This window comes from Giraffa tippelskirchi, chromosome 10, assembly GCF_054371585.1.
Source record: "Giraffa tippelskirchi isolate mGirTip1 chromosome 10, T2T-mGirTip1v1.2.pri, whole genome shotgun sequence".
Taxonomy (NCBI): Eukaryota; Metazoa; Chordata; class Mammalia; order Artiodactyla; family Giraffidae; genus Giraffa; species Giraffa tippelskirchi.
The window spans coordinates 10,004,078-10,076,166 of record NC_137284.1 but is presented as its reverse complement, the minus strand read 5'-3'; the positions used below and the strand labels follow the sequence as shown (position 1 = coordinate 10,076,166).

At 43.3% G+C, this 72,089-nt stretch overlaps 1 protein-coding gene and 1 non-coding gene across 2 annotated transcripts; both read left to right on the top strand.

Moving 5' to 3' along the window:
* The first annotated feature begins 31,970 nt into the window (after nucleotides 1-31,970).
* Nucleotides 31,971-35,226, top strand: LOC145522384 (secretoglobin family 1D member-like). The gene is made up of 3 exons (XM_081531134.1): nucleotides 31,971-32,051; nucleotides 34,277-34,464; nucleotides 35,161-35,226. The coding sequence occupies exons 1-3, from the start codon at nucleotides 31,997-31,999 to the stop codon at nucleotides 35,224-35,226; spliced, it is 309 nt and encodes a 102-aa protein (XP_081387260.1). The 5' UTR covers nucleotides 31,971-31,996.
* A 31,165-nt stretch (nucleotides 35,227-66,391) lies between these two features.
* Nucleotides 66,392-66,464, top strand: TRNAG-UCC (transfer RNA glycine (anticodon UCC)). The gene has a single exon. It is a non-coding gene; the product is annotated as a tRNA-Gly (tRNA).
* Nucleotides 66,465-72,089: the final 5,625 nt, after the last annotated feature.

The window sequence follows — 72,089 nt, the reverse complement described above, 5'->3', positions numbered from 1 at the left end:
GATCCAACCAGTCCATCCTAAAGGAAATCAGTCCTGAATATTCATTGGATGGACTGATGCTGAAGTTGAAACTCCAATACTTTGGCCACCTGATGCGAAGAGCTGACTAATTGGAAAAGACTCTGATGCTGGGAAAGATTGAAGGTGGGAGGAGAAGGGGATGACAGAGGATGAGATGCTTGGATGGCATCACCGACTCGATGGACATGAGCTTGAGTAAGCTCCGGGAGTTGGTGATGGACAGCGAAGCCTGGTGTGCTGCAGTCTCTGTGGTCACAAAGAATCAGACACGACTGAGCAGCAGAACTGAACTGTACAATGGTAAATTAATAGAACCAAATGGCAGATTCGTTGTCTCTGCAACTGTAAGCTTTGAACCTCCAGGTGGCGCCATTTCACATAGAATCTGGGATCTCCCTGAACACTTGGAGTAGGTATACTACTGGTCACTTGAAGGAGCCTTTATGTTACACTGCTGAATTCAATGGTCAAAGTCACTAAAAGGAAATAAAACTTTCACTTAGATTTGTACTTGTTCAAAACAACTGACGAGGACTTCCCTGGGGTCCCAGGGGATAAGAATCTGCCCACCAATGCAGGGAACACGGGTTTGATCCCTGGTCCTGGAAGATTCCACATGCCTCTGAGGAACTAATCCCACGCCATACAACTTTGGAGCCTGTGCTTTAGGGCCCAGGAGCCGCCACTACTGAGTTCATATGACCTAGAGCCCATGTTCTACAGCAAGAGAAGCCACTGCAATGAGAATCTCTCTCACTGCAAGTAGAGAAAGCCCGTGCAACAGCAACGAAGACCCAATGCAGCCAAAATAAGACAACTGACCAGCTCTTCTCGAGAGCGCTGCATGACCATGCCGGGTGTATTTAATGCCTGTCTCTTCAGATTTCACACCCATAGAGCAGAAGATGAGAAATTGAGGGCTACATGGGTTGACAAAATCATCAGACACAACGGAGTAGAACCTAAGAGTTGACTATTGAGGGCGGAGGCGACAGAGAAGCAGATAAATGATCACATTGTTGGTGAAGCTAAAGAGGAAATGAAGATCAAAAGTGCCTCACTTGGAGAGGAACGCCACTGTCTGGGGGCTTCCCAGGTGGCGCTAGTGGTAAAAAATCTGCCTGCCCATGCAGGAGATGTAAAAAATGCAGGTTCGATCCCTGGGTCAGGAAGATCCCCTGGAGGGGGAAATGGCAACCCACTCCAGTATTCTTGCCTGGAGAATCCCATGGACAGAGGAGCCTGGTGGGCTACAGTCCATAGGGATGCACAGAATCAGACACAACTGAAGCGACATAGCACCCACACACGACACTGTCTGGATTTATGGTTCTCGCTAAAGTGATAATCTGAATGAGGCACTGTGCTGAGTGCTTCACATATATACTACTATTTAATTCCCAGGATTTCCTTGCTAATTAAGTGTATCTCCATTTATTAAATAAGTAGATTAGTGGTGTCCTGCATGCGTGTGTGCATGCTTAGTTGCTCAGTCTCTTTGCAACCCCATGGCCTTAGCCCACCATGTTCCCCTGTCCATGGGATTCTCCAGGCAAGAATACTGGAGTAGGTTGCCAAGCCCTTCTCCAGGGGTTCTTCCTGACTCCAGGATCGAACCAGGGTCTCCTACATCAGCAGGTGGATTCTTTAACATCTAAGCCACCAGGGAAGCTCTACTGATAGACAAATTCAAAATCAGAATATGGAAAGCTGGCCTTGATTTTCACCGTTAACAATACTGGTATTATTTCCCTGCTATTGCTACAGTTCCTTCTCTGGAACTATCTTTACCTTTCTCGCTAGCATCATTCACAGGAAATTAGGTCATCTCAGTACAGAAGCAGTTGTCAAAAGGAGATTCAGAGGGAGTTATGTTTGCTTTAAAAAAAACACTGACTTTCATTTGCCACCACAGGTTCACAAATATCTGTTATGTATCAATCACAGCATCTGAACACAGTAAAAATTAAACACAACATCTGAGATTGGATCAAGAACAAAGAGTGTAAGTTTAACCTCTACTCAACCTTCTTGGAAATCCCCAAGCATAACAAAAATGATATTAAAACAACAACAAAAGAACAAAGCAGTAAACTCAAGAGTGGAGTAGAAAAAAGAAAGTGACAATGACAAGTGTTTAAGATTTCCTGGTAGGCAGAGGACAGATAGGATGAAATCTACTGAGAGACAAATCTAGAGGAAACTGAAGTCCAGTCATGTGCTGGAGACAATCCTTTAGAGACAGGAGTTTGGGGTACAAAACAGGAATCGAGGTTTAGGGTAGGACGATAAATATTAAAGCTGAGAATAGTGAAGGATGAAAGTAGAAACATCACGTAACCAGAACGGGACAGCTACCCATCCCAGTTCTCTCCGTCTTTGCTCCATATGTGGTGCTTTGTAACTGAAAGTCTCTGCCTCTTATTCACCCTCATGTACGTCTGTCCGCCCCACACCCTCCTCCCCTCTGGCAACCACCCGTTTGTTCTCTAAGAGGTACAAACTTTCAGTTACAACATAAACAAGTCATGGGTATGAAATGTGCAGTGGGGAATATAGTCATTAATCATGTAGTGTCTTCGGAGGGTGACAATCAACCACCAGACTTATCACGATGATCATTTTGAAAAGCACAGAAATGCTGATACACTGCGTGCGTACCAGGAACTAACATGGTGTTGCAGCTCAATCATACTTCAAAAGCAAACACGCAAACTTATAGAAAAGAGATCTACTTTGTGGTTACCAGAAGCAGCGTTGGGAGGGAGGGAGTTGAAGGTAGTCAAAAGGTACAAACTTCTAGTTATAAGACAAATATGAACCAGGGGTGTAAGGTACAGCATGGCAAACATAATTTGCATTGTTGTATGTTATATATGAGGGCTTCCCTGGCGGCTCATTGGTAAAGAATCAGCCTGCCAATGCAGGAGATGCAACAGACACGAGTTCAGTCCCTGGGTCGGGAAAATCCCCTAGAGAAGGAAATGGCAACCCATCCAGTATTCCTGCCTGGAAAACCCCATGGACAGAGAAGCATGGTGGGCTACATTCCATTGGGTCACAAAGAGATACGACTTAGCAACCAAACAACAACAACAACAACAATGTTATACACAAAAGTGGTTAAAAGAGGAAATCCTAAGAGTTCTCATCACAAGGAAAAACAATTTTTCTATTGCTTTAATGTTGCATCCGTATGAGATAAATGATGTTCCCTAAACTTACTGTGGTCATCATTTCATGATGTATGTGTGTCAAATCATTATGATCTACACCTTAAACTTACACAGTGCTGTAGGTCAATTATATCTCAATAAAACTAGAAGGAAAATATTAATATCAATTATAAGCACTAAAAACTGTGTTTCACCATAGAAGACAGTAGTAAACAATTATTGCAACTGATTTATTTCTTTTGTGTACATTAAGTTACAAGGATGCCAGATGAGATTGAATTGATACAATATCACAAGATGTCATATTGTATCAATTATCAAATGAGCCATAGATTAGCAAATTTTCTAAAGTATTGGTAATGGTGGTAATCACATGTTTTTGAAGATGCCAGAGTATTTGCTCAGAGATTGCAAAACTATAGGGCCTTACAGTTTGTTGACACTTTACTTATGTTATCTGACAGTCAATGTGACCCACAGTCCCATCCATGATGGGGCTTCTTGCTTCCCTATCGTAACTCTGCAAGCTATGATTTTCACGCATGTAATCATCTGAGTGGGTTTCCCAGCTGGCTCAGTGGTCAAGAATCTGCCTGCAATGCAGGAGATACCGGTTCAATCCCTGTGTCTGAAAGATCCCCTGGAGAAGGAAATGGCAACCCACTCCAGTATTCTTGCCCGGGAAGTCCCATGGACAGAGGAATCTGGCAGGCTACAGTCCATGGGGTCACAAAGAGTCAGACATGACTGAGTGACTAAACAACAATTATCTGAGCTATATGTATCCTTTTCTAGTGTTTGTCAGTAAGTGTCCAATAAAATAAATAGAAAACACTCTAGGTATATTGAACAGGAGGAATTTCATCAAGGAATTGATAATAAAGGCATTTGAAGAGCTGGAGAAACCAAAAAAAAAAAAAAAGACGAGGGAGGAAGACTACAAGGGTGCTCAATGATTGATGATTGCTTAGAAGACACTACCACCCTTAGAACTGGAAGGGAAAAAGAAAAATGATGTTGCCAGATCTCATGACTGTAGGTGAAGCTGAGGCTGCACCTGGAAGCAAGCTACCGGAGCAAGAAACCAGGAGCCCATACACGAGAGCAGCCACTGCTGCAGATGGTGCCATGGCTGGCTTGCTGTGGGTACCACACACACTGCTTCTACAACCAATGCAAGATATGATGTCAAAACTGGAAAAAAAATGACATCTTCCCTCTTCCCACCTTCAAACTCCCATCAGTGTCTTCCACCAGAAAAGCTCTTACGAAGGCAGTTGGCAAGAGAGTCTGTATATATAACTCGTCACCTTCAGTTGTAGCAACAGAGTGATGAGCAGGACAAACAACCCTGAAACTGAGAAAACAGAGACACCCTGTCAGGTACACTGCAATTGTAACCTACAGAGTCTTCATCTGGTCTTCATCTGGTTTTTGGCCACTTGGAGGCCATTTGTGTCTCCTCAGAAGAGTTTGCATCTGATGGCTTGTTGCCCACATGTGATAAATAGATTTAATGAATAAGAGGGTCCATTCTTGGCCCATTCATTCTCCATAGTTTCTTGCAATTCATAAACAACTTTATTTAGCCTGTTGCTGATGCCACAGGGTAACTGCTTTCCTCCCTAGACTAACACCTGTGTTTGCAGAGGGCTCAAACTCCCATGTTTGGGAAGGACCTGTGATGGGGTGGTGACTTGCTGTCCCCAGGGGTCTCCTGAACCTTTTCAGTGAGGGGCATATACCTCAAGGACACGCCAGCTCACCTTACTGACAGTAGGAGGGACAGGAAGAGTCGTTCGCACCTGGCTCCATTCCTGCAAGGCAGCTCGCCCTCTGGAATTGCTTCTGGTAACATCTGTTCCCCAGGAAGAACAGATGTATTTGAACAATTCCCACCTTTATCTGTCAATCTTTTTTTAGATTAATTTTACTGAAGTGCAGTTCATTTACAATGTTGATTAGTTTCTGCTATAAAAGTGATTTAATTATATATGCACATTCTTTTTTATATTCTATTCTATTATGGTTTATCGCAAGGTACTGAATATGGTTCCCTGTGCTATACAGTAGGATCCTGTCATTTATCCATTCTATGTATAATAATTTGTACCTGCTAACCCCACACTCCCCTAATCCTCCTCTTCTCCTCCCGCCTCTCCCCCTTGGCAACCATGAGTCTGTTCTCTATGCCTGTGAATCTGTTTCTGCTTTGTAGATAAGTTCATTTGTGTCATATTTTAGGTTTCACATGTAAGTGATATCATATGGTATTTATTTTTCTCTTTCTGATGTACTTCACTGAGTATGATTATCTCTAGGCCCATTTGTGTGGCTGCAAAGGGCATTATTTCATTCTTTTTATGGCTTAGTAGTATTCCATTCCACCTACTTTACCCATTGATCTATCGATGGACTTCTAGGTTGTTTCCATGTCTTGGCTATTCAAGCATAGTGCTGCTATGAACGTAGGGGCCCGTGCATCTTTTGAATTACAGTTTTGTCTGGGTATTTGCCCAGGAGTGGGATTGCTGGATCACATAGCAACTCTATTTTTAGTTTTTTGAGAAAACTGCATACTGTTTTCCATAGTCTGTGCATGCTAAGTCACTTCAGTCGTATCCTGCTCTTTGCGACCCTACGGATTGTAGTCCGTCAGGCTCCTCTGTCCATGGGATTCTCCAGGCAAGAATACTGGAGTGGGTTTCTGTACATTTCTCCAGGGGATCTTCCCAACTCAGAGATTGAACCTGTGTCTCTTATGTCTCCGGCATTGGCAGGCGGGTTCTTTAGCACTAGCGCCACCTGGGAAGCCCAATTTCCATAGCGGTTACACCAATTTACATTCCCACCAACACTGTAGGGGAGTTCCCTTTTCTCCACATCCTCTCCAGCATTTTTTATTTGTAGACATTGACAGTGTTGACTCCTGCTGAAAAGAAACTTAGGGTGAAAGGGGTGTCCTTGATATCTAAGTGTCCTCTAGGAGTAGAAGAAAATTGCTGGAGTACCACCTGGAAATCTCATGGACTCATGACAGTTCCATAAGGAGAGAGCCCCAGATTCACTCAAATGTAGCCTGCGTATTCATTGTGACATAGAGAGGGATTTATGTAATTTTCTCAGCCCTCGTTTTGCCATTGGATTTGTACAGGAATGTGCCAAGGCTCTGGAGTTGGCATGGGATATATGATGTAACTGGATGTTTAAGACTTTGCATACCTATCAGAAAATTTCTCCCCTAAATTGAGACCTTTGGCCCAAGTCATTGTTGAGTTTTTGTTGTTTAGTCGCTAAGTCGTGTCCAACTCTTTTGTGACCCTGTGAAGTGTAGACAAGAGTACTGGGGTGGGTTGCCATTTCCTTCTCCAGGGGATCTTTCCCACCCAGGGACTGAACAGGCGTCTCCTGCATTGCAGGATGATTCTTTACCACTGAACCACATTGTTGAATAGAACTCTCGAAAGAGATTTTATACTGGTGTAAATAGAGTAACTCTACATTCAAACTGGTATATCTTTCCTTTTCTCCTTTGCTTGTTGCTTCTCTTCTTTTCACAGCTATTTGTAAGGCCTCCTCAGACAGCCATTTTGCTTTTTTGCATTTCTTTTTCTTGGGGATGGTCTTGCTCCCTGTCTCCCGTACAATGTCACGAATCTCTGTCCATAGTTCATCAGGCATTCTGTCTATCAGATCTAGTCCCTTAAATCTATTTCTCACTTCCACTGTATAATCACAAGGGATTTGATTTAGGTCATACCTGAATGGTCTAGTGGTTTTCCCTACTTTCTTCAATTTAAGTCTGAATTTGGCAATAAGGAGTTCATGATCTGAGCCACAGTCAGCTCCCAGTCTTGTTTTTGCTGACTGTATAGAGCTTCTCCATCTTTGGCTGCAAAGAATATAATCAATCTGATTTTGGTGTTGGCCATCTGGTGATGTCCATGTGTAGAGTCTTCTCTTGTGTTGTTGGAAGACGGTGTTTGCTATGACCAGTGCGTTCTCTTGGCAAAACTCTTTTAGCCTTTACCCTGCTTCATTCTGTACTCCAAGGCCAAATTAGCCTGTTATTCCAGGTGTTTCTTGACTTTCTACTTTTGAATTCCAGTCCCCTATAATGAAAAGGACATCTTTTTGGGGTGTTAGTGTTGTAGCCATGCGTTCCGGGAAACAAACTTACTCAGAAGGACACTGCAGATAGTGGAGTGCAGTTTATTACACTGGCGGGCCCAATTCAAAGTCTCCTCTTAGCCAAGGACCCCAACGAGTTTTTGTGAAAACCTTGCATACCTAAGTGTACGTGCCCACACCCACCTCCCCAAATTCTCTGAAACTAGTATGAACAAAGGAAAAGAAAGATACCATCAAAGTTAATCTGTGATTCATATGCCTTAAACCCTGATTTGTATGCCTTAAGCCTAGGTAGTTAACAGTGGACAATTATCAATAGGCCTGCGGTTTTACCTCAATAAGCATAATAGAATTTATGATTCTATTCAGTTGCACAAATAATTAAGGTATTCTTTTAGGTGACGGAGAGAGTCTAGGTACGAGCCCTGGGGCTCTTCCATCTGGGGGGTCTGGTTTTCCAGTTGGTATGTCGTTTCCATAGATACTGGGCATATATAGCTCAAAGTCTACAGTCCGGCCCAAGATGGAGTCCTGCTTTCAAGATGGAGCCTGTTCTGTCTGTTTCCTCCTTCATTCCCCGCTCCTGATGCTCTTAACTCATAGTATGAGCATCACTCATAGGGATATATTGCACTCCGGCTCTCCGACCGCCAATTTGGGAGAACGACACCAACCTTTGGGTTACAAAGTTCATAATACATTGTAAAATGCAGGGTCCACAAAGCAGAACTATCAAGGCAACTGTAACAATGGTAAATATAGTTTTCCACCAATCACCCTTCACCCAAGATAGGACCGAAGTCCAGAAAGGAATGTCTTCATTTGACATTGCTTTTACCTGGTTTTCCATGTCATCTAAAGCAGCTGATACATTGCCAGATAAATCAGGAATATATACACAACATTTAACCTTAATTATAGCACAGGTCCCTCCTTGAGCAGCTGTGAGCATGTCCAAAGCCATTCTATTTTGAATTACCACTTTTCTCATTTGGATTTATTCTTCATTTAAGGCTTGGATGGCTTTAGCACTATCTAGGAGGGCCTGTTTTATGAAATTAGTCAAGGCTTCTACTTTAATCATAATATCTGTTGTCCCTATAGAAGGTATGCATAAGGCAGCAATATACTCATACCATTGAAACACAGACCTTGTCCACCTAGCATGTAAATAAGGTACATTAATTGGGGCTTGTTGTAGGTTAGGCTTTATGCTGCCATGGGCAAAAGCGAATCCCAGATTGCAATAGCCTACCCAGCCAATTGGTAACCAAGGCCAAAGGTTAGGCTCACAAAGCCATTGGGTTCCATTGGGCGCCACCCAGCGGATTCCAGGGTTATATTTCCAATCAGAGCCTGGCCAATGGATGGACTGGTTGGGGTGGTATGTGACCTCGAATGTTCATTTACATAGTTTGGGGGATAGGTAAGCCCTATATTTTAGTTCTTTGGGGTCTAATGGACGGTCACCAAACTCTACCCTTTGTTCTTTTTGTTCCCAGCATATAGTGGTGGGAGTAATTGATTGACCCTTTTCTGGGGTCATCGAGAAATATTCATCCCAGACTTGGTAGAATTGTTCAACATACCTAGAAGCCTGTCCTCCCTTGCCAGTCAGGGAGCTTTTTTCCTTTTTGTTCTTTAAATATGAGGTATAGGCTTTTGTTACTTCTATGAAACTGGTGTTTACATCAAATGTAACCCCATGACCCGAGTCTATTGACTGTAGGTCTGGCTTATACCAAGAGAGCAGGGAGAGATTATGATTGACAAGAGAAAGGAAAGTCTTTTTGTGTCATCCCAGAAAAGAGCAGAGTGGTTTAAAACCTCCTTGGTGGAGCGGTGACACCCACCAAGGAAGTCCATCCGTCACAGACAGAGGCATAGCCCCACATACCCAGCAGTTGGAGGTGTTGTGGAAGTCTGCGTAGGAATGTGCCCATGAGATGAAAATATTGTCCTGAGTTGAAACCTAAGTTAAATTCAAAATCACGTTGATGAGGCCAAGCAGCAGAAGTTGATTATGTGGCTTCATCCTGAAGGGGCTCGTCCAGGATCTTCTTTTCCTTCTTCCTCTTAAGGATGATCTTAGTTTCTCGAGGGTCAGTGGGGTCCCTCTGCACAGTCCACTCAGCGTTTTCTGGGACTGTGTGGTATGTTCTCTTCATCCTCATGTGGTGGATCCAGGGAGTGACACCTGCAACTTTAACTGCCATAGGGGTGGTTAGAACAACAGTATATGGACCCTTCCAATGTGGGGCCAAGGAGTCATGTTTCCGGTCCTTGACTCACACCTGATCCCCGGGCCCAAATTCGTGAATCTGTTCCCCAAGGGGGAACGGCACCCTTTCTTGTACAAACTTAGTTACCTGATTTATTACCTTACCCAGATGTTCCAGCTGCTGTGAAATCTCATCTCCCCTTACCTGAGGCAAATTTGTTGACACCTGTTTTATTGTGGGAGGGGACCTCCCATACACAATTTCTTACAGAGAATAGCCATGGGACCATGGGGTCATCCTGAGCCTGAGCAGAGCCTTCGGAAACAGGTCCACCCAGGAGCAGTCAGTCTCTATGATCCACTTGGAGACTGTCTCTTTAAGTGTCCGGTTGGTTCCTTCCACCATCCCAGAACTCTGGGGCCTATATGCTGTATGTAATTTCCACTTGATGTTTCAAGTTTTGCTTACTCGTTGTACTAAATCAGCTACAAAAGCCGGGCCATTGTCCGATCCAATGTTGGTAGAAGATCCAAATCTGGGAACTATCTCCCTAAGCAGGCACCGGGCTACTTCTGATGCTCTTTCAGTCCGAGTAGGAAAAGCTTCTACCCATCCTGAGAGCGTACATACCATGACCAGCAGGTAACGGTACTGTCGGTGAGGTTTCATTTCAGTGAAGTCCACTTCCAGGTGTTCAAAGGGGAGCATGCCTTTTAGCTGAATCCCCAGAGGTTTCTGTCTGTGCCGAGAGGCAGCCTTGACCTGTGAGCAGGCCATGCAGTTCTGAGATTCTGTCCGGCATTGGGAAGAGAGGTGGGGAACCAAGAAATATTTTCAAATTAGCTCTTCCAGTTTATCACGGCCTAGGTGGGTCGCTTGGTGTGTTTGGCTTACCAGAGTGGGTGCCAGCTCCTCTGGTACCAATAATTTGCCACTTGGCAATTCCCACCATCCCTTTTCAGTCTTGGTGGCCCTTTCCGCTTTGGCTAGTTGGTTTTGGGCTTCAGTGTATTTTGGAGAGTCCAGCATTAGCTCAGGCAGCTCAGCCAATACAAGAGCTTTAATAGAGGCTTCACTTGTCACCCCCAAACCCTCAGCTGCTTGTTTAGAGGTCTTATCTGCCAGTCTGTTTCCCCAAGCCCGGGGGGTATCCTCTTTTTGATGTCCTCAGCAGTGTATGACTGCAACACTTTCTGGTTCTGAGGCAGCATCTAATAGGGTCTTAATTTCTTCCTTATTTTTAATATTTTTTCACTAGCTGTCAAAAGGCCTCTCTCCTTATACAGAGCCCTGTGTACATGTAGTGTGGCAAAAGCATACCTGGAGTCTGTATAAATGTTTGTCTTCTTATCTTTTGACAGCTGGAGGGCCCGGATTAGAGCATATAGTTAGACCCATTGAGCAGACCAGTGTGATGGTAGAAAGCTGGCCTCAGTGATGCTTTCTTCCATGACCACTGCGTATCCCAACAATCGTTGTCCTTGTTTCACCAGGCTGGTGCCATTGGTGTACAGGACCCAATCTGGGTCCGGGATTGGCTGGTCTCTCAAGACAGGTCTGCTGGCATATTTCCTTTCAATCATGTGAGGGCCCACCTTCTTCCACAGGAAGGAGAGTGGTCAGATTCAGGGCCTGACAAGGCTCAGTAGTAACATGGGGGTTCTCACATAACAGTCCCTGGTATTGAGTAATCTGGGATGTTGACAGCCATTTATGGGGGTCCCCTCATAGGAGAGTGTTGACCTCATGAGGGACTTTTACAATCAAATCTTGGCCCAAATTCAGCTTGGTTGCCTCCTGGACCAGTAAGGCAACTGCAGCAACTGCCCGTAAGCATCCCGACCACCCAGTGGCAACACTGTCCAGCCGTTTCAGGAGATAAGCCACGGGTCTGTCCCATGTCCCCATAGTCTGGGACAACACCCCCATAGCCACCTTGTCCTTTTCAGTCAGGTAAAGAGTAAAACGGCTTAGCAAGGTCTGGCAGGCCCAAGGCAGGTGCCAATATAATTGTACCGGGTTTGAGTTGTATTACCAGTGGGACTTGTTTTGCAAGCCGGGGGTGGGGGTGGGGGAGCTTGTCTTCGGCCCAGACCTCAGAGAATTGTTGAGTTAACTCTCTCTCTCAACTGTTTAGCCCATCCAGTTTCCCTTCCGGGAGATCATACAACCTCCATTCATCTTGAGGGGTTACCGAGAGGAAGAATAAATAGGTGGTTCATCCCACTAAAAGAATGGGTCTTTCGTGGGGGGGAAGTCACTTGTGCCCCCAATTTAGACAGCATGTCTCTTCCCAACAAAGGTACTGGGCATTCAAGGATATATAAAAATTCATGAGTCGTTTGGTGTCCCCCCATCTGACATTTTTGGGGTAGGCTTGAGACACAAAGGCTGCCCAGCAGCCTCTCGATCTATTGGTGTATAAAGTCTACAGGCCTTGCACAGTCTTTCGTAGAACTCAGAGGGTGATTCGCTTTCCCTTTGAATTACTTCAGAGGGTTTTGCCATACTCATAGGTTTTCAGGCCCCCTTCTTGAGACTTTGTAAAATAGCTGCCCGATATCTCTCCAGGTGGCCCCGCCCTTCCTCTGTGTTACAGTCCCAATTGGGCCTCTCATCGGGGATGGTTAGTTCTGCCCACCGCTGCAGGTTTACAGTACCCTCAGGTGCCATTTCTCTTAACCATTTTCTGACCTCAATTAGGATCCCGTGTCTTTCCTCAGTGCTGAAAAGGGAGACTAGTAGCTGGATTATGTCATCCCATGCAGGGCGGTGGGTTAAAAAAATAGTCTCCATTAGCCTAATCATGGCTTTTGGCTCTCCCTAGTATGGTGGAGTGTGTCTCTGCCAGTTTAATATATCCGAAGAGGAAAATGGCTGGTAATAATAGGCTACAAGGGGCTGATGGTAGTCCTCACATGCATCCTGAACCAGAGGCTGTTGTAGCTCTCTGAGGGGCATCTGTAGTGGGATTCTTTCCCCCTGTTCCCTGGTGGAGCGCAGCCTCTGTCTAATTCCTGTGTTTTCTTCCCCCTTTCTATCAGTACTCATCAGGAGAGGTGGATACAATCTAGGAGGTCCGGCTGAGGTGGAATTCTGGGGGCGTTGACCAAAGGTCTCCATTGCTGGGATCAGAGCCTGCCAAAATGGCGGCTCTACGATCTCCAGGAGAGCTGGCAGAGGAGCAGTGGCTGCTGCAGGAACTTCACCTGGCCCTGGATGGGGCATTAAGGCGGCCTCCGGTCCTGATGGAACACTGGGAGGCGGGCGCGTTATTATCCAGTATGGGGGGGGGGGGGTCAGGTCATCCCCGTCCAAATCCTGTAGAATTTCCTTTTTTATCATCAGTCAATTTTTGTGCCATTAATATTTTCCCCTTTCCTTTCTGGATACAGAACCTTGTCCAAGTAGGAGAATCTTGAGCTAACCCTAGCTATGAGTCAATAGATGGATATTGACCCGGGTGTCCTGGCTCTCCTGTGACTACTGTATAGACTGCTTCCACTATTTTTAAGTTCATGGTGTTCTCTGGTGGCCCTCCTACTCCCATAGGGGGCCATTCGACCTCACAGAGTATGTGGAGGCGGTTAGGCGTCATCTTCACCCCATAGTCTCCTCCAAACCCCTTCTTTAAATTTTTAATCATTCACTCCAATACAGTTGCCTTAGATTCACTTCCCCCCATCTTGCTTACCTTCTCGGACCTTCTTCTACTTCTCCTTTTCGTTCTGCCTACGAAGTTCTCGTTACCCTATGTACTTCTGATATTTCCACTCAATGAAACACTTAAATTGCCATTCCGCCTCCTTCCTGATTGGGGTGAGAAGAGCCTTACCTGCCAGATCCCAGAGGGGGAAGGGGGATTGCAGTGTCTTCATCTGCCTGTCAGCACAGCCGAACCAGAACACCACGTGGTCCAAGACTGTTTCTCCCTTAACTTTTAAAGTCCATTCTGCCTTGGTGGGCTTGATCAGGTGCGGATGAAATATCCCACGTCCCAGGCTATCTCCGGAAAAGCCAATCGTACTCACTTATGTATCCCCCTCCTTCTAGACTGACAATTCCAAGGGGGTCAAGAATTTCACAGCAGATGGGACACCTCCTCTGGGAGGGCAGAATATGAGCACACGAAGACCAAGTTTCTTCTCCTAACAATCCCCTGGCAATTGCTTGGTAATAATTTTCGCCAAAACGGCGTGGACACCAACCCTTAAATGACCTTCACAAATTTCCTTCCTAAGCCCTAACATGCTCGTCGACATGTGTACCAAGCAATCGCTGCCACCTGCCTATTCCAGGCTCCTGTGGGTCTCCGCTCCTTCTAGCCCCTCCCAGGGGGGTGATCAGGCCCCCTCTTCCACCCTGCCGGGTGGGTTCCTCCTCACCTGAGCACTCAGTCCCCCTGTTGCCGTCCACCACCTGCTAATCTGAAAGGTCCGGGCGTTGAGAAGCAGAATCCTTCCAGAAAGGGGAGGCGCTTTCCCACTTCTAGAAGATTCAAGCCACAAGGCCTTGGAGTAGTCCCAAATGGGACTTGTCTCCTCAAAGTGAGGAGTTTCCCTGCCAACGCACCAAATGTTGTAGACACATGTTCCGGGAAACAAATTCACTCAGAAGGACAATGCAGATAGTGGAGTGTAGTTTATTACACTGGCAGACCCAATGCAGAGTCTCCTCTTAGCCAATGACTCCGACCAGTTTTTGTGAAAACCTTGTATACCATAAGTGTGTGTGCACAAACCCACCTCCCCAAATTCTCCGAAACTAGTCAGAACAGAGGAAAAGAAAGATACAGTCAAAGTTACCCTGAGATTCGTATGCCTTAAACCTGTGATTCGTATGCCTTAAGTCTAGGTAGTTAACAGTGGACAATTATCAATAGGCCTGTGGTCATACACCAATAAGAATAATAGAATTTATGATTCTATTCGGTGACACAGATACTTAGGGTATTCCTTTAGGTGACGGAAAGTCTAGGTACAAGCCCTGGGGCTCTTCCATCCGGAGGGGTCTGGTTTTCCAGTTGGTATGTTGTTTTCATAGATACTGGGCATATAGCTCAAAGTCCACAGTCTGGCCCAAGAAGGAGTCCTGCTTTCAAGATGGAGCCTGTTCTGTCTGTTTCCTCCTTCATTAGTTCTAGATAAAGAAAGTTGAGCACCGAAGAATTGATGCTTTCGAACTGTGGTGTTGGAAAAGACTCTTGAGAGTCCCTTGGACTGCAAGGAGATCCAACCAGTCCATCCTAAAGGAAATCAGTCCTGAATATTCATTGGAAGGACTGATGCTGAAGCTGAAACTCCAATACTTTGGCCACCTGATGTGAAGAGCTGACTCATTGGAAAAGACCCTGATGCTGGGAAAGATTGAAGGCAGGAGAAGGAGATGACAGAGGATGAGATGGTTGGATGGCATCACTGACTCAATGGACATGAGTTTGAGTAAACTCCGGGAGTTGGTGATGGACAGGGAGGCCTGGTGTTCTGCGGTCCATGGGGTTGCAAAGAGTTGGACACGACTGAGCAACTGAACTGAAACTGAAATAGAGTAACATGTCAACAATAAGAGGATCCTGGTAAAGGTATACAGATGCTCTTCTGTTAATAGCATATTCATCATTGCAACATTTCTGTAAACTTGGAATTATTTCCAAACATGAAGTTACAATTTTTATTCCAGAGGCAAAATGCATTGGGATGAAAACAACTTAGGCCTTCTTGAAAGAGGAGGCCTTAGACTGTCGAGAGAGTGCCTGATAGAGCTGGGCCCTGAGAGTACCCCATTGATGGGTGACGGTATTATGAGGTCAATTTACAAGCAGATGAAGAGTCCTCAAGCTCTGGGTTGTGTCTCACTGATACCTGGACTGGATTCTCAGCATTTTGAAGCTCACAGTGAGTACAGTGCACATAATGAGAAACTGTTTTGGAGAATTCAGGAGCAAACCAGGCATTTCTGATATTTACCTACCTTCTTCTACTTACATAAGGACACAGAAAAGAGATGCATGAGAGGACCACACTTCAAGGTTAGAGTTGGTGAATAAGGTGAAGGAAGACATCTCTGATGCCCCAGTGGCCTTTTCTGTATCCTGGGCCTCCCTCTGCAACTCACAGCTAGTAGCAAGAAGTCTGAGATTCACTAGGTGTAGGAGGGTGGCTGGCAGGGGCCTGTGGGAGTAATAGGTAGGGATATATCAGCACACGCATCTCTTTGATGAACCTTAGGGCATAAACCTTGTAGGGACAACCTTGCACAATGGCAAGGGAAGAAGTGAAAAACGGCTTTGAGGAGTTTACAAGGTAAAACATTTTGGTGTTTTGTGTACCAGCATAGAAGTTTATAACTTGGGATAAAGACCTGGCATATACATTTTTGATACTTCTTAAATATATGACATAAAATGTTATTATCAAGTGCCTCTCAATGAGCAGAGAGAGGACCTTCTTTGATTTTGTATATCCATGGATAGTAAGGGCTTCCCTGATGGCTCAGCAGCTAAAGAATCCACCTGCAAAGCAAGAGACACAGGAGATGTGAGTTCACAACCTGGATCAGAGGATCCCCTGGAGGAGGAAATAGCAGCACACTCCAGTATTCTTGCCTGGGAAATCACATAGACAGAGGAGTCTGGTGGGCTAGAGTCAATGGGGTCGGAAAGCGTCAGACACACGTGAGCATGAGCACCATCTGTCGGATCCAAGGATAATATCAATTATTGCTAAATGAGGCAATTTTATTCCTGCTTTTCTTTTTTCTTTAGATGTAAATTCTGAAAATGTGTGTCACATGAATGTACAGATGTGAAAGAATAAAATTGTGGTAGTGATGTCATTATTTTTTTAAATTTCTTTGAGCTATAAGTTAAATATGTCATTGTAATATATCACTCAAATGTTTTAACTTATTTTTTTTAATTAATGGCTTCACTGGATCTCTGTTGTGGCTCATGGGCTTTCTCTAGTTGCCCCAGCCCAGGGGGCTACTCTCTAGTGGTGGCACACAGGTGTCTCATTGTGGTGGCTTCTCTCGTCTTGGAGCACAGGCTCTAGGGTGGGTGGGCTTCAGTAGTTGCGGTTCGCTGGCTTAGTTGCCCTGAGCATGCAGGATCTTAGATCCCGGATCAGGGATAGAACCCATGTCTCCTTAATTGGCAGGTGGATTCTTAACCACTGGACTGCCGGGAATTCTCTCACATTTATTCTTAATGATTTATCATCCAGGCTAAATTGGGTCCTCCTTTGATTTTTTGAAGAGCAAGGGTTTAGAAACCACCTTCTATAGAAAAAAATGTCTATACCACAAAATAAATTGCTGCATGTGTGTGTGTGTGTGTGAAGTCTGGAGATTTGTACATCTGAGTCAATGGTCTGTATGAAGATTCTGATGGATGACAGTATGTCTTCTGTCTTTGGTAAAATGTAGCAACAGTGACTGTGAAAGAGGAGGCAGGACATAAGAGTCAGTGTGACCACACATGTCTACGTGGTAGAAGAATGTGTGGATGTTACGATCTGGAAGTGACCTCTTAAGAGTTTTCATCCTCTTGGTATGTGTTGATCAGTTAGAAGACCAAATCCATAGAGGAGCCCTGGAGTTTCAACCTCAAGCAGAAGGGACAAATGTGGCCAGAATGCACTGCTGAGAACAGGAATCCAGAGACCCTGCATGCCTTGGGGTAGGTAAAAGCTGTCCCCATCCACCACCCTTAGTTACAAAATTCCACGTTTAGGACTTTAAAATCACAACAACAGTCACTTAGATGTGACCATAAAACAAGAAAATAAGCCATCTCATCTTAACTGGGAGAAATTCCCATGGAACCAGAGCCAAATTCTGAAGCATTCTTTGTTCACATTTAAGATAAATAAACATTCCTCATTGGCAGAGTCAGGTAGACTCAATTTGATCTTTGTTCACATTTAAGATAAATAAACATTCCTCATTGGCAGAGTCAGGTAGACTCAATTTGTTATTCGATTTTGGGACTAAGGTAAACTCACTTTGTTTGTCTTAGTACTTAACATTTTTCCCCTTTTCTTTTGTAAGTGTAATTGCTGATATTTACTGCCAGACACTGTGCTGGATATACTTTCCTGTATTAATTCACTTACCCTAAGACAAATTATATTGTCACCTTATTTTGTGTGCTCACTCAGTCGTTTCCGACTCTTTGTGATCCCATGGACTGTAGCCCACCAGGCACCTCTGTCCATGGGATTCTTCAGGAAAAACTATTAGAGTGGGTTGCCATTTCCTCCTCCAGGGGATCTTCCCAACCCAGGGGTCGAACTTGTGTCTCCTGAGTCTCCTGATTGCAGGCAGATTCTCTATCACTTGAGCCACCTGGAACAGATCGGCAAATGGAGGCTGGGAGGGTGAGCACCTTGCTGGTGTTCCCACTAGTAGAAAGTGTCAGAGCTGGAACTGGAACCCCGAACCCAGGTAGCCTGGGGCCAAAATCAGGACCCTCCCCTTAGCTGAGTGAGTACCTTCTAACTTTGAGAGATCCAAACAGTATTTTTAAAGAATCATTTGAAAATAGTTGATACCTTTTAATTTTTCAAAATTTCCTTTAGGAACAAAGTGTGTGCCTCTGTGATTCAGATCCCATTTATCTCAGTGAGAAAAGTTTCATGATTTTTGTACTTAAATGTGTGCATAGCTCTGGTAGCTATGTATCAATATTTATGCTGCTAGTATTGTTTCTTTTGCTAATTATTGTCTTTTCCATGATGTTCTGTAATGGTAATGGTTGATTTATAGAAAAGGAATCAATTTTTGTATGCTGTCCATATATTCAGCTAACTTCGTGAATTCTTATTAGTTCTAATAGCTTCCCCTGCCCTCAGTGGATTCTCAGATTTACCTGGTTACTGATCAGCTATCTGTAAATAGTGTCTAGTTCATTGGCACTTTTTTTTAATATGTGTTTTTCCCTTTGTTTGAAGAGAATATTTGTAATAGCACGATTTCCTCTTTTCTCCTCTTATTTATATATAATTTATTTTTGCCATGGTTTTGGGTTCACAGCAAAGTTGAGCTAAAAGTACGGGTGGTGGTGGTTTAGTCGCTAAGTCGTGCCCAACTCTTGCGACCCCATGGATGGTAGCCTGCCAGACTCCTCTGTCCATGGGATTCTCCAGGCAAGAATACTGGAGTGGATTGCCATTTCCTTCTCCAGGGAATCTTCCCGACCCAGGGATCTGACCCTGGTCTCCTGCATTGCAGGCAGATTGTTTACAGACTAAGCTACAGAGAAGTCCTGAGTATTCCCTTATACCTCCTCCTCATAGGCATGGACAACCTCCCCCACTATCACCATCAACCAGAGTGGTCCATTTAATTGTTACTATAGGGACACATCATCATCACCTGAAGTACATAGTTTATACTAGGGTTCACTCTTGGTGTTGTACATTTTATGCATTTTGTGCAATGTGTAATGACAAGTACCTACCATTATTTGGGACTTCCCTGGTGGCTCAGTGCTAAAGACTCCATCTGTCAGTGCAGGGGACACAAGTTGGATCCCTGGGTGGGGAAGATCCCTTGGAGAAGGAAATGGCAACTCACTCCAGAATTCTTGCCTGGGAAATCCCAAGGACAGAGGAGCCTGGAGGGCTACATGCTGTCCATGGGGTTGCAAAAGAGTGGGACACGACTGAGCAACTAAACAACCACCACCTGCCATAATAGTATAGAAGTTTCACTGCTCTCTATGCTTTCCTCTTCATCCATCCTCTCCCAGCACCTGGCAACCACTGATGTTTTTAATGTCTCCATTGTTTTGACTTTTTCAGAATGTCTGCCACTGGATGCAGAGATTTGGGAGAGCCCTAAGGCCCTTAGAGATGCTGGAGTCACTCAAAGGAAGAAGCCTGGATCCCTGAATGATCCCCACGTGGTCAGGACGTGTCCTGGACAGGCCCCTGGGAGCAATCTGCTCCAGATGATCACAATAATTATTTAGACTGTCCATCAGGGAATAGTACGTAATCAGTGATATTCATTAGAAAAACTAACTCACGGGGAATATAAGGCAACTGACCTTTAATTCCACTTTATGATCATTTGCAAATTCTCCACAGACGGGGCACTCCATTGTTGCCCACTCCCTGTGGGAATACTCTCACTGCCCCACCCTCAGAACTTCAGCTCATCTTGTAGCATCTCCCCTGTCCTGGCCAATCACAGAGGAATGAGATGTAATAATGATATTAAAAACTCCATTATTTTTCAAACCACTGAGATAAAAAGTAAAAAGTAAAAAGATGGGGATATGTACATGCTTTGGAGGTCTAGGAAGGAGATCAGAGACTCAGAAGAAACTAATGCCACCTAATCAAATAAATTGCCCACTTGGTCCTTTCTCTGAGCAGTATATTTTCCAAAAACACACAGTCCAACAACTGAATAATATTTTAAAAAATCATTTTTAGTTGAATTTTTAACATGTAAGAATATACAATGTGCAGCAATTCTTAAATCCTGTTTTACTCTCTCTTCAATTTTTCTTACTTCTTTAGCTTTTACCCAAATGACTTTCTCAACAAGAATAAAATTGTTTACACTTTCCCACACTTTTTAGTGTCTGACTCAATAGAAGGCAGTTGAATTCACATATTTGCTTCAGGCTTTACTCTATTGCAACATCACATGTATCACCTGTCATGTAGACTCTGGGGAATTCCACTATACACTTGCTAGAGAATGAGACTGATACGAGCAGGTAACATTACTGTATTATTTTTTATATTTATTTATTTGGCTGCATCAGGTCTTAGTTGCCCCCAAAGGCATATTAGTGGGATATTAGTTCCCTGACCAGAGGTCAAACCCATATCCCCTGCATTGCAAGGCAGATTCTTAATCACTGGACCACAGGGAGGTTCCCTGCATTACTTTTAAAATAGTTTTGTCCTCTCAGATCCCCTGAAAGAGACTTTGAGTCCCCTCAAACATGCCTGGAATTGCTGTAATATGTAAATATATGTGTATATATAGTAATTTTTTTCCTCTGTATGCCAATGAAATGAAGGCCAGAGAGGAGTCCTAGCTCAAAAGGTTAAGCATATATAGGGGATTCCAGAAATAACATCAAAAATTTTAATTAACAAGTGAATAGAGAAAATCTCTTAATTACATGAATAGATTAAAGTTATGGATAAATTCTGGTGACCTTTCTTACTAAAACTGTAAGTAAGAAGAGAAACTAAAGAACCTTTTGATGAAGGTGAAGGTGAAGGAGGAGAGTGGAAAAGACGGCTTAAAACTAAACATTAAAAAAAAAAACCTCAGATTGTGGCATTTGGCCCCATTACTTCATGGCATATAGAAGGGGAAAATGTGGAGGAAGTGACAGATTTTCTCTTCTTGGGCTCCAAAATCATTGTGGACAGTGACTGCAGCCATGAAATTAAAAGATGATTACTTCTTGGAAGGAAAGGTATGAAAAATCTAGACAGTGTTTAAAAGAAAAAAACATTACTTTGCCGACAAAGTTCCGTATAATCAAGGCTATATATATGGTCTTTCCAGTAGTCACATACGGTTGTGAGAGCTGGACCATAAAGAAGACAGAGCGCCAAAGAATTGATGCTTTCCAGCTGTGGTTCTGGAGAAGACTCTTGAGTCCCTGGAACAGCAAGGAGATCAAACCAGTCAATCCTAAAGGAAATCAACCCTGAATACTCACTTGAAATTCTGATGCTGAAGCTGAAGCTCCAATCCTTTGGCCACCTGATGCAAAGAGCCGACTCATTGGAAAAGACTTTGATGCTGGGAAAGATTGAAGGCAAAAGGAGAAGAAGGTGACGGAGGATGAGATGGTTGGATGGCATCACCAATGCAATGGATGTGAACTTGAACAAACTCCAGGGGATGGTGATGGACAGGGAAGCCTGGCGTGCTGCAGTCCTTGGGGTCACGAAGAGTTGGACATGACTTGATGACTGAACAGCAAACAAAGTAAGAAGGGAAGAAAACTTTTGAACCAATAGAATCAGTTTTCAAAGTCAACAGCGAACATGACTTTAAAATAATGAGTGCTAAAGGTACTTCCATTAAAACCAGGGTAAAACAAAAATGACTGATATATCCATTAGTAGTCAACACTGATTTGTAAGTTCTAAGTGTCACACTAAAATGAGAAAAAGAGGTTGAAAACTCATCCTGTGCCCAGAAGCTGTACCGCAGATAAGCCTGTGCTGCCCAGATCTCCTAGCTGAAGTAGACTATCTGGTATATTAGAAGAATATAGGAAGAAATAGAAGTGGAGTGTTGGAGTGGCTTAATTAGTGGTATAGTGTAAATGCTTGACATTAAGTTTTGATTGCCAAGGCATCCATTTCAAAAACGTCTGCTTATATGCAGAATCAAAAAAAAAGTGATACAAATGAACTTATTTACAAAAGAGAAACAGGCTCACAGACTTAGAAAATGAATTTATGGTTACAGGGAGGAAGGGCAGGGGGTAGGGCTAGATTGGGAGTTTGGGACTGACACATACACATTGCTTTATTTAAAGCAGATAGCCAACAAAGACCTCCTGTATAGCATAGGGAACTCTGCTCAATACTCTGAACAATGCTCAATACTAAATGGGAAAAGGACTGGAAAAACAATAGACACACGAATATGGATAACTGAATCACTTTGCTGTATACCTGAAACTAACACAACATTGTTAATCAACTGTTCAGTTCAGTTCAGTCGCTCAGTCGTGTCCGACTCTTTGCAACCCCATGAATTGCAGCACGCCAGGCCTCTCTGTCCATCACCAACTCCCGGAGTCTACCCAAACCCATGTTCATCGAGTCGGTGATGCCATCCAACTATCTCATCCTCTGTCGTCCCCTTCTCCTCCCGCCTCCAATCCTACCCAGCATTAGGGTCTTTTCCAATGAATCAACCCTTCGCATGAGGTGGCCAAAGTATTGGAGTTTCAGCTTCAACATCAGACCTTCCAATGAACACCCAGGATTGATCTCTTTTAGGATGGATTGATTGGATCTCCTTGCAGTCCAAGGGACTCTCAAGAGTCTTCTCCAACACCACAGCTCAAAAGCATCAATTCTTCGGCGCTCAGCTTTCTTCACCGTCCAACTCTCACATCCATACATGACCACTGGAAAAACCATAGCCTTGACTAGACGGACTTTTGTTGGCAAAGTCATGTCTCTGCTTTTAAATATGCTATCTAGGTTGGCCATAACCTTCCTTCCAAGGAGTAAGCGTCTCTTAATTTCATGGCTGCAGTCACCATCAGCAGTGATTCTGGAGCCCCCAAAAATAAAGTCTGACACTGTTTCCACTGTTTCCCCATCTATTTCCCATGGAGTGATGGGACCAGATGCCATGATCTTAGTTTTCTGAACGTTGAGCTTTAAGCCAACTTTTTCACTCTCCTCCTTCACCTTCATCAAGAGGCTCTTTAGTTCCTCTTCACTCTCTGCCATAAGGGTGGTGTCATCCGCATATCTGAGGTTATTGATAGTTCTCCCAGCAATCTTGATTCCAGCTTGTGTTTCTTCCAGCCCAGTGTTTCTCATGATGTACTCTGCATAGAAGTTAAATAAGCAGGGTGACAATATACAGCCTTGACATACTCCTTTTCCTATTTGGAACCAGTCTGTTGTTCCATGTCCAGTTCTAACTGTTGCTTCCTGACCTGCATACAGGTTTCTCAAGAGACAGGTCAGATGGTCTGGTATTCCCATCTCTTTCAGAATTTTCCACAGTTTATTGTGATCCACACAGTCAAATGCTTTGGCACAGTCAATAAAGCAGAAATAGATGTTTTTCTGGAACTCTCTTGCTTTTTCGATGATCCAGCAGATATTGACAATTTGATCTCTGGTTCCTCTGCCTTTTCTAATCAACTGTACTCCAATATAAAAACTTAAAATGAGAAAAGGAAATAATCATGAATAATACCAAAGATGAGATAAAAAATATTTGTTTGCAGACAACGTGATTACAGAAGACATACAGAGTACTACTAGAAATATTAAAGTAAAAAGATGAGCTATGGTGTAAGTGGCTGGATGCATGCTCAGTATAAAAGTACGACAGCTTTTATATGATGTATGACATACCCTTGAGAAATACACAGGAAAAAGATATCCCATTTACAAAAGTGACAAAATCATAAACTCCCTAAGAACAAATCCAGCAAGTGAGGTACATATGTATCTTTGGAAACCAAAATATAAAAATGATCATCTTTCCAAAACTGACATGCAAATGTAAAGCACTTGAAACCTGAATCCCATTGGAGTTTTATATTTTTGAGTTCATATGGAAGAAGACATGCCTGAAAATAACCAAGAGTGGGAAAAACACTGAATGGTCACTTGCTGTGTCAGATTTTAAAACTTACTAAAATGTTCATCTCAATCCAGGTTAGTGTTGGCACAGAAATGACAACTATGCTGTGAAACAAAATAACTCAAAAATGGATCCATACACCTAGTTGTTGTTTAGTCACTAAGTTGTGTCCAGCTCTTTTTTTTCTGGGCTGTAGCTGCCAGACTCCTCTGTCCATGGCATTTTCCAAGCAAGAACACTGGAGTGGGTTGCCATTTCCTTCTCCAGGGGATCTTCTCAGCCCAGGGATAGAATGTTGGTCTCCTGCTTTGCAGGCAGATTCTTCATTGCTGAGCCACCAGGGAAGACCCATACACCTAGGAAACTTAACATATAGCATAAACGATGTTATAATTCAGTAGTTTAAAGATTATTTATCTTTTGGTCACACGTTGCTGAAAACCATCTGGAAGAAAGAAAAGGAGACTTCTACCTCTTACTATATAAAAAGATTTTAACTGGAAACAGACTTACAGATACTGAAAACAAACTTATGGTTACCAAAGGGGAAATGTTGGGAAAAGGGATAAATCAGGAGCTTGGGATGAGCATGCACACAACATGATATATAAGATAGATAACCAGCAAGAACCTACTGTATAGTACAGGGAATTCTACTCAACATTCTGTGATAACCCAGATGAGAAAAGAATCTGAAGAAGAATGGATATATGTATATGTATAACTGAATCACTTTGCTGTACACCTGAAACTAACATTGTAAATTAACTATACTCCTGGTGGCTCAGTGGTACAGAATCTGCCTACAAAGCGGGAGAGTCAGGTTCGATCCCGGGATCAGGAAGATCCCCTGGAGAAGGAAATGGCAACCCACTCCAGTATTCTTGCCTGGGAAATCCCATGGACAGAGAAGTCTTGTGATCTATAGTTCATGGAGTTGTGAAAGAGTCCTACATGACTTAGTGACTAAAACAACAACAATATAAAATAAATTTTTTTTAAATAGGCAGAAGAATTGAATAGACATTATGCCAAAGAGGAAAGGCAGATGGCCAACAGGCACATGAAAAGATGCTCCACATTGCTAATCATCACGGAAATGTAAATCAAAGACACAACGAGATGTCACCTTACACCTGTCAGAATGGTTATCATCAAAAAGAGCAAATCATAAATGTTGGTGAAGATACAGAGGAAAGCTTTATTGGTCAATACCTGTGTGCTAAGTAATGCTGGGATCAGAAAAACTCCTGTAACATCTTATGTCAGTTCAGTTCAGTTCAGTCGCTCAGTCGTGTCTGACTCTTTGCAACCCCATGGACTGCAGCACGCCAGGCTTCCCTGTCCTTCACCATCTCCCGGAGCTCACTCAAACTCGTGTCTGTCGAGTCGGTGATGCCATCCAACCATCTCATCCTCTGTTGTACTCTTCTTTTCCTGCCTTCAATTTTTCCCAGCATCAGGGTCTTTTCCAATGAGTCAGTTCTTCACATCAGGTGGCCAAAGATCTTATATGTTAAGCCTTAAACCCCCAAAGCAGCAGATCTACAATGAAAGGTATTTGGGGGGGAGGATGCTAAGGCTCTGAGGACATAAATACTAGGTGGCAATGGGGGTTAATGAGGACCAAATCCACAAAGAGCAAAAGACTTGCTGCCCTCTCTGTTACCAATACTGCTCACAAAGAAAGGTCTTTATGGTGAGCAAAGTACAATGTTAAGCAAAGCAAATAGTCTCAGGGATCCTACAGTGACTGTGGACTCAGCACGTCCATGATCCTGAGGTTATTTGCCCTCCTCCTCCATGTGCTTCTTCCAAAATTCATTAAACAATAAAATAAAAACCAACTACATGCAACCTGTTATGAAGGCCATAGCATTACTCCTTTCTTCTCAAGGGGAGAAGTGAGAGTGTAGTCTCTCAGTCGTGTCCGACTCTTTGTGATCCTATCAACTGTACATAGCCGCCAGGCTCCTCTGTCCATGGGATTTTCCAGGCAAGAATACTGTAGTGGGTTGCCATTTCCTTCTCCAGGGGGTCTTCAGGACCCAGGGATCGAACTCATGCCTCCGGCATTGAGGGCAGGCTCTTTACCGTCTGAGCCACGAGGAAATCCCAAGGGGAAAGATGGTGAAATTTTGCTATTTTCATCACTGGGGGTGGTACCCATGTTTGCAGATGACTTGAACTCCCCTATTTGGGTGGAACCTGTGGTGGAGTTGTGACTTGCTCTCCCCAGGGTTCCCCTCCACCCGTGGGGCTGACCTACAATGAGGGACATGTACCTCAAGGACACACCAGCTCCCCTTACTGACAATAGGAGGAGTGGGAAGAGTTATTAGCACCTGGTTCCATTCCTGCAAGGCAGCTAGCCCTCTGGAATTGCTTCAGGTGACATCCGTTCCCTAGGAAGAACAGACGTATTTGAACAAAGCCTCTCCTTGGTCTGGCAGGCTTGATTCCTACAGCAAAGGAGCTTAGGAGGGAAGGAGAGTCCTTGACATTCAAATGTCTTTGAATGGTGGAAGAAATTCACTGGATTAGACCCTTGGAAATCTCATGGGCCTATGACAATTCCATAGGTGCAATGTCCCAGAGCTCATTGGAATGCAACCTGGATGTCTCTTGTGTCAATGAGAGGGCTTTCGACCACTTTAGGGTTGTTCCTTGTAATTTAGTTAGTCCTTGATTTGCCGCTAGTTAAAACTGGACATGGAACAACAGACTGGTTCTAAACAGGAAAAGGAGTACGTCAAGGCTGTATATTGTCACCCTGCTTATTTAACTTATATGCAGGGTACATCATGAGAAATGCTGGGCTGGAGGAAGCACAAGCTGGAATCAAGATTGCCGGGAGAAATATCAATAACCTCAGATATGCAGATGACACCACCCTTATGGCAGAAAGTGAAGAAGAACTAAAGAGCCTCTTGATGAAAGTGAAAGAGGAGAGTGAAAAAGTTGGCTTAAAGCTCAATATTCAGAAACCTAAGATCATCATACCTAGTCCCATCACTTCATGGCAAATAGATGGGGAAACAGTGGCTGACTTTATTTTTCTGGGCTCCAAAACCAATGCTGATGGTGATTGCAGCCATGAAATTAAAAGACGCTTACTCCTTGGAAGGAAAGTTATGACCAACATAGACAGCATATTAAAAAGCAGAGACATTACTTTGCCAACAAAGGTCCGTCTAGTCAAGGCTATGGTTTTTCCATTGGTCATGTATGGATGTGAGAGCTGGACTATAAAGAAAACTGAATGCAAAAGAATTGATGCTTTTGAGCTGTGGTGTTGGAGAAGACTCTTGAGAGTCCCTTGGACTGCAAGGAGATCCAACCAGTCCATCCTAAAGGAGATCAGTCCTGAGTGTTCATTGGAAGGACTGATGTTGAAGCTGAAACTCCAATACTTTGGCCACCTGATGCGAAGAGCTGACTCATTTGAAAAGACCCTGATGCTGGGAAAGATTGAGGGCAGGAGGAGAAGGGGATGACAGAGGATGAGATGGTTAGATGGCATCACCAACTCGATGGACATGGGTTTGGGTGGACTCCAGGAGTTGGTGATGGACAGGGAGGCCTGGCATATTGCGGTTCATGGGGTCGCAAAGAGTCGGACACAACTGAGCAACTGAAGTGAACTGAGCTGACTTGCCACTAGATTCATGGATAATCTTGCCAGAGTTCTGGGATTGAGATGGGATAGTGATTATAAGGGCTTCTGTGGTGGCTCAACAGTGAGGAATCCACCTACACTGCAGGAGACATGGGTTCAACTTCTGATGCCCAGTGGCCTTTCCCATGTCACGTGCATCTGTCTGCAGCTCACAGCCGTGGCCCGAACTCTGAGCTGCTCTAGGTGTAGGAAGAGGGCGGGCAGGTGGTCTGTGGGAGTAGTAAGGAGTGGCTGCATCACTCACTCGTTTCCCTGAGGAACCTCAGGGCATAAATCTCAAGGGCTCCACAATGCAGAAAAACAAGGGAAGGAGAGATGGACTAAAAGGTCTTTGAGGAGTTTGTAAGACAGGGTGCACTGGTGATTTGGAGACCAGCAGAGGTATTTACAGCTTTGGTGAAGACCAGACATTTATCTCAATTGTTGATACTTTTAAGAATATATATTTCTTTAATTATTTGACTGTTCCAGGTCCTAGTTGCAGCACGTGGGATCTTTACTTGCAGCAAGTGGGATCTAGTTCCTGACCAGGAATCGAACCTGGGTCCCCTGCCTTGGGAACGTGGAGTCTTAGCCACTGGACCACCAGGGAATCTCTGTTGATACTTTTTAAATATATGATGTGAAATGTAATCGATAAATGTATCTCAATAAGCTAAATGAGACCATTCTTACTTTATATATGCATGGATGATGCCACTTACTGCTAAAATGGAGCAATTTCATTCATGCGTCTCATTTTTACAGATATGAATTCTAAAACTATTTGTCACGCGAGTATGCAGATATGACAGGAATGAGTTTATGGTAATGACATCACTTGATTCTTAGAATTACTCTGGGGAATTGACTAAAAATGACATAATGAACCGTCACTCAGGATTATTCTTAATGACTTATCAACCATGACTAAATTAGGTCCTCCTTGGATTTTGTTCAAAGCAAGTAACCAGAAATCACTTTCTATGGAAAAAATTTTATTTAAATATTAATATTACTTGAAAATAATATTAGTATTGCTCTAAGTTATATCATAATATTATATATTATATTAACTTAATATTAATACAAAATATTAATATTACCCTAAATTATTCTTTTGGAGTCTAAAGATTGTTGCAGGGTCAGTGCTGTGTAAGATCTGATGGATGAACTGTACAGATTCTGTCTAACCATACAGTACACTAGTGTAAATGTATCTGTGAGTGTCCTGATCCAGAAGTGAAGTCCTAAATGTTCCCATCACCTGTGTAGGTATTAATCCGCCTAGAGACTTAATCCTTAGACAGTCCCTGGGATTTCAGCCTCAGCCAAAAGGACAGGGGCATGAGCCAAAATTGACAAGAACATCCTGCTAACTACATGAGCCTAAAGTCTCTGTGTGTCTTGGAATAAATAATATCTATCCCCACCCACCACACTCCTATACCCTTAGTTCCAAGAGTCAGTATTAAGGATATTTAAACCACAATAACAGTCACTTGGACATGACCATAAAACAATAAATCAAGTGATCTCATCTTAACTGAGAAAAATCTCAGTGGAACCAGAGCCAAATTCAGAAGCACACTTTGTGCATTTAGGATAAATAAATATTCCTCACTGGCAAAGTCAAGTAGGCTCACCTTGATATTGGACTTTGAGAATGTGGTTATTTATTTTGTTTGACTTAATATTTATAGTTTTTCCTTTTGTTACATAAGTTTAATGCCTGATATTTACTGCCAGACATTGTGCTGTACATTTTCCCTGGATTAATGCATGTATCCTAAGACAAATCTTATGAGGTAGGCAGTATTATGTCACACCTATTTTACAGATGGGGAAATTGAGGCTATGAGGGTGAGCACCTTGCTGGTGTCCCCACAAGTAGAAAGTGCCAGAGCTGGACATGAAAGTTGAGCTCCTCCTACTATTCAGTAAATTCAGTTCAGTTCAGTTCAGTCGCTCAGTCGTGTCCGACTCTCTGCGATCCCATGAATTGCAGCACGCCAGGCCCCCCTGTCCATCACCAACTCCCGGAGTCTACCCAAACCCATGTTCATCGAGTCGGTGATGCCATCCAACCATCTCATCCTCTGTCATCCCCTTCTCCTCCCGCCCCCAATCCTACCCAGCATTAGGGTCTTTTCCAATGAGTCAACCCTTCGCACGAGGTGGCCAAAGTATTGGAGCTTCAGCTTCAACATCAAACCTTCCAGTGAACACCCAGGATTGATCTCTTTTAGGATGGATTGATTGGATCTCCTTGCAGTCCAAGGGACTCTCAAGAGTCTTCTCCAACACCACAGTTCAAAAGCATCAATTCTTCGGCGCTCAGCTTTCTTCACCGTCCAACTCTCACATCCATACATGACCACTGGAAAAACCATAGCCTTGACTAGACGGACCTTTGTTGGCAAAATAACGTCTCTGCTTTTAAATATGCTATCTAGGTTGGCCATAACCTTCCTTCCAAGGAGTAAGCGTCTTTTAATTTCATGGCTGCAGTCACCATCAGCAGTGATTCTGGAGCCCAAAAAAGTAAAGTCTGACACTGTTTCCACTGTTTCCCCATCTATCTCCCATGGAGTGATGGGACCAGATGCCATGATCTTAGTTTTCTGAACGTTGAGCTTGAAGCCAACTTTTTCACTCTCCTCCTTCACCTTCATCAAGAGGCTCTTTAGTTCCTCTTCACTCTCTGCCATAAGGGTGGTGTCATCCGCATATCTGAGGTTATTGATATTTCTCCCGGCAATCTTGATTCCAGCTTGTGTTTCTTCCAGCCCAGTGTTTCTCATGATGTAGTCTGCATAGAAGTTAAATAAGCAGGGTGACAATATACAGCCTTGACGTACTCCTTTTCCTATTTGGAACCAGTCTGTTGTTCCATGTCCAGTTCTAACTGTTGCTTCCTGACCTGCATACAGGTTTCTCAAGAGACAGGTCAGATGGTCTGGTATTCCCATCTCTTTCAGAATTTTCCACAGTTTATTGGGATCCACACAGTCAAATGCTTTGGCATAGTCAATAAAGCAGAAATAAATTAATGTATTCTAATTTTGAAAGATCCAAACAGCACTTCAGAATTCAAAACAGTGTAAAACCAACCAGTTAGGATTCTGCAGTGGGCTAGATTGAATTTGTAGAATTATTTGAGAATAGTTGACTTCTTCAAATGTTCTAATATTTCCTTCAGACATAAAATGTGTTTCTCTGAGGTTTTGGAGTTTTTTTTTTAACATACTTTTTTATATCTGTTAGTAAAGTTTCATGATCTTATCCTGAAAGTTTTGCAAATTTTTATTTACGTAAATTTCAATATATTTTCTGACAGATCACCACCACCAGACTCCCCTAATGAAAGTACCACTCTGTTACTTTACCATCCACACACCAACAATGCCTGAACTAGGCCTACTGGCTTCCAAACTGCGAGTCTAAGCAAGTTTCTTACTGTCTCCAAGTTATGTGATTCACCTGTAAGAATGGGAAGTGTAATAACTTATAGATTTACAACAATGATCGAACATGATAAATTATATTTGCACATTGTCTAACCAAAAAACATTGCCACTCTTTTTATGACCACTAATACTTTTAGCCACAGAAGGTTTTGCCACCCGAAGAAATTCTATGGAAGACAGCAATGGTATGCTTCTGGTTATAATCAGCTCATTGTGATTTTTATGATTCAAATTTTTTGTTTTTAAAAATAATTTTATTTATTCTTGGCTATGCTAGGTCTTTGTTGGTGCATGGGCTTTTCTCTAGTTGCAGCAAGCGGGGGCTACTCTCTTGTTGCAGTTGGTGGGATTCTCATCGCAGTGGCTTCTCTTGTTGCAGAGCATGGGCTCTAGAGAGCACGGGCTTCCATAGCTATAACACATGGGCTTAGTAGTTGGGGGGATGATCTTAGTCTTCACACTTTTTTCTCTTGGGATACTGAAAATCACCGATTTCTTTCACAGTTGTCACCAGGCTACTAACCTTTCTCCCTCAGCTGCCCAAAGGAAAACCTGGCATAGCAAGCATAATCTTACAGTAAAGATGTACCCTAACTGAGCTAATGGCTTGTTCATATTCATTCATTTATTCAAGGAAGATGTGCTTATCCTCTTCTCCATGCCAAGCACTGACCCCCAGGGGGGCCTTGCATCCATTAGCCGATTATACATTTGTGAAACTACAACCTTGGTTTTTACTACAAAGGAGAGGAGTATGGTACCTGTGAATGGGACTTCAGCCAAGCCATTGTGACATTGTGGATGGCATCAAGCCCTGAATGAAGAAGGAAGGGCTGGGAGCCAGACTTTGCCACCTGCCGCATGTCCATGTGGGCAGGGCCAACAGAGCTCTCCAGGTACAAATAGCCCTGGGCTCCCCAGGCTCCTGAGTCCAGCTCCTGATTGCTTGTCATTCACCAAGGCTGAAAACTCAAGGCAAAATAAACCATGAGGCTGTCCGTGACTGCCTTGCTGGTTACTCTGGCCCTTTTCTACTACAAGGGTGAGTATCCTTTCTAATCTGCCCAGCACCAGCCTTGGTGAGAACCTTTCCCGTGGTATTTTCACTGGGTGAACTTATCTGGGGAGTGGGGGAGCAACATATCAGAATCCAAACCTCTTCCTCTACTTGACAGTGAGTCCCCCACAAGCCCAGGCCCCATTTGATCAATTTCCAATATATTCTAGAACTCTTACCAAAACTCATTGCAGGCAAATTTTAAAAGCTTTCTACCCAAAGTCTCACTCCTCGTCTGTGATCCGTGTTTCAGAAGCAGCGTGACATAGTAAGATTTGGATGTGAATCACAGTGCTTTAACCTTGAACAAAATGCTTAGTCTCTCCAGACAATCCTCTTATCATTCCGATTTTCAGGGTCCACCAAGAGCAGTTTATGACAATAAAGTGAGATTAAGTGTGTCAAGAGTCTAGATATTTAGTAGTTGCCACTGTTCTTGTTCCTAGAGTTTCTTAGGTGACAGCTGAGTTGACAGCCTTTTTAACTGATGGATTCAGACTCAGAAAATGTTACAGCTGGAAGGGTTTTGGGGAGAGATTTTTACTTCAAGAAGAGTCAGTGTTCTCTGAATCTCTGAATATAAGATCTTCAAATGGGGTCTGCGAATAAGCAGCACTCAGTATATCTACAAATGCCATTTGTTTCCAAGGAGTCTTTCCACTAATGGTGGTAGAACCAGTGTGATCATTAGAGTCACAGACTGCATTTTTCTACAATTAATTCCAGCCATTTGCTCGTCCATATTTTTGCTCTGCTTTTTGCCCTCAGTACTGATGCAAGTCTCTTTGAGTGTTTCTCTTTTATCAAACTTTCTAAACGTCCTTCTCCTTCCCTGTATTGCCCTTTCAATTTCCCTGCCTAGTTTGATATCTGACCAGGGGGCAGATCAGAGCCTTGACGGAATACATCCCATGCTGCCAGGTGGTTGTCAAGACTTGGTGGGGATGGACAATCCAGACCAGGAAACGGTGATTACTTCTGGCCTCAGCACCCTTCTGGTGGGGTCAGGAATGAGCACCCATTCCCACCTCTCACCTTCTCTAGGAATTCCTTACATCACTACAGAATATAAGAGTCAATCATCACTTTGTGTATAAGCTTCAAATGTGTTCAAATTGATTAGATATTTACTTTTTTTTTTAGCTATATCTGCATCCAATAACAGAAACCTATGCTTTAATTTAGTCTCAAAGTAGCATATAGTTTACATACTCTTCTCCAGGTTTATTCTTCCTCCCTTCTGTGATCGCTGGTAAGATCTAATCCCACCGTTCACTTGCAAACTCAATTACTAAAATCTCCTCTTCCCCAGTAGCCAAGACAAAATATGATGTCACTCAACTGATAGGCAAAACTTGTTTTTTTTTTAAATCTAAGGAAAGTGAATTTCAGCAAAGCGAGGGAGCTTTGGAAAGTAGTGGGTGTACTTTAAAAAGGAAAAAACTGAACTCAGGGAAACTGATTTCTAGTCCTGGCTCAGCCACTTGCTCTGGGGTCTTGAGGAAGTCACAGCCCTAGGGTCCTGCACTGTCGTTGGCACAATTACCAGATGAGACTGTAAAACCCCTGGGGTTCCTGTCTAGTTCTATTCAGGGAACCATGGGGGAAAGTGACTTTCCCTACATCAATTGTATCTCTCTTTTTTTTTTTTAATTTTATAAATTTATTTATTTTAGTTGGGGGCTAATTACTTTACAATATTGTAATAGTTTTTGCCATACATTGACATGAATCAGCCATGGGTCTACATGTGTTCCCCCTCCTGCACCCCCCACCCACCTCCCTCCCCATCCCATCCCTCTGGGTCATCCCATTGCCCCGGCCCTGAGCCCTTGTCTCATGCATCGAACATGGAATGGTGTTCTGTTTCACATATGATAATATACATGTTTCAATGCTATTCTCCCAGAACGTCCCACCCTCACCTTCTCCCTCAGAGTCCATAAAATTGTTCCATGCATCTGTGTCTCTTATTCTGTCTCGCATATAGGGTTATCGTTACCATTTTTCAAATTCCATATATATGCATTAGTATACTGTATTGTTGTTTTTCTTTCTGGCTTACTTCACTCTGTATAATGGGCTCCAGTTTCATCCATCTCAGTAGAACCGATTCAAATGCATTTTTTTAATGGCTGAGTAATATTCCATTGTGTATATGTACCACAGCTTCCTTATCCATAATTGTATCTCTTTTCCTTCTGCTCCAGCCAATGCATTTGTCTGTCCAACACTTGCTGTGGATCTGACAGGGTTCTTAGCCGCTCCTGACAACCTGTACAGGCTGTCACTTCAAAAGTACAATGCACCTCCAGAAGCTGTGGATGCCAAGATGGAAGTGAAGCAATGCGTGAATGATTTGTCAATCAAAAACAAATTAACCATTTCAAGTGTACTGGTAATGTCTTTCTTCTTGCTGCACAGAGGCTTCTGCTCAGATGCACATGCCAGGAGCAGGGTCAGCGGGCTGCTCCGAAGGGGACAGCTGTCACTGCTCACTTCTAACCCTTGACTGCAGGCTGGATGATGACATCCCACCTGCCGAGCTCCCCTAGGGGAGATTGCACAGGGCCTCTGGGCATGTTCCTCCTTCTGGGGTCACTTCCCTGGGTGCCAGGTGGTCCAGAGTGTCCTGAGGAGGACGTGTGCTGTCACGGCCACATCGTAAGGCTGAGAGCAGTAGGAGATTGTCCTCCTGTCCTCTCACTCCCGCCCCGATGCCGTAACCCTGTGTCCCCTCTGGACTGAACGTGTGGGGTTCCCGGGAGATCAGAGAAAAGAATGCCTGGGCTTCCCCTCCAAACTTCATCCTCCTCCTTCCTTTGGAAACCCGAGTCCTGCCCCTGATGACCACCTCACGGTTTATCTGCTTGTCTATGGAAAGGATTCTTTCCTGACTTGAGTGGTTTGTTGTGATTGTACCAGGTCTATGTCATTGACCATACACTCTGGCTTCCTGCCTTGGGCCCTCCCACTTGCCTTTGGCTGGTTGAAATTTCATCGACCACGTAGTTGTGAATGAGAGTCTGTGTTAATGTGTCGTCTCCAGCAGCAAGAATGATCTCTCCTTTCTTTCTTTCTTTTTCTGTTTCAGGGGAAAATACTGTTGAATTGTACTGCCACAGGTGTGGAAGATTTACTAAATCTTTCTTCTGTGTGATCAGCTGATCTCCCACGAAAATGTAGAGGTTTCAACATCTTGCTCAATAAATGATTTGCCCTGCACTTCTCTACTTGTCCTGTTATTATTCAACTGTTTCTGGCTTTGAGTAGGGGTGGTTTTCATCATGAAGTGACCACTGGGTGTCATCTCTAGTAAATTTTAGAGGCCCAATATCCAGTTAGCCACAGAAACCTGAGGTGCAGAGCTCTCAAGAAGAAATATTTAGTTGTGTATCAGTCTGCATTTCTCTACAGGTTTTCCACTCATGGTGCCACGATGAAGGGATGTTTCTCTTGTTTAGTCTCTCAGTCGTGTCTGACTCTTTTGCTACCTCATGGACTGTAGCCCTCTGGGCTTCTCTGCCCATGGGATTTCACAGGCAAGAATACTGGAATGCATTACCATTTCCTTCTCCAGGGGATCTTCCCAACCCAGGGATCAAACACGCATCACCTGCGTTGGCAGGCAGATTCTTTACCTCTGAGCCACCAGAGGATGAAGGGATACTTAAGGGTAAAAAGCAGTTAAACTTTCCTGTTACTGGTCTTGATTTGAGGGATACCCACATCATATCTGGGGCTTCCCCAGTGGCTCAGGGGTAAAGAATCCACCTGCAATGCAGGAGATGAAGGAGATGCAGGTTTGATCCCTGGATCAGGAAGATCCTCTGGAGAAGGGCATGGCAACCCACTCCAGTATTCTTGCCTGGTGATCCCATGGACAGAGGAGCCTGGAGGGCTACAGTTCATGGGGTCGCAAAGAGTCAGACACGACTGAAGCGACTGAGCATGCACAGCCTATCTGGCCAGTCATGTGACCTCCAACTAGCAGCATCATTCATACTTTGTCCTCATATGAACCATAAGCAAACTGCTTGCGTCCTTTTACCTTCACTGTGGTTTCAACCCTATGAATTGTCCAGTGCAATTTGTTCTCCATTTTCTTCTCAATTTTTAGTGAATACTCAGGTCTCAACCATCGATTAACTCCTTCTCACTCTGCACAATCACATTGATCATCAACATCTCTACCCTCACCAACATCTTGGGTCAATGCTTCTTCTCTCCAGTTCTCCCAAGAGCTCCAGAAGTAAGCATCCAGCTGCCACCTGGACAACACCCTTCAAGCACCCCACAGTTACAGCTGAAGGAAAGTATAAAATTGAAAACACCATCTGCCCATAACCTACTCCTCTTCCAGGTGCCCTTACCCGCTCCCAGCTACTGGACCCACCATCTAATGAAAACTGGCAGATACCATAGGCTTCTGGACCAGTTTCCAGTGGCTGCTGTAACACATGATCCTACACATGGTGACTTCAGTCAAATTATTTTCTCAAAGTTCAGAGGACAGAACCCCAAAATCTGTTACACTCTGCTGAAATCATTGTGTCAGTAGGGCCATGCTCCCTCTGGGAGATCTAGGTAGAAATCTATCATGGTTGCTTCTAGCTTTGATGACTGATAGCATTCTTTGTTTTGTGCCCACATCATTCCAATCTCTGCCATTTGGGATCACATTGCCAAATCTCCCTCTACCATCTTCATATAAAACATGTGGGACTGCACTTAGAGGACCCCTGAGAATTCAGATTAAATATCCTCATCTCAAAATCTGTAACTTTATCACATCTGTGAAGTCTTTTTTTTTTTTAACCTTGGAAGGATAACGTTACAAATTTTACGGGGTAAGATGTGGATATCTTTGAGGAGCTTTGTCAGCTTACTACAGCTCATCTCGCCTCTGACATCCACAGATTCACTAAGTTCTGCCCCCTCCACTGTAAGGGCTTCTGAGCAGGCCTTCCTTTCCATCCCCACAGCCATCATCACAGTCCAGCCCTCATCTTCCCGGCTTGGACCAAAGTCTCTTAAATGGTCTCCCGGGCTCTGTGATAACCCTCCTGTGATACATCCTCTTCAATGATGCCAAAGTGAGCCTTCTAAAATTGGGATGTGAATCTGAGACCACTTCTGTAAATCTAAGATACTAGAAGGCACGTGTTTCCAAATGCTTCAAGTAACAGAACTTATTATTCATCCAACAACACTTTGAAATTACATGGAGTATATTTATACAATCTCTTAATTGAGAAATAGAAGATAATGATTATCTACCATTATCAATGAATAACAATGTTTTTATAATAAGTGTATTTTTAATCACATCAGGAAATGCATGCACTTAATTTAGTCCCTATTTTGTGAAACACATTACATATTCAGTCTACACACGATGCTTCATGGACACAGGGATTCATGGAGCTCTTGCAACACTCTGAGAAATGCAGATTGGAATCATTGCTGGGAGGATCAAGGCCCACCGTAGACATTACACATAAGGACTTCCACAACTCAGTCCCTAGGTGTCAATCCAAGAAACCCAACTAGTAGAATTCCAGAATGGGAGAGATCACAATGAGAAGGAAATCTCCAAAGAAATACTGTGAGAAAATTTCCTATAAATGAAGAATATGAAATTGAATAACCCACTCACTCCCCACAACCAAACACATTTTGTGACTTTCTGTGACTTTAACTTACTGTAAAAGAAGATGCTGCTTTCAGAAAGAAACACCAAGTCATACCTGAAGATGGAGAATAAAAATGGAATCAACTCAAGAGGGAAGAGATAGATGTATACTGATAGCTTATTCATGTTGTTGTACAGCAGAAACTAACACAACATATAAAACAGTTATCCTCCAGTTAACAATAAACTGTAAAAAATGGAATCAACACAAGACTAGAAGATACAGAAGTAAAACTAAAAATTCAAAGACTCTGACCTACAGCTATCAGTTCAGTCGCTCAGTCATGTCCAACTTTTTGCAACCCCATGGACTGCAGCATGCCAGGCCTCCCGGTCCATCACCAATTCCCAGAGGTTGCTCAAACTCATGTCCATTGAGTCGGTGATGCCATCCAACCATCTCATCCTCTGTTGTCCCCTTCTCCTCCCGTCTTCAATCTTTCCCAGCATCAGGGTCTTTTCCAACGAGTCAGTTCTTCACATCAGGTGGCCAAAGTATTGGAGTTTCAGCCTCAGCATCAGTCCTTCCAATGAATATTCAGGACTGATTTCCTTTAGGATTGACTGGTTTGATCTCCTGGCAGTCCAAGGGACTCTCAAGAGCCTTCTTCAACACCACAGTTCAAAAATGTCAGTTCTTTGGCACTCAGCTTTCTTTATCTGAAGCTAAATATAAATATAATTCTACATGCAATCAACTGTCATTTAAACGTGAAAATAAAGATATTTCAGAAGTGCAAATCTTCAAAAGTTTTGTCTCCAATGAGCTTTTTGTCAAAAGGTATTAGAGGATGTGCGTTACAAAAAAGAGGAAGTAGATGAAGAAAGAAGTACGCGCTGTTTAGTCACTAAGTCATGTCTGACCCTTTTGCAACCCATGGACTGTAGCCCACCAGGCTCCTCTGTCCATGGGACCTTCCAGGCAAAAATACTGGAATGGTTTGCCATTACCTTCTCCAGGGTATCTTAAAGATCCAGGGACCAAACCCACATCTTCTGCATTGGAAGGCGTATTCTTTACCACTCAGCCACCAGGGAAGCCTGTAGAAAGAAGCATGCAATCCCGTATATACAGGAAATAACATGGATTTTTATATATTAACCAGTAGAGAACAGAAAAAATATTGAGAACATGTCAATACAAGAGACAATGAAAAAAGTGGTAGATGAGAATGAGAGTACATGGTGAGGAGGGGATGGAAGGGGCCTAGTGTTGTTCCTGGGGAACTGTTTTTCTCTTCTTTTAAGTTTTAAAAATTCTTTTTCTTTCCTTTTGCCCTGTTGTACGACTTGCAGAATCTTAGTTTCCTGACCAGGGATTGAACCAGTGCCAAAACAATGAAAATGCCAATTCCTAACCACTGTACCACCAGGGAATTTGCTCTTTTGTTTTTTAAATTGAAGTATAATTGATTTACAATGTTGTGTTAGTTTCTGGTATACAGCAAAGTGATTCAATTATCTATCTATATATAGATATAGATATCTATCTAGATATCTATCTATCTATATAGATCTATCTATCTACAGATATATATATATTCTTTTTCAGATTGTTTTCCATTATAGTTTATTATAAGATATTGAATACAGTTCCCTGTGCTATACAGTGAGACCTTGTTGTTTACCTCTTTTATGCATCATAGTTTGTATCTGCTAACCCTAAACTCCTAATTCATTCCTCCCCCATCCTCTTCACCTCCTTTTCCCTTTGGTAACCACAAGTCTGCTTTCTGTATCTGTGAATCTGTTTCTGTTTTGTAAAGAAGTCTATTTGTATCATTCATTAGATTCCACAGAGAAGTGATGTCATATAATATTTGTCTTTCTCTGTCTGACTACTTCACATAGTATGATCATCTCTTGGTCCATGCATGTTGCTATAATTGGCATTATATCATTCTTTCTTATGGCTCAGTAATATTCCTTTGTGTGTATATACCACATCTTCTTTATCTATTTATCTGTGGGTGAACATTCAGGTTGCTGCCACGTCTTGGCTACTGTAAACAGTGCTGCTATGAACACTGGAGTGCATGTACTTTTCAAGTTAGAGTTTTCTTCAGATATATGCTCAGGAGTGGGATCTCTGGATCATACGGCAACTCTATTTTTAGTTTCTGAAGGAACCTCTGTACTGTTTCCACAGTGGCTGCACCAGTTTACGTTCCACCAACAGTGTAGCAGAGTTCCCTTTATTCCACAGCCTCTTCAGCATATATTATTTGTAGACTTTTTGATGATAGCCATTCTGACCAGTGTGAAGTGGTGCCTCATTGTAGTTTTGATTTGTACTTCTTTCATAATAAGCAATATTGAGCATCTTTCCACTTGCCTATTGGCCATCTGTATGTCTTCTTTGGAAAGATATCTATTTAGGTCTTCTGCCTATTTTCTGATTGGATGGCTTGTTTTTTGTGGGGTTTTTTTTTTGTTATTGAGTTGTATGTTTATATATTTTGCAAATTAAGCCCTTGTTGAATGCACCATTCACAAATATTTTCTCCCAGTCCATAGACTATCTTTTAATTTAGTTTATGGTTTCCTTTGCTGTGCAAAAACTTTTAAGTTTAATTAGGTCCCATTCGTTTTGTTGTTGTTGTGTCCCTAAGTTGTACCTGACCAACTTTTTTGCAACACTGTGGACTGTAGCCCATCAGGCTCCTCTGTCCATGGGATTTTCCCAGGCAAGAATATTGAAGTGGGTTGCCTTTCCCTCCTCCAGGGGATCTTCCTGACCTGGGGATCGAATTTGCAACTCCTGCATTGGCAGGCGGATTCTTTACCACCGAGCAGCCAGAGAAGCTCCCCCATTAGTTTACTTCGCTTTTATTCCTCTTGCCTTGGGAGATGACTTAAAAAGACATTGCTATGATTTATGTCAGAGATTGTTATGCCTGTGTTCTCATCTAGGAATTTCATGGTGTCATGTCTATATTTAACCTTTAAGCCATTTTGAGTTTATTTTTCTGGATAGCGTAAGGGTATGCTCTAACTTCGTCAATTTACACACAGCCGTCCAGCTTCCTCAACACCACTTGCTGAAGAAATTGTCTCTTCTCCATCATATATTCTTCCCTCCTTTGTGGAAGATGAATTGATCGTAGGAGTGTGGGTTTTTTCCCGGGCTCTCTATTCTGTGAAAACTGTTTTTCAATATTTTCTTTTTTGAACAATCCTCCTATATTCTCATTTTAAACAAAAATTCTGAAAAGTACAGGAAGGTGTAAGACAAATGAAAAGAACAGCCTGGATAGAAGAAAGGGGGCTGAAAAAATGGTTTGTAGCAAAGTCTGACCCGAAAAGTTGGTTATGATGCTTGAAATTATCTCTGGTCAACTTGGAATCTATGCTACACCAAACTTAGGAGAAACTGGATGTGTTCTGTTGAAAGAATTACTGAATTTCCTTAAGGAATTAATTATCATTAAGTGACAAGATATGAGTGAGAACTGGAGAAAAGTAGGAGGCATATCACTGAGAATGAGAGTCAGTTATAGAAATGAGCAACCTCTAGATATTCAAGGATGAACAAAGCTCCTAAGAATTTGCATCCTCTGGGAAGAAAGACTTGCTTACGGAGGTGGTGGCTGAGTCGGATCTTGACAGACAAAGTGGATGAGGATAACAGAGGAGAAAGAAACCCTACCCCCACCCCCCCACCTCCCTAGGAGTGAGGACAAGCCTGGGCAAAGCCATGGATATGAAGCTGTACTGGAGGCTGTACTGGAATCTTGTACTGGAGGCTACAGATGCCCATGGTCCTTCCAGCATCTGTCTGCCCTGGGGCTGCACTTACAGCCCCAGAGTAGGCAGCTACCTAGAGCTACTGATCCATCATCACAAGGTCAAACAACTTAGATGTTTCCCTAGTCTTGAATTTCTCAACCGTGGCTTTACTGACATTTGAGGCTGAAGAAGTCTTCTTCTTTGAGTAGATCCCCTGGGCATTGCAGGTTGTCCAGCAGCATCCCTGGTCTCTACCCCCTTGATGCAAACAGCGTACCACCCACCCGCTGCGGACACCCAAAACATCTCTAGACACTGACAAATGTCCACAGAGTTGAAGGAAGGAGCGTGGATACCAGCCACTGTTCTAGCAATGGAAATACTTCATACAAGTTCTTCCATATACCCTTCATAATGTCCCTAAGGACCAGAGGTTCACAGCTGCGGATGTCAACAGTTAGCAACAGAAAGTGGCCATGAAGTGAGGGAAAGTTACCAACTGAATAGAGAAGAGAATTGCATAAATATTTAATTAGCCATGTAGCTGTCACATGGGTATGGGGATTAAAAGCTTAACCACAGAGATTTTGGAAATGTCAGTTGTGTAAAGTGCAAGATTTTGGTGGATGAGCCAAAGAGAATTAGCTGGAGGTGACTGGATCCTGGCTCGGCTTCCAAATCCGGCTCACCGCTCCAAATCAGTGGATGGATCCAGGTTAGATTGGATCAAGATAATGCTTACTTCTTGGAAACAGGGAGGTGACACAGTCCTCGGATGGCTTGGGTTCCAACTTCCTTCTCTCTTGACCTGTCCTCCCCTTATTTTGACTCCAAAGTCCTCATCCAGAGCATAAAGAAGATAGTGTTAGCACCAGGATGTCAGGCTAATGCCTGTTTTTAATATTGGGTTTGATCCTTTAGTAGAGAGTCAAGTTTAAATAAGCTTCTCTTTCTAAATAGACTTAGTAGTAAAAGCAGTGAAGTGAAGTCTTTGTATCAATTCAAGATCTATCTCAAAAAACACTGACAATGATTAGTTAAGCACCAACCATAGTTCCCGTCACACAAAGATCAGAGGTGCACCGGCCATGCCCTCAAGGAACAGAACAGGGAGGAAAGGGCCATGGATTCAGGGTTCTGCGGAGACCAGAAAAGAGCTCACCAGGGAGAGACAAAGGGACCTTGGAAGGGAGATCTCCATAGATTGAGGGGCCAGGAAAGGGCATGAAAACAGGCAGCTGTCCTCAATGTGGCATCAGGAATGAATAAGGATTTTCAACTCAGATGGACTGAGGCAAGAACAGTGAGGGAGGAGGCCTCACAGGGAGCAAAGGGCTGGAGAAGAAAACTATCTGACCCCCACGGAGGTCAGTCTGGAGTTCACACAGGGCAGTTGTGTAAGTCAAGGTCACAAGAATCCCTCTGACTTACTTCACTTAGTATGATAATCTCGAGGTCCATCCATGTTGCCACAAAGGGCATAATTGCATTCTTTGTAATGACTTTGCTTTGAGAACCCCATGAACACAATGAACAGGCAAAAAGATATGACCCCAGAAGATGAGCCTTCCAGGTCAGCAGGCATCCAATATGCTACTGAAGAAGAAAAGAGAAACAGCTCCATATAGAAAGAAGAAGCTGGGCTAAAGTGGAAATGTCACTCAGTCTGGTGGTGAAAATAAAGTCCAATGCTGTAAAACAGTGCATAGGACTGATGCTGAAGCTGAAGCTCCAATACTTTGGCCACCTGATGTGAAGAGCTGACTCATTGGGAAAAACTCTGATGCTGGGAAAGATGGAAGGCAAGAGGAGAAGGGGACGACAGAGGATGAAATCGTTGGATGGCATCATTGACTCCATGCACATGAGTTTGAGCAAACTCTGGGAGTTTGATAGACAGGGAGGCCTGGCGTGCTGCAGTCCATGGGGTCTCAAATAGTAGGACACAACTCAGTAACTGAACTGAACGGAACTAACTGTGGAGAACAGTACGGAGATTCCTTAAAAAACTAAAAAGAGTTGCATTATCATCTAGCAATCTCATTCCAGACAAAACTGTAATTCATTCCTTCCAATTGAATATCCAGTACTGATTTCCTTTAGGATGGACTGGTTGGATCTCCTTGCAGTCCAAGGGACTCTCAAGAGTCTTTTCCAACACCACAGTTCAAAAACATCAATTCTTTGGCGCTCAGCTTTCTTTATAGTCCAACTCTCACATCCATACATGACCACTGGGAAAACCATAGCCTGACTAGATGGACCTTTGTTGACAAAGTAATGTCTCTGCTTTTTAATATGCTGTCTAGGTTGGTCATAGCTTTTCTTCCAAGGAGCAAGCACCTTTTAATTTCACGGCTGCAGTCATCATCTGCAGTGATTTTGGAGCCCCCAAAAATAAAGTCTCTCTCACTGTTTCCATTGTTTCCCCATCTATTTGTGAAGAAGTGATGGGACTGGATGCCATGATCTTAGTTTTCTGAATGTTGAGTTTTAAGCTAACTCTTTCACTCTCCTCTTTCACTTTCATCAAGAGGCTCTTTAGCTCTTCTTCGCTTTCTGCCATATGGGTGGTGTCGTCTGCATATCTGAGGTTACTGATATTTCTCCGGCAATTTTGATTCCAGCTTCTCCACAGTGGCTACACTAATTTATATTCTCACCAACAGTGTAGGAATGTTCCCTTTTCTCCACACCCTCTCCAGCGTTTGTTATTTACAGACTTCTCATGTTGACCATTCTGATAGCGTGAGGTGGTACCTCATGGTGGTTTTGATCTGCATTTCTCTAATAATGATTAACAATGTTCAGCATCTTTTCCTGTGCCTATTTGGCCAGTAGATTTCATCATTGTCCTATTCATTGGGTTGTCGTCATGAAGATTAAGGGAGGCTTTCCACTAGTGACTTGTATCAAGCAAGTGCTATATAATTGCTTGGCATTCATGTTTCCCCAAATTTTGAAAGCACGTAGAAACAGATTGGTGCTGGCTATAGAAAAAATCCATAGGCCAACAGTATGTAGAGAGAGTATATGTGAGAGAAGTTATATATGTAAGTTATATCTCATTAAAACTTTTCCAAGAAGGAATCAAAACAATATCAAGTGAACATGAATCAAGATAGAGTGTTGGTGTGCTTAGTCCATCAGTCGTGTCCGACTCTTGCAACCCCAAAGACTGCAGCCCGCCAGGCTCTGCTGTCCATGGGATTCTCCAGGCAAGAAGACTGGAGTAGGTTACCATCTGGTGGTGGATCCAGTGGCTAAGACTCTGTGTTCCCAACGCAGGCAGACCAGGTTTGATCCCTGGTCAGGGAAGTAGATCCCACATGCCCCAACTAAAGATCCTATGTGCCGCAACTAAGACCCGGTGCAGCCAAATAAAAACGTAAAAAGGATTGTGGTTAATTAGTCGCTAAGTCGTATCCTACTCTTTTGTGACGCAATGGACTGTAGCCCACCAGGTTCCTTTGTTCCTGAGATTTCCCAGGCAAGAATGCTAGGGCGGGTTGCCATGTCCTTCTCCAGGGAATCTTCCTGACCCAGGGATTGGACCTGCATGTCCTGCATTAGCAGGCAGGTTCTTCACCACTGAGCAACCAGGGAAATCCAATTAAAAAGGGTACAATACCTTATTTTCAAACTCATTACCTTTCACCTCGGATCTGACCATAATGCTTCCTTGGGTATTTTAGAGAAGGTAAAGTTGAAGCAGAGAGTTCCGTAGTGTCTAAAGGTCCTAGTAGTCTTTCCAATTTTATCATAACACATTTCTCAACTTTATAAAATTAATCACTAGCAGCTGACAGGTAGGCAGTTCCTGCTCTGTGCCCAGTCCTATTCTAAGCACTTACATGTTGTAACACGCTAGGGCCTCACAACATTCCTAAGACTATCCCCATTGTGCACAGAGGCACAGCTGTGAAATCCCGACAGTGAGCTGAGCCCAAGGCGGAGGGGGGCATCCGGTCTAGGAAAGGCCTGATGACTTGAACAACAGACAACTCTCTGATGACAAAAAGTCTCCAAAACCAGGGCCTCTCCTGAGGTTTCTGGCCTGGGCAAGTGCATTTCCACCTTGTAAACATCCTTGTTTACTGACATGACAGGTGATAATTTAGTTCTCAAGACTTTTAGACTTTGGCATGATCTTAAGGAAGAAGACACTCACCTCCAAAGAACATGCCCCGGGTTAATGTTCCCGCAGCCCTGGAGGTGAGATGTAAAACCAGTTTTACTGAAGGAATGAAAAGAAAGAAACAGGGGTGTTATCTTGTCCTCAGAATATTGTGGAGTTGATTCATCTGGGTCACTTACAATTAACACACAAAAAACTTAATGATCATCTAAATTTCCAAACGTGGTGCAGTGGTAAAGAATCCACCTGCCAATGCAGGAGACATGAGATGCAGGTTTGATCCCTGGATCAGGAAGATCCCCTGGAGTAGGGTATGACAACCCACTCCAGTATTCTTGCCTGGAGAATTCCATGGACAGAGGAGCCTGGCAGGCTACAGTCCACAGGGTCACAAGAGTCAGACACAACTGAGCAAAAAGCACACATACACAAACTTCAAAATAACTTTGGTACGCTTTTGGGCCAATGGATGAATCCCTGAGGGGGGACAAAATGGTTGTCACTAAATGTTATTGCTTACATTAAATGTGCCATGGCCTCCAATGACCAAAATATGAGTGTGAACATATCTCAGGTCTTCTATGAGCTCAAGACCAGACCAAATATAAAACTCCCTTACCAAATGCTTTCTTCCCCCAAACACAAGGTAGTCAGGGAAAAAGTGTGTGTTAGTCACTCAGTCATGTCTGACTCTTTGCGACCCTTTGGACTATAGCCCACCAGGCTCCTCAGTCCATAGGATTTCCCAGGCAAGAATACTAGAGTGGATTGCCATGCCCTCCTCCAGAGGATCTTCCTGACCCAAGAATCGAATCCGCGTCTCCTGTGTCTCCTGCAGTCAGGGTAAAATCTGTGAATAATTCACCTCTACACTGGGGTTTATCATAGTAGATGGTCAATGAATGTCACTCAAACACAGACTGAAGGTCCCTCACTCCTCTAGTGTCAGGACTTAATTCGGGGACCTGAGTCAAAATCCCTTTGGGAAAGAGAACAAAATCAAGCCAACAACACAAGCATCCTGACCTTTTGATTTCTTCTATTTCTCCTTGTGGAGAAGGCAATGGCACCCCACTCCAGTACTCTTGCCTGGAAAATCCCATGGACGGAGGAGCCTGGTAGGCTACAGTCCATGGGGTCGCTGAGAGTCGGACACGACTGAGCGACTTCACTTTCACTTTTCCCTTTCATGCACTGGAGAAAGAAATGGCAGCCCACTCCAGTATTCTTGCCTGGAGAATCCCAGGGACGGGGGAGCCCGGTGGGCTGCCGTCTGTGGGGTCGCACAGAGTCGGACACGACTGAAGCGACTTAGCAGCAGCAGCAGCATTTCTCCTTGTAAATGCTGGCTTGCAAAGGAGTCTTTTGCACAGCAAGCTGTTATTTGATTCACCTAAGAACGATTATCCTTTGCTATGGAGAACACATTTCTTTATTGTGGGCACCACATACATGACGTGGGATTTGTTTCAGAGTAATAAACCCCTGAGGGGGTACAGGGTCCCTGCAGGTAACAGGCAGGTCCCAACAATTGGGTGACCAGGCGGAGTCTCCGTTAAGTCCTGGTCAGGGATACCATCTCCTATTTCATTACCAATGTCCTTCGCTTGCCTTTGGAAGGCAGATCACCAGCAATGGTCAACTAGGGGGGAATACATGTATCAGAACATAGCCTTCTTCCTTATTTCTCACCTGTTGCTAAATCATTAGTGTTCTTGGCAATTTATGCTCCAGCTGAATGATGGAAAAGGATGAGTCCCAAATAATCCAGAGACTAAATAATACATTCATGGATAGTTAACTAATGACTTTTTTCTCTGACTCTCTAGTCCTTAAACCTAAGCTGACCTTGTTTCTCTTGTTCCTATTCCCTTTCTATCACCCCTATTTCAACTGGTGTGGGTTCTCTCTTATGAGGCTATCCTGTCCCCCCTGTGACACCAAGAGATACACTTTTCTTGCTTTCCTTGTACAATCTCCTCCTCAGGGCCCCTGTACTTTGCTGTTCCCTCTGCATAGAACACTCTTCCCAGAACTTCCCTTGGATATCATTGTCCATTCATCCAAGCTTAAAAGGCCTTCTTCCTACAGCTTGCCTGGACCGCCCTACAGGACGCTGTCCTTAGGGGTTGTTTAATCTTTAGAGCCATTGCTCTGTGATATCACTCATTCAGTTGAATGGCTTGTCTGTTGCCTGCACTGTAAGCACCACAAGGGCAAGGTCCGGGTCTAATTTATCCCTGCTAATGAATGTGTGACATGTAGCAAAGGGCCCAGTCATAGTAGAAACTCCTGGTATTGCTGAATGGTGAATGGATGGATGGATGGAAAGATGAATGGTGAATGGATAGATGGATGGAAAGATGGATGGGTGGGTGGATGAATGGATAGATGAATGGATGGGTGGATGGATGGATAGATGAATGGGTGGGTGGGTGGATGAATGAACCTCCCACTAATCTGTGATACCCCATTTTAAGCCCTGTGATAGGCTCTTTACATAGAGTCTCATCTTGACAAAACCAAGCATGGCATCATTTATGTGCATTTTAGCAGTGAGGAAAAGGAAGCTCAGAATGACCAGGAGTTTGTCCAAGGACACTTCATGATTAGGTGTTGCATCCATGCTTCAAATCCACATCTGTATGAACCCAGATCCCATCGCCATTCCACCATTCAGCTTTGCCTCCCCTAAGCAATCAGCTTTTCTACTTCACAACATCCTTTGTGTCAGTGGAACAAAAACCCTAAAAACCTAACAAAAAGTAGATTAAAATTCATTCATAGATTTATAACAGAATAATTGATGAAACTGAGTGAACTAAATGAGATAGTCTTTGATAAAATAAACTTCACAGAGGTGAGACATTTTTAATTTTTCAGTTCAGTTCACTCTCTCAGCCATGTCCAACTCTTTGTGACCTCATGGACTGCAGCATGCCAGGCCCCCCTGTCCATCACCAACTCCCGCAGCTTGCTCAAACTCATGTCCAACCAGACGGTGACGCCAGCCAACCATCTCATCCTCTGTCGTCCCCTTCTCCTCCTATCTTCAATCTTTCCCAGCATCAGGGTCTTTTCCAACGAGTCATTTCTTCACATCAGTCCTTCCAATGAACATTCAGGACTGATTTCCTTTAGGATGGACTGGTGTGATCTACTTGCAGATTTTTAGTTTTTTTAATTTTTAACATTTCCCAAATTTAAAACACCTTACTGAAAAAAAAGCTTCTATAGGCAAGAGAAGTCTGCCTCCCAGAGGAGGTATGTGGTAGCACACCCAGCTCTTGTGCTTGGGAAACCCGCAGAACAGACCCACAGCACACGCTACTTCACTTCGAAGAAGAGGAGAGTAGAAACAAGAGGAGGAGGAAGGGGAAGAGGAGGAAGAAGAGGTAACAATGATCACAGTAATAATAAAAAACAAGGAGGACAACACAGGCTCGCAATGCTGTGCTTTGCTTTATTCAGAAAGCAGATTTGCATTCATTTTACCTAAAGTCATATAGTGCAGCCATGAAAATGAAAGAAGCTTGCTCCTTGGAAGAAAAATTATGACCAACCAAGACAACATATTAAAAAGCAGAGACTACTTTGCCAACAAAGGTCTGTCAGATCAAAGCTATGGTTTTTCCAGCAGTCATGTATGGATGTGAGAGTTGGACTATAAAGAAAGCTAAGTGCCGAAGAATTGATGCTTTTGAACTGTGGTGTTGGAGAAGACTCTTGAGAGTCCCTCGGACTGCAAGGAGATCCAACCAGTCCATCCTAAAGGAAATCAGCCCTGAATATTCATTGGAAGGACTGATGCTGAAGCTGAAACTCCAATACTTTGGCCACCCGATGCAAAGAACTGACTCATTTAAAAAGACCCTGATGCTGGGAAAGATTGAAGGTGAGAGGAGAAAGGGACGACAGAGGATGAGATGGTTAGATGGCATCACCGACTCAATGGACATGAGTTTGAGTAAACTCCGGGAGTTCGTGATGGACAGGGAGGCCTAGTGTGCTGCAGTCCACGGGGTAGCAAAGAGTCGGACACGGCTGAGTGGCTGAACTGAACTGAACTGAAAGTCATATATCACGATGGCAGTTCCAAAACTGTTTGAGGTCCCAAAGACTCTGTCTCCTCAGTTTTCTACCAACAGAAAAACAGGCTGTCTGGGTTCTTATTGGTTCTTGCTGTTGTTTCCTGGTCCAATGCCAGGTTTATTCTGTGACTCATTTCCTTATTTGTGGGAAGGATTAGTGTGGTGATCTGGAGAATAAAAGGAGGCGTTGTGGGCACTCACCTCTAAAGTGAGTTCCTTCTTCTCTGACACATTAGACTGACTTGTCAGTAACAGCTGCCTCCAACATGAAGCTAGTGACGGTCCTCATGCTGGTCGCCCTCCCCCTGTACTGCTATGCAGGTGAGTACTGACAGGGTGCACAGATGTGGGGCTAAGGTTGCTGTCTGGTTCTTTGTGCAAGAGCTCCCAATCCCCAAGCACCAGTATAGGACAGGCCTGCCCACCAGAGACCTAAACATCATCACTCAATCCAGAACATCTGAAAGAAGGCCCTTTGTGGGCTTTGCCTCTGCCTTGGGGCTGCACGTACTGTGTCATGACACTCAGGGTATCCCCCCATCGTCACAGGTGCCATGAAATCAGGATGAGACTAGTGACTGACTATTAGAATTAGGCATTTCAGCAGGGCACAGAGAAGAGTTGCTCTGATGATTCCTGATTTTATACCAGATGGGTTTCCTGAAAGAGGCACTCTTGGAGTCTCCTTAAATATGAAAAGAAATAGGAAATCTGCCAGGAGGTAAAGCTCAGGCTGCAGTGGGTGACCCAGGGTCATGCACCCAGCTGGGAGCCCCAACTCTTCACAAGCTTTCACAGTTGATTTGAGCCCTTCTGGAATGCCTTTCCTCCCAGTCCCTCCCTGCTCAATGTTGCCTGAAGAGGGGTGTTCACACCTCCTTGGAGGTCTCCTTCCCCAGTGAAGACCCAGCTAGAGAATAATGCCCTGGCAGCTAGGCTAGTCTTCGGTAATAAGTCACAGACATAGTTTACTTTATTCAACTTACAAAGCTCTTTTCTTTTTTTTTTCATTTTTGTTTATTTATTCTTGGTTGTACTAGGTCTTCGTTACTTTGCCCGGGCTTTCTCTAATTGTGGCGAGTGGGGGGCAACTCTTCACTGGGCTGCGAGAGCTTCTCATTGCGATGGCTTCTCTTGTTGCAAACCAAGGGCCGTAGAGCATGGGCACAGCAGCTGTAGCACACAGGGTTAGCTGCCCAAAGACATGTGGAATCTTCCCCAACCAGGGGTCGAACTCACGTCTCCCACATTGGCAGGTGGATTCTTATCCACTGTGTCACCAAAGAAGTCCTACCGAGCTCTTTTAAATACCCCCACCTCGTTTGTTTCTCAAGTACTTGCAGATGTGTTCAAGGTGACAGGCTCAAGGTCAACTAAATAAAAAATTACAGACCCAAGAATAAAAGCCAGTTCTCTCTAATCCAGTTCCAGAACTCTTTCTCCTAACCAACTGAGGTCGTCACAACAGATCACTTTACAGACAAGAATTTCATTAGTACATTATCTTTTTGTTTGTTTGTTTCAGAAAATCATTAGCATCAACAGAGCTAATGGACAATATTCTAGAACCAGTACATGTACAATCCCGGGAAATCTTACTTGTTACTTGGAATGATAATGGTGAAGCATCATATGACTCTGAACAAAGAAAGACCAGATAAAGTTTAATATGTTGCTCTGAGTCAGAGCGTCTCACTTCCTCAATGCCCTCCTTAGTCAAGGCTACATAAGATTTGGCTTCTAGAGGCTAGCGAGAGGAAACACAGGTGTTTTAGGTCTTAGAGAAATCCCAGGTCCCAAGTTTACTCTCGTAGAATTGAGAACTGAAGACCATTCGCCATGATCTTTCTGAATAGACATCTCTGCAGGGATTTAAAAGAATGACAACCATCATGGTTCTGCCCCCCAAAGATGTTCATGCATCCATAATGGAGCCCATATTTGCCTTCTTTCTTCCCAGGTACTTCTGGCTGCTCCTTTCTTGACAATGTGATTGATAAAACAATTGATCCCACTGTGTCCAAGGATGAATACAGAGCATATCTTCAAGATTTCATACAGACTGACAGTGCTGAAAAGGCTGCAGATGAATTCAAGCAATGTTTTCTCCAGCAGTCAAATGAAACTCTGGCCAATTTCGAACAGATGATGGTAATTTCAGCTTCTTCTGATGTGCTTTTATAACCAAGGGACAGGGACAAATAGACTCTACATTTGTTATTCATTACACCAAAGCAAGTAATGAATGTGCTTTATTTCCATTTATTTCAGTGTATGGTGAGTCTGATGACTTTGACATCAAGAAAGACACCCAAGGCTGCAGTGCTGAAATCTTTAGTGAATAATAAATTAAAAAGACAAAAGAGGAAAAGACGAAGGGTCTACCTAACCCTCATTTCCCCAGTAGGCACAGAGACACACACACACACACACACACACACACACACACACATTACGATCAGTGAAATAAATCAGTCACAAAAAGACAAAGGTAGCCTAACTCTTATACCAGGTTTCAGGAGTAGCCAATCTCATAGAAACACAGGGTGGAATAGTGGTTTTCAGAAGTCGGATACTGAGGAAAAATGGGAGCTATTTAACAGGTATTTAGTTTCATTTTTGCAACCTGAGGACAGTCTGGAGATTGGTCATACTGACTGCAGAGTGAATATGGTGTTAGGTATATTTGAAATGGTGAAAATGGTAAATTACATAATTTACTATGTAATTTAAATTACATCATTTACTATGATCCTTACAATGAAGGATGCTAGGCTTTTCTTCTTGAAAACCCTAGCTCAGATGGATCTTTCTGAGTCACAGCCTCGAGATTTTGTAGGCTACAAAGTCAAAGATAAAGGTCCAGGCTATTTTCTATATTTCTGACAGAAAGTCTGCACAGGAATTCAAAAATGTCTCGGGTCCATGTATTGGAGCTGAGATTGTCACGATTCTATGGAAAGCTGATAATATACGTAGCATCGTTATAGATAAGTTATTACAGCAAGAAATGTGCAGAAAAGAACTTACTCAAGGGATCTCTGGTTGAGAAAAGATCTGGAAGCACCAGCACTTCTTTGGCATTAATAAATGTCTCCTGGACAGAATAAGAGACACAGATGCATAGAACAGTCTTATGGACTCTGAGGGAGAAGGTGAGGGTGGGAGGTTCTGGGACAATAGCATTGAAACATGTATATTATCATATGTGAAACAGAACACCATTCCATGTTCGATGCATGAGACAAATGCTCAGGGCTGGGGCAATGGAATGACCCAGAGGGATGGGATGGGGAGGGAGGTGGGAGGGGGATTCAGAATGGAGAAAACATGTAAACCCATGGCTGATTCATGTCAATGTATGGCAAAAACTACTACAATATTGTAAAGTAATTAGCTCCCAACTAAAATAAATAAATTTATTTAAAAAAAAAATAAATGTCTCCTGAATGATAGGATAAATGGGATCATTCTGATTTAACTTCCAGCGCTAATTCTCTTGGATGTCAGATGTGGATGAATGCATTCAAGATAACAATGAGAAGAAATGTTTATTGTGCAAGATTTTATTTTGCAAGAGGGAGCTGAAAATCTAACTGATGTTTTTTTTGTTTTTCAGCAAATCATGTACAACAGTATATACTGTAAACTATTCTAACTTTCTGCAAGAACTTTGGCTCAGAAATGTCAACTGGCGATGAGTATATACCACAAGTTGTCTGTCTTTTTGTCTTTTAATCTACACACTGCAAGACAATTGTTGAAACCTCAAATACATTTTCATTTCAATAAAGTATCTGCATATTTGAAGTTCTTTTTTGTTATCTGATTCAAACGGAGACTTTAGTGAGCTTCACATATAACACACACACACAATTAATTCATTAAATAACTCATGGGTGAAGAATGGAGGTATTTGAAAAGCACTTTATCCCTTACCTTTTCTAGCCCAACATTAATTGTCTCTCTGGAAAAGCAGTTTTCGTCCCCTCCTCATCCCCATCTCCCCAGGAACTAGAGGGGAGTTTCCGGTGGTTGGGTCATACCCAAGTTCCCTGACCTGTGTCACATTCTGAGCCCTGCTGGCCATGGAGACACCTTTCTCAGCTCTCTCTGTCTCTGCCCCAAGTGTGCAGGGCTGGGAACAGAGCCAGTGAGAGAGGTGACTCAAGCAAAGCCAGAGTGAATCCTGTCTTGATTTTAAAATCTGATATATGGCACTAATCTTAACTTTTAACATTAGTTTACAAAAATATTATTTACCCTAATTCCTGAGATGTTTGAGTGAGTGTAAGTCTCTCAGTCCTGACCAACTCTTTGCAACCCCATGGACTGTAGCCCATCAGGCTCCTCTGTCCGTGGAATCCTCCAGACAAGAATACTAGAGTGGGTAGCCACTCTGTTCTCCAGGGGAATCTTCCTGACCCAGAGGTCCAGCCCAGGTCTCCTGCATTACAAGCAGATTCTTTACTGTCTGAGCCACCAGATGTTTGATGCCCCCTAATAGAACTGTATGACTATCCCCAAGTGTGTCCCTCGAATGGCAGTGTAACTCATCCCCTCATTCACACAACGACCTATGAAGTCAGGAAGACCAGGGGAAAATGTGCGCTACGTTGGAACAAAGCCAAACAAGAAATTTTAAAAATCAAACCTTAGCTCCTGTTACTTCTACCAGTCCCCACAATCCTCTCACCAAAGATAAATTAGTGCCCCTCTGCTCACACCTCCCAGTGTCCCTTTTCCTTCCTGGGCCATCCCTTCCACCAGGAAGACCTCTGGTCCTTTCTTGGGACGATTCAGCTCCCCGAAGTTTTGACTCTTCCCTCTTGTATAATGTGTACAGGAAAGAGGCACAAGAGGAGGGGTCCTGCGATGAGGAGCCATTCTCTGGTCAGACCGGTCTCAGCTTTGAAGGGAGGTGGTCTCAGGATTGCATGCAAGGGCAGCTCCCAGCTGCAAGCAAGTCCCTCCCGAGCCCTAGTCTCAGCACTCGGACAGCTTTGGCCTCCATCTGCCCCAGGACATCATAGAGCTGTCCCAGCGGAGTGAGGGTACTCATTCAACACAGTCACGTGCTTGCCATGCACACCACTCGGCCAAGGATATAACCAAAGAATGTCTGCTGGAGGGGCTAATGCCTGCAAAGACATGCAGAGCCCAAGAGGATGATGGAGGACCTTGCTGACAACACCAGCAACTGCCAGATGTCCAGCAGATGGGAGTGTTGGAAGAAACACTGAAGATTGGAGCAAACAGAAGCAACTTTCTGGAATGTCCATGTCAGCACGTCACTCAACCGACTTTGGCCACAGCAAAAGACACAGTATGCTTTCTGACCACTGTGGAATCAAACTGAAAACTGAGAACAGAATGATCATAGGAAAACCTCTAATCACTTGGTTAAAAGAAACACACAAGCACACACACTGCTTTAAAAATCAGTGAATCATCAGATACTCCCTAAATATTTTTTTTTAAGTGTCTGTCCCCAGCGCTGACCTGTCATCCTATGGTGGAAAAGGGTGATCTTGTGCAAATTGCAGTCTTCATTACCTAACATGTTAGCATCGGCACTGAGGGGATAAGGAACCGAGAGCAGATGGTAGGTACACAAGAGCTAAATTCCTGCAAAAAATGCTCTGGTAACAAACTCTGGTGGAAACAGGAATCCTAGAGACCAGTGAGGGGGCTGGAATCATGAGTGTCATGTTCGAGATTTATGGCAAGGTAAACATGCAGAAAGCACCTCATGGAACTGTTTCTCGTATTTTTCCTTCTAACTACACTCTGGAGGACTCTTACTGTCTAGAATTAGAGACGGGACAGTAACATCTGTCCAGGCAGAAATGCATCATTCTTGCTATGCTTCTAACACGTGTCTTGGACTTAAGCAAATATTGCATCTCCTGGAAGTTAACACTCAAGTTAAACCACTTCTCACAAAATGCATGAACAGCATGGAAAATCATCTGAAATAGATAGATAGATACAGATCTGGATCACTTTGCTGTACACCTGAAACAAACACAACATTATAAATCAACTATATTTCAGTAAAAAAAAAAAAATCCACAAACTGGATGGCAATAGCCTGGGAAAGGTAGGAAAAATAAATGTGCTTTATGAGTTTCTGACTAAAAGGGCTCAGTGAGGACTAAGATCGATGGAAAAGACTCATGTCTGAATAAATCCTAGTTCTCATGAATAAATTTCAGAAATTCAGGGTTGAAAAGAAAAGCCTATATGTTTCCCACAAAATAAGTAGAACTCACATGAGACTTTCCAATAGCAACATGAAAAGAGAATGGAAACAGAAAGTTGATTGCGTGCATGTGTGTGCTCAGCTGCTCATTCGTGTCTGACTTGAGACCCCATGGAGTGTAGCCTGCCAGGCTCCTCTGTCCATGGGATTTTCCAGGCAAGCATACTGGAGCAGGTTGCCATTTCTCTTTCCGGGGGATCTTCCAGGCCCAAGGATTGAACACACATCTCCTGTGTCTCCTGCATTGATAGGCAGATTCTTTACCACTGAGCCACCTGGGAAGCCCAGAAAGTTGATTACTTCCTGCCTAAGGCTGAAGGGGTCCTTGGAATGGGGAATGACTGCTGTCTGGAGGACTGTTTTTTGGAGGGTGATGAAAATGTTCTACAATGGAGTGTGGGGATGATTGCACAACTCTGAATATATTAAAAACCACTGAAGGGTACGCTTCAAATGCATGCATTCTACGATGTGTGAGTTACATCTCAATAAAGCTGTTGAAAAAAAATGTGCTTTTGTTAACGGGTCTTCCTGAGGGTGATGGGATTAGAAATGAAACATAGGGACTTTCATGGTCCTGTGTTTAAGGCTCCAATCTTCTAATGCAGGGGGTGTGAGTTCCATCCCTGGTCGGGGAACTAGGATCTCTCATGCTGTGGGGCATGGTCAAAAAATTTTTAACACAATAATAATTTTTAAAGTTATGTTTCTAAAAGGGAATAAAGAAATTAAATATAGTGTTTGCCTACCAGGATCAACAATCTACAAAATAGTTTATGCTCTTTCGTTGTTGCTCAGCCACTCAGTCATGTCCAACTCTGCAACCCCATGGGCTGCAGTGCATCAGGCTTCTCTGTCCATCACCATCTCCCGGAGCTTGCTCAAATTCATGTCCATTGAGTCGGTGATGCCATCCAATCATCTCATCCTTTGTCGTCCCCTTCTCCTCCTGCCCTCAATCTTGCCCAGCATCAGGGTCTTTTCCAATGAGTCAGTTCTTTGCATCAGATGGCCTAAGTATTGGAGCTTCAGCCTCAGCATCAGTACCCTCAATGAATATTCAGAACTGATTTCCTTTAGGATGGACTGGTTGGATCTCCTTGTAGTCCAACGCACTCTCAAGAGTCTTCTCCAACACCACAGTTCAAAAGCATCGATTCTTTGGTGCTCAGCCTTCTTTATGGTCCAGCTCTTACATCCATACACGACCACTAGAAAAACCATAGCTTTGACTATCAACAATTTACAAAATAGTTTATGCTCTAGACAGTAAGGATATTAAAAACAGATATCAGAGAGCTATTTACCAAGCCATTCTCCTCTGCAGCCAGGACACATGACTGATCTTCTTTCCCCCGGATGGCGCTATGTCACCGAGTTCAGGCCAGTGGAATGTGGGGCTCATGAGAAACATCTCCTCCAGGCCTGTCCCAGAAAGCTCCCCTCCTTATTCCCTCATCTGCCACTGAACACCAAGGTCCAGGAGAGTCCTAAGACTCTAAAAGATGCTTCAGTGGTAAAGCCTGGGTGCCTGAATGAATGTATGAAGTCGGGGGAGTTTCAAGGACAGGGTACTGGGAGTGGTCTACTCCAGGGCAAAGGAACATTGAACAGGTATTAAAACCTATACCTATATCTCTTCAGGGAGGTGTACTTTATGTGATTTAGAAAAGTAGATTCCAGGGTAGCTTCACTTCTACCCATCACTTTCAAATGCTCCACAGGCACAGTATCTCTGTATGCCCACACCCAGGGCAAATACTCCCACTGCCCAATCTCAGCACCCACTGGGTTCTGAGGAGCATCCATTTGTCTGTTAGTGTCCAATCAAGAAATAGAAAACCTTCTAGGTATATTAAGCAGAGCGAATTTCATACAGGAGTTGATAATGAAGGTGAAAGGCTGGAATAGCAATAAGGGAGCATAAAGGATGCACAAGGATTGATAATTACAGAAGATAATACTGCCTCTTGAACTGGAGTTGAAAACTAAAAGGTCTTGCCCATCCCATGGGTGCAGGTCTTGTCGAAACCAAGCTACCTGAGCAAGAACCAAAGGACCAAAGACCAAGACATGAAGCCACCACTGGAAACACTGCCACGGCTGGGCTGCTGGTCTACTCTACCCACTGCTGCCACAACCGCTGCAAGAGGCGATGTCAGAAGCTCAGAACACATGACTCCTGCCCTCTGCCCCCTTCCTATCTTCATCAGTGCCCTTCACTGGAGAGCCTAGAGAGAAGGCGGCTGGCAAGACAGCCTGGGATGCGTCATACACGGGTCTTCAGTTCCAGCAGATGAGAGATGGGTAGGAAAAAGGAACTCTGCAACTAAATAAATAGAGACCCTACCAGGCACACAGTGATTGCAATCTACAGAGTCTTGGTCTTATCTTTGATACAGTGATGGTGAACATCTGACCAAAGCAGAATTAACAGCTTGTAAGTTTTTGCCCACGACATGACAAAAAGACTTAATTAGCATAGTAAGTGTATCAACTAACCAACACATATGCTTAAGATTCCTGTAAAATCTTTTTTAAAATTTTTAATTATTTATTCATTTAGTTTCCTTTGCACTGGTCTTTGCTGCTGCACACAGGCTTGCTCTAGTTGTGGTGAGCGGGGCTACTCTTCATTGTGGTGTGTGGCCTTCTCATTGCAGTGGCTCCTCTTGTTGCAGAGCGCAGGCTCTAGGGCACTCAGGCTTTGGTAGTTGCAGTACTCGGGCTCAGCGGTTGTGGCACATGGGCTCAGTTGCTCCATGCATGTGGGATCTTCCTGGACCAGGGACTGAACTTGTGTCCCCTGCATTCGCAGGCAGATTCTTATCCATTGAGCCACCAGGGAAGCCCCTGTAAGATCTTATGTCTTTTGTCTTACACCCAAAAAGTAGCCCTGGAGAAAGAAATGGCACCCCACTCCAGTACTCTTGCCTGGAAAATCCCACGGACGGAGGAGCCTGGTAGGCTACGGTTCATGGGGTCTAGAAGAGTCAGACACGACTGAGCAACTCCACTTTTACTTTTCTCTTTCATGCATTGCAGAAGGAAATGGCAACCCACTCCAGCATTCTTGCCTGGAGAATCCCAGGGACAGAGGAGCCTGGTGGGCTGCAGTCTATGGGGTCGCACAGAGTTGGACAAAACTGAAGCTACTTAGCAGCAGCAGCAAAAAGTAGCAAATTTACAATGAGAAGGATTTGGGGAAAGAAGCGAAGGTTGCATGTATGTAAGTGTTAGATGATAATGGAGATGAATGAGGGCCAAGACACAAGAAACAAAAAACTTTCATTGTCCCCTCCACTACAAAAGACTGCTGGGAACAGAAAGTCCTTCCAGCGATCAAGGTCAACAGCCTTGGGGATCCTACAGTGACTGTGGTCTCAACAGTTCCCTGGTCCTGAGGTTGTTTGGCTTCCTCCTCCACACTGTTCTTTCAGAATTCTTTTTTTTTTTTAATGTACATTCAACATATCATGAATGCCATAACATTATTCCTTTTTTCTCGAAGGAAAAGATGGGAAAAAAACTGCTAATTTCATCACCATAAGTGGCACCTGTGTTTGCAGAGAACTCAAACTCCCCTATTTGGAAGGGACCTCTGATGGGGTTGTGATTTGCTGCCCCCAGAGGTCTCCTGCACCTGTGGGGCTGACCTACAATGACGAGAATGTACCTCAAGGACTTGGCAGCTCACCTTACCAACTGAGGGAGGGGCAGGAAGAGTCTTTAGCACCTGGCTCCACTCCTGCAAGGCAGCTTGCCCTCTGGAATTGCTTCAGGTGACATCTGATCCCCAGGAAGAACAGACGTATTTGAACAGTGCCTCACCTTGGTCTGGTAATCCTGACTCCTGCAGAAAACAATTTAGAATGGAGGGAGAGTCCTTGACATTCAAGTGTCCTCTACTTGTTAGAGGAAACCTCTGGAACTCTGCCTGGAAATCAAGAGCTCTTGACAGTTTAACTATGCAATACTCCTCAGTTCAGTTCAGTTCAGTTCAGTCTCTCAGCCATGTCCAACTCTTTGCGACACCATGAATTGCAGCATGCCAGGCCTCCCTGTCCATCACCAACTCCCGGAGTCTACCCAAACTCATGTCCATTGAGTCAGTGGAACAACCTGTATGCAATACTCCTCAGATCTTTCTAAATGCAGCCTACATATTTTTGACCTGGGAGGGTTTATAGCTACACAAGATCTGCTTATTGTAGTTTCTTTAGCCCTTACATTGTCCCTGGTTTTATGTATGTACAGCCCTGCTACAGCTCTGGGGTAGGTGGAATATATGGGTATAATTTCATATTTGAAGCTGGGCATGTCTGTTTGAATTTTCGGCCCATATATTGAAAGCTTGGAAATGCGTATTTGTGAGAAGTCTCCAAAAGAGTAAAGTAAATCAAGTCATACATCAACAGTAAGTGCATCTAGTATATATCTATATAATGGAATTACACTCAGCCATAACAGAGAAGGCAATGGCAACCCACTCCAGTACTCTTGCCTGGACAATCCCATGGACGGAGGAGCCTGGTAGGATGCGGTCCATGGGGTCACTAAGAGTCAGGCACGACTGAGCGACTTCACTTTCACTTTTCATTTTCATGCATTGGAGAAGGAAATGGCAACCCACTCCAGTGTTCTTGCCTGAAGAATCCCAGGGACGGGGTAGCCTGGTGGGCTGCCATCTATGGAGTTACACAGAGTCGGACACAACAGAAACTACTTAGCAGCAGCAGCAGCAGCATAGAAAAGGAACTTTTGCCATCTGCAACCCCAAGTATGGACTTGGAGAGCATTATGCTAAGTGAAATGTCAGACAGAGAAATTCAAATACTGTATGATATCACTTTTACGTGGAATCTAAAAAATACAAACAAACAAATCAATGAATATAACAAAAAAGAAATATTCATAGGTATAGAAAACAGGCTAGTGGTCACCAGTGAGGAGAGGGAGAGCAGGAGGGGTAATGTAGGGGTAGGAGATTAAAAGGCACAAATGACTAGGTATAAAATAAGCTACAAGGGATATATTGTACAACACAGTGAATATAGCCAAAATATTATAATAACTATAAATGGGATAAAACCTTTAAAAATTGCAAATCACTATATTGTATACCTGCAACTTAAAAAATATTGTACCTCAACTATATTTCAATTTTTTTAAAATGTGTCTGGGTAATGGTATGCCGGTATTCTACTATACACATCATTAGTACTTTTCCGCATGTTTGAAGCTAATTCCAAATACAAAATGTATTGTGATGAACACAGCTTCTGCCTTCTCAGGAAAGGAGGTCTTAGGCCATCCAAAGAGTGTACTTGATACCCCTGGGTCATGCTTACCCCACTGATGCTTCATGGTGTATGAAGTCAGTTTACAAGTGGATGAATGGTCCCCAAAGTCTAGGTTGTGTCTCAACTGATACCTGGCTGGATACCCAGCACTGTGAACAGCACAAGTAGCTCGGTGCACACAGTGAGTAAGTGTGACGGGGAATTCAGGAGCAAATCAAGCACTTCTGATATTTTCATATCTCCTTCTGCCTAGGGTATGACACAGACAAGAGATTTAGACATCACAGGACCATCACTTCATGGCAGGAGTTGATGAACAAGGAGACGGCAATAATCTCTGATGCCCCATGGCTTTCCTCACCTCACATACCTCCGTCTGCAGCTCACGGCCGTGGCCCTGGCTCTGAGCTGCTTTAGGTGTAGGAGAGCGGTGGGCAGGTGGTCTGTGGGAGAAGTAAGGAGTGACTACATCACTCACACGTTTCCCTGGGGAACCTCAGGGCATACATCTCATAGGTTCCTCAATGCAGAAACGCAAGGGAAGACGGAATAAAATGGCATCAAGGAATTTGTAGACAAGGTGCATAGGCGATTTGGGGACCAGCAAAGATGTTTGCAGCTTTGGACAAAGACCAGATATTTATTTCACTTGTTGATACTTTTTAAATTTATGAAGTGAAATGTAATTGATAAATATATCTCTTCATGAGCTGAATGAGGACTCTTTTTGATTTTATATATGCAAGGATATTGTGAAAAAGGAAAGCAAAGTGGAGTCGCTCAGTCGCGTCCGACTCTTTGCGACCCCATGGACTGTAGCCTGACGGGTTCCTCCGTCCATGAATTTTCCAGGCAAGAGTATTGGAGTGAGTTGCCATTTCCTTCCCCAAAGGGATCTTCCCAACCCAGGGATCGAACCTGGGACTCCCGCATTGCCGGCAGACTCTTTACCGTCTGAGCCACCAGGGGATCACTTATTGCTAAAGTGAGGTACATTTATTCCTGTATTTCATCTTCATGGATGTAAATTCTGAAAACACTTGTCACGTGATTTGCAGTTGTAGAATGAACCATTTTTGTAATAGCAATGTCGTTTAAATCTTCTAGTCATTCTGAACTACAGCCTAAAAATGGTGTGGTAATTTATCACTCAAAATGATTTTTAATAATTTTATCAGTCACAGCTAAATTAAGTCCTCTTTGGATTTTATTAAGGCAAAGAAGTAGAAATCACTTGATAGAGACAATTTCTCCTTGGAGAAGGAAATAGCAACCCACTCCAGTATCCTTGCCTGGGAAATCCCATGGACGGAGGAGCCTGGCAGGCTAGAGACCAAAGGGTTGCAAAGAGTCGGACACTCAGTTCAGTTCAGTCGCTCAGTCGTGTCCGACTCTTTGCGACCCCATGAATTGCAGCACGCCAGACCTCTCTGTCCATCACCAACTCCCGGAGTCTACCCAAACCCATGTTCATCGAGTCGGTGATGCCATCCAACCATCTCATCCTCTGTCGTCCCCTTCTCCTCCCGCCCGCAATCCTACCCAGCATTAGGGTCTTTTCCAATGAGTCAACCCTTCGCATGAGGTGGCCAAAGTATTGGAGTTTCAGCTTCAACATCAGACCTTCCAATGAACACCCAGGATTGATCTCTTTTAGGATGGATTGATTGGATCTCCTTGCAGTCCAAGGGACTCTCAAGAGTCTTCTCCAACACCACAGCTCAAAAGCATCAATTCTTCGGCGCTCAGCTTTCTTCACCGTCCAACTCTCACATCCATACATGACCACTGGAAAAACCATAGCCTTGACTAGACGGACTTTTGTTGGCAAAGTAATGTCTCTGCTTTTAAATATGCTATCTAGGTTGGCCATAACCTTCCTTCCAAGGAGTAAGCGTCTTTTAATTTCATGGCTGCAATCACCATCAGCAGTGATTCTGGAGCCCAAAAAAATAAAGTCTGACACTGTTTCCACTGTTTCCCCATCTATTTCCCATGGAGTGATGGGACCAGATGCCATGATCTTAGTTTTCTGAACGTTGAGCTTTAAGCCAACTTTTTCACTCTCCTCCTTCACCTTCATCAAGAGGCTCTTTAGTTCTTCTTCACTCTCTGCCATAAGGGTGGTGTCATCCGCATATCTGAGGTTATTGATATTTCTCCCGGCAATCTTGATTCCAGCTTGTGTTTCTTCCAGCCCAGCGTTTCTCATGATGTACTCTGCATATAAGTTAAATAAGCAGGGTGACAATATACAGCCTTGACGTACTCCTTTTCCTATTTGGAACCAGTCTGTTGTTCCATGTCCAGTTCTAACTGTTGCTTCCTGACCTGCATACAGGTTTCTCAAGAGACAGGTCAGATGGTCTGGTATTCCCATCTCTTTCAGAATTTTCCACAGTTTATTGTGACCCACACAGTCAAAGGCTTTGGCATAGTCAATAAAGCAGAAATAGATGTTTTTCTGGAACTCTCTTGCTTTTTCGATGATCCAGCGGATATTGGCAATTTGATCTCTGGTTCCTCTGCCTTTTCTAAAACCAGCTTGAACATCTGGAAGTTCACGGTTCACATATTGCTGAAGCCTGGCTTGGAGAATTTTGAGCATTACTTTACTAGCATGTGAGTTGAGTGCAATTGTGCGGTAGTTTGAGCATTCTTTAGCATTGCCTTTCTTTGGGATTGGAACGAAGACTGACCTTTTCCAGTCCTGTGGCCACTGCTGAGTTTTCCAAATTTGCTGGCATATAGAGTGCAGCACTTTCACAGCATCACCTTTGAGGATTTGAAATAGCTCAACTGGAATTCCATCACCTCCACTAGCTTTGTTCGTAGTGATGCTTTCCAAGGCCCACTTGACTTCACATTCCAGGATGTCTGGCTCTAGGTGAGTGATCACACCATCGTGATTATCTGGGTCGGACACTATCTGAGTCGGAAACTACTTAGCAACTAAATAACAACAGCAGCACTTTGTTATGTTGTAACGTATTTCATTTTTGTTTCCCTAATGTAGTATAGTGTCGGAGAAGGCAATGGCACCCCACTCCAGTACTCTTGCCTGGAAAATCCCATGGACGGAGGAGCCTGGTGGGCTGCCATCTGTGGGGTCACACAGAGTTGGACACGACTGAAGCAACTTAGCAGCAGCAGCAGCAGCATAGTATAGTGTCAGGAATATTAAATGCTATTATTGTTATTTTGGCAAGTGATATTTGAGTTGGAGATCTAGAGATCTGGACTTCTAGAGTCCTGATTTATATTATCAGCACTTTTACTAGAGAAAGGGCCAATGAATAATTTTGGAGTTTCTCTCGCTCCTCTCTCTATAGCATTTATTAAGCCAAATTCCAACATAATTATTCAAATAATCCAATAAAAATATATATTGGCATTTAAAAAAATTTTCATTCTGTATCACCAAATAAGACTTTAAACTGTTTCTTTGAGGTCTAGGAATTTCTAAAGGCAGGGTCAAGGCTCTGTGTTAAGATTCTGGTGGATGGTGCAGAGACCTACTATCTTTGGTAAGTTGGAACAAGAAGGATTGTGAAAGGGGGGGTGGGAGGTATATTCATCAGTTTCAAGATGTGGAATTAGAAAAAAAAAAAGCACAATGTGAGAGTTGTGAGTTAAGTTTTATTTGGGGCAAAATGAGGACTATAACCCAGGAGACAGCACCTCAGAGAACTCCGAGACATCGCTCCAAAAAGGCAGGTGGGGGGAGGTCAGTATACATGTAATTTTGGTGAAGGAGCACATACTTTTTCAGAAGGTTTCTGTTAGTCATAAGGAGCAGTCGTCACCATGAAGGATTTTGGTGCTTTTCTAGATATGCAGAGATACAAGAATTGGGCTCACAAAATCAGCTCCTGAAAGCGCCTAACTATCTGAAGACTGTCAATTCCCCCTCCCTCCAACCCCAAGCACAGAATGCTTCATTTCTGCTCTCCACCCTAAACTCTTTTTAGGGGGTGTTGAAAATCATAAGCTGCAGCAGCATGCGACTTAATCCTTGTAGAGGTAGATGGCAAGTGCCAATGGCAGTGCCAGTTTGTAGTTGACAAAGACCTAGAGAATCCCTGGGATTTCAACCTCAATCAAAAGGATGGGAGCTCCCAGAACATTCTGTTAAGGACTTGAGTCCCCAGAGTCCCTGTGTGTCTTGGGATAAATAATCTTTCTCCACCTACCACTTCCTATAACCTTCCTTCCACAGTGACAGGTGCTTAGAACTGGCCATAAAACAGGAAATAAAAGTGATTGAAAAGTAATGGCCTCTTCTTTACTGAGAGACATCCCAATGGAACCAGAGACAAATTCTGAAGCACACTTTGTTAGCATTTAGGACAAATAAACATGCTTCATTGGCAGTGTCAGGTAAACTCACCTTGACACTGGACTTTGGAAATGCGGTGATTTATTTTGTTTGACTTAGTAGTTATATTCTTTTTCCCCTTTGCTATGTAAGTGTCGTACCTGACATTTACCACCAGATTCTGTGCTGGACATTTTCCCCTATTAATTTATTTATCTTAAAACAAATCCCATGAGGTAGGCAATATTTTATTGCCTTATTTTACAGATGGGGAAACTGAGACTGGGAGGGTCAGCACCTTGCTGGCGTCCCCACAAGTAGAAAGTGCCAGAGCTGGATTTGAACCCAGGGAGTCTGGGACCAAAATCAAGCCCCTCCTCTCAACTTAGCAAGTGAGTCCATGCTAATTTTGAGACCTTCAAACAGCACTTTAGACCTCAAAACCAACCCACAACTGTCCTATTAAGATTCTAATGGGGGCTGCATTGAATTTGTAGAATAATTTGAAAGCAGTTGACATCATTAGATGTTTCCTCATTTCCTTGAAAACAAGGTGGGTATTTATTATGTTCTTTTTGGGCCTCAACTAGAAGCAAAATTATGAAATGAAAACCTCACCAGTAAAGACAAACACACAGTAAAAGTAGGAAACCGTCCACATGCAAAGCTAGGAGGGAGGGTAAAAGACAAAAGTAGTAAAATCATCTGTATCCACAATAAGTGGTTAAGGGATACACAAACAGTTAGATGTAAAATATGATGTCAAAAACAGTAATTATAGGGAATTCCCTGGTGGTCCAGTGGTTAGGACTCCGTTCTTCCACTGCTGTGGGCCCAGGTTCAATTCCAGGTCAGGGAACTAAGATCCCACATGCTGTGTGCAACCAAAAAAACAAAAACAAAACAGTAATTGCAATGGGAGGGGGGTACAAATGCATGGCTTTTAAAAGATCAGCTACTTAAAATAGTCATATATAAATATATATAATACACACACATATATAAAAATATCTATTTAGACTACTACACAAAACCTCATGGTAGACCCCTTTTTAATTCAGAAGTAGAGTTTCAGGATGTTATCTTTAAAGGTCTGCTTCTTTCTGATTAAATATATTTCAGCGTATTTTTGTTGTTGCTATCATTACCTTTGTCCATTTATTTTAAAACATATGTCCCTCCTTTTTGTTTTTAAGTAGACTTTATTTTTTGAGCAGTTTTAGGTCCACAGCAAAATTGAGTAGCAAGTTTCAGTATAGTCCCTGCCCCCACACAGGCACAGCCTCTCCCACTATCAACAGCTCTCATCAGATGGTTCAACTGTTCCAACGATGATGAATCTACATTTGTCGTGTGTGTGTGTGAGTGTGTGTGTGTGTGTGTCTGTGTGTACTGTGCTCAGTCACTTCTGACTCTGTGCAACCCCTTGGACTGTAGCCCGCCAGGCTCCTCTGTCCATGGAATTTTCCAGACAAGAATACTGCAGTGGGTTGCCATTTGTAATAGGAAAGATGAAATCTGACTCCATATTGGACCTGCTTTTTTTACTTTAACCTTTGTATTCTGTTGCTTTTGCTACAAGTTAGTCATAAAGGGATATTGCCTACAAACTTAAACTATACATAATGGTCCATCTCTGGGAATATAGCCTCCCATGTCATGAGAATTAAGCTAAAACGCCTTTCATTGTTAGAGTAGGATTGACATATATACACTATCAGGTGTAAAATAGATAGTTGGTGGGAAGCTGCTGTGTAGCATAGGGAGCTCACCTCCATGTTCTATGATGACCTAGAGGGCTGGGATGGCAACCCACTCCAGTGCTCTTGCCTGGAAAATCCCATGGACTTTGTGTACTATTTTGTACTGTTGTAATGCTGTACTATTTTTCATTCCCACTGAAAAAGAATTTCAGGTGCTCACAACCATGCCAGTGTTTGGTGTTGTTAATATATAATATTTTCTAAAAAAGAAAAGAAGGAAAAAAGAATTGAAGAAAGACAGATGAAGGAAATACAGTGAGGAGCCCTCAACTAGAAATATTTATTTGATCAGAAACTGAGATGTAAGGGCAACTGAGATGGAAATTAACTTGCATCCACCTCCAGTCCATCTGCCATGTCACCAGAATCAGACATGCAACCTGAAAGTACCACTTGGTTACTTTACAATGCACAGACCATCAGCGCTTGGAGTGAAATTTCTGGCTTTGGAAAGGTACAATTTTTGAGCAAGTTTCCTACCTTCTACCAGTCAGCTGCCTCAACTGTACAATGGAAATTGTAATCGTTTACAGGATTAATGGTTCTATGGAGACCTACAAGACCTTCTAGAACTAACACCCAAAAAGGATGCCCTTTTCATTATGGGGGACTGGAATGCAAAAGTAGGAAGTCAAGAAACACCTGGCGTAACAGGCAAATTTGGCCTTGGAGTACAGAATGAAGCAAGGCAAAGGCTAATAGAGTTTTGCCAGGAGAACGCACTGATCATAGCAAACACTCTCTTCCAACAACACAAGAGAAGACTCTACATGTGGACATCACCAGATGGTCAACACCAAAATCAGATTGATTATACTCTTTGCAGCCAAAGATGGAGAAGCTCTATACGGTCAGCAAAAACAAGACCAGGAGCAGACTGTGGCTCAGATCATGAACTGCTTATTGCCAAATTCAGACTTAAATTGAAGAAAGTAGGGAAAACCACTAGACCATTCAGGTATGACCAAGATCAAATCCCTTATGAGTATACAGTAGAAGTGACAAATAGATTTAAGGGACTAGATCTGATAGACAGAATGCCTGATGAACTATGGACAGAGGTTTGTGACATTGTACAGGAGACAGGGATCAAGACCATCCCCATGGAAAAGAAATGCAAAAAAGCAAAATGGCTGTCTGAGGAGACCTTACAGATAGCTGGGAAGAGAAGAGAAGGGAAAAGCAAAGGAGAAAAGGAAAGATATTCCCATCTGAATGCACAGTTCCAAAGAATAGCAAGGAGAGATAAGAATGCCTTCCTCAGCGATCAATGCAAAGAAATAGAGGAAAACAACAGATTGGGAAAGACTAGAGATCTCTTCAAGAAAATTAGAGATACCAAAGGAACATTTCATGCAAAGATAGGCTCGATAAAGGACAGAAATGGTAGGGACCTAACAGAAGCAGAAGATATTAAGAAGAAGTGGCAAGAATACACAGAAGACCTGTACAAAAAAGATCTTCACGACCCAGATAATCATGATAGTGTGATCACTCACCTAGAGCCAGACATCCTGGAATATTAAGTCAAGGGGGCCTTAGAAAGCATCACTGCAAACAAAGCTAGTGGAGGTGATGGAATTCCAGTTGAGCTATTTCAAATCCTGAAGGATGATGCTGTGAAAGTGCTGCACTCAATATGCCAGCTAATTTGGAAAACTCAGCAGTGGCCACAGGACTGGAAAAGGTCAGTTTTTGTTCCAATCCCAAAGAAAGGCAATGCCAAAGAATGCTCAAACTACCGCACAATTGCACTCATCTCACATGCTAGTAAAGTAATGCTCAAAATTCTCCAAGCCAGGCTTCAGCAATACGTGAACCATGAACTTCCAGATGTTCAAGCTGGTTTTTGAAAAGGCAGAGGAACCAGAGATCAAATTGCCAATATCCGCTGGATCATCGAAAAAGCAAGAGAGTTCCAGAAAAACATCTATTTCTGCTTTATTGACTATGCCAAAGCCTTTGACTGTGTGGGTCACAATAAACTGTGGAAAATTCTGAAAGAGATGGGAATACCAGACCATCTGACCTGTCTCTTGAGAAACCTGTATGCAGGTCAGGAAGCAACAGTTAGAACTGGACATGGAACAACAGACTGGTTCCAAATAGGAAAAGGAGTATGTCAAGGCTGTATATTGTCACCCTGCTTATTTAACTTATATGCAGAGTACATCATGAGAAATATTGGGCTGGAGGAAACACAAGCTGGAATCAAGATTGCCGGGAGAAATATCAATAACCTCAGATATGCAGATGACACCACCCTTATGGCAGAAAGTGAAGAAGAACTAAAGAGCCTCTTGATGAAGGTGAAGGAGGAGAGTGAAAAAGTTGGCTTAAAGCTCAATGCTCAGAAAACTAAGATCATGGCATCTGGTGCCATCACTTCATGGCAAACAGATGGGGAAACAGTGGAAACAGTGTCAGACTTTATTTTTTTTGAGCTCCAAAATCACTGCTGATGGTGACTGCAGCCATGAAATTAAAAGACACTTAGTCCTTGGAAGGAAGGTTATGGCCAACCTAGATAGCATATTTAAAAGCAGAGACATTACTTTGCCAACAAAGGTCCATCTAGTCAAGGCTATGGTATTTCTGGTGGTCATGCATGGATGTGAGAGCTGGACAGTGAAGAAAGCTGAGCGCCGAAGAATTGATGCTTTTGAACTATGGTGTTGGAGAAGACTCTTGAGAGTCCCTTGGACTGCAAGGAGATCCAATCAATCCATCCTAAAGGAGATTAATCCTGGGTGTTCATTGGAAGGACTGATGTTGAAGCTGAAACTCCAATACTTTGGCCACCTCATGTGAAGGGTTGACTCATTGGAAAAGACCCTAATGCTGGGTAGGATTGGGGGCGGGAGGAGAAGGGGACGACAGAGGATGAGATGGTTGGATGGCATCACTGACTCGATGGACATGGGTTTGGGCAGACTCCAGGAGTTGGTTATGGACAGAGAGGCCTGGCGTGCTGCAATTCATGGGGTCGCAAAGAGTCGGACATGACTGAGCGACTGAACTGAACTGAACAGGATTAAATATAATAAGTTGTGTTTCCACACTGTCTGACTATAGTTAGCAATCAAAAATGTGGCTACTCTTTCTATTACCACCAATTTTATTAACTGTAGATGACTTTGTAACCCAAGCGCGTAAGTGGAAGGTGACAACTGTAGGTTTAGCAAAGAATATCTGTTGTTCCTCTTTTCTGGGCCAGGCACTGTTCTAAGCAAGAAGAGAAAACCAAATGTTGCCCCTGCAAACATGGAACTAAAGTCAAAGGGAGCTCACATCCATTAACTTGGTTAATTTTTGTAAACCTACAACTTCGTCATCACTATCAGATGTGCATGGTTCCAACCCAGCCATAAAAGGGAATATTGACCAAGTTATTGGTAGTCAGGGATCAATTCCCCAAGGATGGGAAAACTGATAAAGGAAAACAAACCCTCAATATTCACTGGAAGTACTGATGCTGAAGCTCCGATACTTTGGCTACCTAATCTGAACAGCTGACTCATTGGAAAAGACCGTGATGCTGGGAAAAATTGAAGGCAAAAAGAGAAGGGGGTGGCAGAGGATTAGATGGTTAGATAGCATCACCGACTCAATGGACATGAATTTGAGTAAACTTCAGGAGATAGTGGAGGAAAGAGGAGCCTGGCGTGATGTAGTCCATGGGCTGTCAACTAAGCAAAGAGGAAGACAGACATGAAAAAAACATAAACTATGAACTTTAAAAAGAAAAGCCCTTAGCAAGTGACAAGAGCTTGTGGAGTAATAAAACATATGTATAAATAATCTTCTCTGAGAGCTACCCACCCTCGTGATGGAATATACCTGTGCCTGCACTAGCCCTGTTCCTTGGATACAGAGAATTCCTCACAGCTCCACGGGCTATAAGAGAGGTCTGACTATCCTACCTGGGACCCTGAATCTACAGACTCAGAGACCATGAGCTGGGTTTATTTCTCCATTTATTTCAGACACAAGAAATGAATCTAGGTTTCTTTCTAGTTCTAAAAATTGGTGATTATATGGTTTTCACTGGTGCTCTAAACCAGGAATGAAGCAGGGCAAAGGCTAATAGAGTTTTGCCAAGAGAACGCACTGGTCATAGCAAACACCCTCTTCCAACAACACAAGAGAAGACTCTACACATGGACATCACCAGATGATCAACACGGAAATCAGATTGATTATATTCTTTGCAGCCAAAGATGGAGAAGCTCTATACGGTCAGCAAAAACAAGACTGGGAGTGGACTGTGGCTTGGATCATGAACTCCTTCTTGCCAAATTCAGACTTAAATTGAAGAAAGTAGGGAAAACCACTAGACCATTCAGGTATGACCTAAATCAAATCCCTTATGATTATACAGTGGAAGTGACAAATAGATTTAAGGGACTAGATCTGATAGACAGAGTGCCTGATAAACTATGTACAGAGGTTCGTGACATTGTACAGGAGACAGGGATCAAGACCATTCCCAAGATAAAGAAATGCAAAAAAAGCAAAATGGCTGTCTGAGGAGGCCTTACAAATAGCTGTGAAAAGAAGAGAAGGGAAAAGCAAGGGAGAAAAGGAAAGATATTCCCATCTGAATGCAGAGTTCCAAAGAATAGCAAGGAGAGATAAGAAAGCCTTCCTCAGTGATCAGTGCAAAGAAATAGAGGAAAACAATAGAATGGGAAAGACTACAGATCTCTTACAGAAAATTA

Coding starts and splice junctions, on each gene's coding strand:
- LOC145522384 (XM_081531134.1), top strand. CDS start 31,997: ATGAGGCTGTCCGTGACTGCCTTGCTGGTTACTCTGGCCCTTTTCTAC. Junction 32,052..34,276: donor GGCCCTTTTCTACTACAAGG/GTGAGTATCCTT, acceptor CTTCTGCTCCAG/CCAATGCATTTGTCTGTCCA. Junction 34,465..35,160: donor TAACCATTTCAAGTGTACTG/GTAATGTCTTTC, acceptor TTTCTGTTTCAG/GGGAAAATACTGTTGAATTG.